This window comes from Melanerpes formicivorus, unplaced genomic scaffold, assembly GCF_026170545.1.
Source record: "Melanerpes formicivorus ecotype bairdi unplaced genomic scaffold, bMelFor1.0.p_v2 SCAF_10, whole genome shotgun sequence".
NCBI lineage: Eukaryota > Metazoa > Chordata > Aves > Piciformes > Picidae > Melanerpes > Melanerpes formicivorus.
The window spans coordinates 236,613-290,153 of record NW_027142362.1 but is presented as its reverse complement, the minus strand read 5'-3'; the positions used below and the strand labels follow the sequence as shown (position 1 = coordinate 290,153).

At 52.4% G+C, this 53,541-nt stretch overlaps 1 protein-coding gene across 1 annotated transcript; it reads right to left on the bottom strand.

The window, feature by feature from the left end:
• Positions 1-1,583: 1,583 nt before the first annotated feature.
• Positions 1,584-46,718, bottom strand: PCSK6 (proprotein convertase subtilisin/kexin type 6). Its single transcript, XM_068143300.1, has 21 exons — positions 46,503-46,718; positions 38,215-38,319; positions 33,319-33,429; positions 30,421-30,564; positions 29,719-29,795; positions 28,979-29,067; positions 25,461-25,633; positions 20,377-20,589; positions 18,431-18,531; positions 15,794-15,897; positions 15,218-15,335; positions 13,733-13,921; positions 13,350-13,486; positions 11,002-11,181; positions 10,308-10,410; positions 9,605-9,801; positions 9,111-9,198; positions 7,139-7,230; positions 5,623-5,752; positions 3,685-3,797; positions 1,584-3,273 (listed from the first exon to the last, which is right to left on the bottom strand). Exons 1-21 carry the CDS (start codon positions 46,716-46,718, stop codon positions 3,176-3,178), a joined length of 2,778 nt encoding a protein of 925 aa, XP_067999401.1. The 3' UTR covers positions 1,584-3,175.
• Positions 46,719-53,541: the final 6,823 nt, after the last annotated feature.

Genomic DNA, 53,541 nt, shown 5'->3' with positions numbered 1-53,541 from the left:
TGCGTTCCCCACCTGCTAACTACAAAATGGCAGATGGCCATGGATGCAACCTGACAGCCAAACAGCAAATGAGGGCTGCACTAAGATTCTCAAGGGAACAGTTATTACAGACTTGGGTTTGGTGCCAAGAAACAAGAGAGAAACAGGCTTTAACGGATTGTCCAAATATGCATTTATCTTCAAGACACAGCCACTTTGATCCTCCAAGCATCACCATGACTTGGATAAATAATCTGAATTTTATTGCTTTCCAGGAATGATTTCTGAGGGAGTTAGCACCCTAGGAAATGCTGGGAGCTGTTCCTGTTGCATGAACTCGACATGTAGAATTTGTCTCTCTTTCCCTGGCAGGCTGGAGGGCAGCCGAAAGCTGAATAAAGCTGGGGCTTGGTCATCTGGAATTACACTGCTACACTCAGTGTGTATTTAAAGTTAAACCAAGGATGTAAGGGTAAACATCTTCCTTTTCCAGTACATCTAAATATACCAGAATTTAGAGGCAGGCTGCCCTCAGCCAGAGAACTGAAAGCAGAGCTGGCACAGTGCTCTCCATTCACAGTTCCTGGGTCGTGACTGTGACATAGCAGCAGAAATGAGTTCGTTATTTTACAACCAAAAGGGTAAAAGCCAGGAGCATCTCACCCCAGTTATGACCTCCGGTTTGGCCCAAGACCAAAAAGGGAATCCTGGAGCAACAGAAGGAATCACTGTATTGTGATAAATCATCTGATTTATCGTTTGATAAATGTGAGGATCTGTAAGACAGCTCACAGCAGCACAGCTCTGTGAAAGCATCTTCCCTCATGGGAGGGCTCTACTTTTTCCTTTTTTTTCCACATTTAAAATGTTCAGTGCCAGATATCCAGGCACTACCCTGGGCACCTGGCCCATGGTTAAACATTGCAAAACCAACATGACCAAAAAAAGGCTTCACAGCTCCCTTTGCTTCCTGACATGCTGGCAGCTTCTCCTCTTCCCCAGCCAGCTAAAGGTGGCTGTGCAGCTCCCAGCTGCTCTGGGGCACTGGAGCCACAGGATACTCCTTGTACAGGTGGGAAAGGGGAGCAAAGCCTCCTGCCAGCTCATCAGAGATCCCCCCCTAACTGGAAAATACTGGCAAAGAGAGGTTGTGGAGATTTCTTTACTGGAGATACTGAAAACCACCTGGATGCAATCCTATGAAACCTGGTGTGAGTGACCCTGCATTAGCAGGGGATTTGGACTAGATGATCCCCAGAGGTCCCTTCCACTCCCAGCCATCCTGGGATTCTGTGATATGCCCAGATGTGCCTAAGTGTGGCCCCAAACCCTAGCCAGCCAGTCCTGGGTGCACCACAACTGCCAGCCCAGCCTGGCATGGGGCAGATATGCAGGATGAGTTTCCTCTGAAGGTAAAAGACCTTTATGAGAACAAAAGTGGGTTTTGCAGATGCAGGTCATCTGCTCCTACAGGTGCTCTGAGCTGATCCAGAGCTCTGGCCAGGACAGCTGCTTTGTCCAGTAAAATAAAGATGCATAGTGCATTGCTGCCCTGACTCTTGCTGAGATGGCAGCTGCATGAATTTGGAAAGACACAGATTCACTTGTCAGGGGGAGACCAATAGTTTATTAACTTTAAGGTCAGTTCACCGAAGCTCCATCTTTCCTTAGGTTTGGTCCAGGCAGGTGAGCACTGGTGGTGGCGAGGCTCTCCCCTCTCCACCTGGCTGAGGTAAGCTCTAAGCCGGCAAGCCCAGGCAGGGTGCAGGAGGTTGCAGCTGAAACCAAGCAGGCATTATCCCAGCTCCACCAGGAGCTGGTGGCAATCCCTACTCTGAATTTCACTGGCAAAAAGTTTAACTTGTTCAAACTATTAACAATGAAAATCAGAACATGCAGCACAGGAAAGAGTGTTTACATATGTCTGGTGCAAAGAGCAGCTCTGCAAGGTCAGAGGGGAGAAAAGGAAGATGCAAGACAAAAAAAAAAAAAGATTCCCCACTCCCATATGAAAAATAGTCCACAGAGAAAAAACAAGCCAAAACCAAAACCAAGATTGCTTAAGTTATTAAAAAAAAAAGAAATCTGTAAAACAACATAGCCAAGGATATTTTAAATACAATTATATAAACACCACGTGACTTACTATTAAGAGAGAGCATGAAAAGGTTTCTTTGGGGGAAAGGTTGTGTAGTTAAAGAGTTTTCTGGCCAGATTCTTGGAATATCTCTTTTGGAAACAGATGCCCAAGAAAAATGACTGCCATGAGCAGAGAACTTTGTGAGAGAGAAGGGTATGCCCACAAAACAGGGGAAGGACCACAATGCAAAATGCCAGGAGAGATTAACTGGGGCACCGTTTTGTTTAGAGGAAGGGTCTAGCTCATTCCAGTTAATCAGCAACGTACTAGTAGGTCCAGGAGGGAAATTCGTGGCAAGTGTGATTCCACAGACTGGTCCATGTGGATGAATCCCCTCCCCGAGTTCCTAAGACTCATTGTAGGCACAAAGGTTTTGCCTGCCTGCAAAAGCCCTGCAGACTGGCTGGGCTGACAGCTCAGAGCTACGGGGATCAGCTCTTGCTTTGGTCCTTAAATCTCCACTTATTGCCACGGCCAGAGAGAAACAGCTAGGGACCGAATCCGAACAGGAGTGCCAGAGCAGGCTGCAGGGCTCTGCTCCAAGAACCATCCAGTTCATCGTCTCACCTACGTACAGAGCACTGCGCCGGCCGCAGCAGTGCCAGTTTGTATCAGCCATCATCCAGCAGGAAAGAGTACTGGGAACCGAGCCAGGAACGGCTCTTGCTTCACAGGAGTGCCAAGTCCTGCATCCTTTGCAGCAAGGGCTCCTGCCAGCCCCTTGGAGCAGGCAAATCAGTAGGAATTCTGCAACGAACCAAGCGTGTGTACATGGATCGTGCCTTGGTCCCTGCGCACAGGGAGTGTTTGAGAGTATTAATATCACCCTGTCTGCTGCCTTTCAGGACTCGATGGCTCAGGGTCCCATCTAACCTCTGCTTAACGTATTGCTATCGAGACACGCCGACGGTGATATTAAAGCTATCAAACTCAGGAGCCGATGCTCGACGGCACCATGCAAACCCTCCCGAAGCTGAAAAGATACACTTTCGTCCTAAACACTTGGCAAAACCGGGCTGGCAGTTGGAAGTCCTCGATGGATGGGGCAGCTGAACATTACCCGGCCATGAGACATGTCTGACAGCAGAACTGTACAAACAGCTTCTTTTCACAGAGCTTGTTTGATTTCACCATCTCACAGAACATCTTGTCAGCTGGGAGGCCCAGGCGAGGAACAAAAGAAAAAGAGAGACAGATTAACATTCTAAATAAACAAACACTGCACGTAACAGGCGGTGCGATTCGTCCCAGTGTTGAAGAGAGCAAATTGAAAGGAGTCGCTTTTTAAGGGCATCTTTCACAGGGTCGGAATGAAGAAATAAAGCAGCTTTGCAGGGAGTGGGAGAATTAGCCCCAAGACTAAACTAATGAAACATAAACACTTGGATGAGTTTGAGCAACAGGCAGATATCCAGCAGCTCTGCCAGGTAATCTGCCCATCGCAGCTGCAGTCCAGCAAGCCCAGGAGCTTCAACACTTTCTGCTCTTAAGGCAATCCCCCAAACCCCTCATTTTTGCTACCAGGGAAGCACTGTAGTGCCAGGAGTTCTGCCACAACTACTTACCATTGGTGCAGGTTTCATTTGTCACACAGGAGCCACCAAGGAGGCTAAAACCTTCTTTACACTTGAGGCAGTTTCCATTGGAGCCCTCACAGGCTGAGCAGTGGTCATCACACCTGGGGGTAGAGACCCTGCTCTGAACCAGCACCAACACCCCAACCTCAAGCCTCCAAAACAGGCCATTAGCCAGATAATATTTCTGCTGGCACTGGGATTGAACCTGAGTACATGCAAGACAGTGAATCTGAGGCTTGGAAAGCTGTCAAAGCCCTGGGCAAAGAGAGCTCAGCGGTGCTAGCTTGATACTGGTGACAACCAGTTACATCCCAAAAGTGCTGGCCTGCTGGGAAGGCTCAGCAGGACATGCATCTCACTTCCCAGAAATCCCAGTTACAAAAAGGGCTCTGAGGGAAACTAGGGAAGAGGGTCCATCCGCTGTGCCTCCCACCGGGGAATGGTGGCTTGCAGAGACCGTACCCAAAGCCCCTGGGAAGGGAAGCTGGCCCCTGTTCCTCCCTGCTGGAGAGCCAGCGTGGGGGAATGGAGCCCTGGGCAGGCACCGCGCATTCCCGAGTCACCTTTAATCCTTCCCTTTCATGTCTGCTTCCATGAGGCCGAATCCACTCCCACTCCCCACTTCAAGCGTGGAGTGCAGGTGAGTGGGAGCCAACCGCTGCCTCCCGGCATCTCCCAGCTCCCGCACGCAGCCCCATGCTGGGCTCCTCCAACACAGCCATGGGGCAAATGGGGCAGGGTTGACTGAAAGCTGGGATACTTGCCTCAACATCACCGTTCCTCCTTCCTCCCACACACCCTCCAAAGAGCCTGGGGCTGGGGTTGAGCCCTTTCCCCTGCAGCCCTAGGACACCTTGGCTGGCTGATTCCAGTGGGGGAGAGTGCAGCTTTGCTGCTCTGAAATCTATAGGGCAGGGATGTGTGGGGTCCAGCCCCATGGCTGCTCTGGCTCCCAAATTGCTGTTTCAATCTCCCTAGTAAACAGCTCCAGCTCCAAGATGTTTTCAGCATTGCTTTTTTTTTTTTTTCCATCACAGCTGTCAGTGCTCCCCATTGGTCCCAGCTGTGCTCCAGGCACAGTCAGGGAGGTAGAATCATAACATAGAATCATAGAAAGGACCTTTGAGATCATCAAGTCCAACTGTTAACCCAGCACCGCCAGGTCGCCACTAAACCATGTCCCTCAGCACCACATCTACACAGCTTTTCTCAATCCCTCTGGGGATGGGGACTCCACTACTGCCCTGGGCAGTCTGTTCCAGGACTTGACAACCCTTTCAGGTAGGAAATTGTTCCTCATGTCCAACCTAAACCTCCCCTGGTGCAACTTGAGGCCATTTCCTCTTGTCCTATCACTTTTTCCTTGAAAGAAGAGGCTGACCCCTACCTGGCTCCAATCTTGGTTCAGAGAGCCAGAAAGTCTCTCTTGAGCCTCCTTTCCTGCAGGCCGAATAACTCCAATTTCCTCAACTGCTCATCAATAGACTTGTGCTCTAGACCCTTCACCAGCCTGCTGCCCTTTTTTGGACCCACCCCAGCACCAAAATCTCCTTCTTGTAGTGAGGGGCCCAAAACTGAACCCAGTACTCTAAGTGCTGTCTCATCACTACCAAGTACAGGGGGATAATTATGTCTCTAGTCATGCTGGTCACACCATTTCTGACCCAAGCCAGGATGCTTTCGGCCCTCTTGGTCACCTGGGCACATGCTTGGCTCACATTCAGCTGGCTGCTGATCAACACCCCCAGGTCCTTTTCTGCCGGGCAGTTTCCAGCTGCTCTGTCCAAAGCCTGGAGCATTCATGGGGTTGTTGAGCCTCATCCCATTGATCCAGCCTGTCCAGATCTCTCTGCAGAGCCTCCCTACCCTCAAACCACCCATCTTGGCATCACCTGTGCTTACTGAAGGACCTCTTGCAGACCATACCTCTTGCAGACTTTGTTGGGCAGCCCATGGCTGTCAGCAGGGTAGAAGCCCTCACGGCAGGCAAGGACACAGTGCCAGTGTGGTGTGAGGCTCTCGGGGGTGCAGGGTGTGCAGTCCTCTTTGCCTATGCCTGTGGGCACAGGGGTGAGAGCAGCTGACATGAGAGGCTTTAAGAGACAGGTACCACATCACACCAGTGTGGCTACAGCCTTACATGAGATGGGAGGCAACAGCTGGGTCTGCCCCATATGTGCCCAGCAGTTACTTGTGTGCTGCTTGGCTCCCCCTCTGAAAATCTCATCTTCCATCTCCCCCAAAATTATCTCCCACTCTCCAAAAAAAAACAAAACCCAGCTCCTATTAAAAAGATAAAACCTGCTCAAAAACCCAAGCTCCCACTCCAAAAAAACAAGATCCTATTCAAGTAAACTCAAATCTAGCTCAAAAAGCCCTGCTCCCACCTCAAACCCCACTACACCCACCCCCCAAAAAAAAAGCCAGGACCCAGTGTCCTGCCCTTCCGTACAGCCAAGAGCCGGCAACAAGGGCATGGCAGGGGACAGCACATCAAAGTCCCCTCCCAAGTGTGTCCCAGTTTGGCTTTCCCACCCTGTGCAGGGCGAAATGTGGCACAAATGATGCTAAATTTGGATGTGGAGAAGCTGGAGGAGGGAAGGGCTTGGGAGAGGAGCTGGGAAAGCAGCAGGTCCCACTCTGACAGTGGGACATTGCATCTGGATGGTAAATCTCAGTGATGGAGGTGGTGTTATAATGGGCTTTCCATGCACCAGGCTTGAGAAATGGTTATGCAGGAAAAGGAGACCAAAAAAAGGCTTAAAAAAAATTGTGGTGAAGTACATTTACACTGACTGGAATAAGAATTAGAAGGGAAGTAATTTTCTTAAGGGATTAAGAGCCTGTTCCCTTCCATGCTTGCCAGCAAGATCAATAAATATTTTGGATTTAGTCTTAGGAAATTGCCCATGTATGATAGATGAGGTTCACACCACTGAACATGAAGTGTCTAGAGATCATATTATCATCAGATCTATGATGATTTTGAGGGCAGACACAAGCATTAACAATGGAAAATAATTGGACTCTCAAAAAGCAAAACATGCAGGATTTAAAGGGAACACTGAACGACTGTGGGCAGTGAGGGGAAGCCGGCAGCGGCCAGCCTGGCCCCACAGGATGGCCAGGATAACACACCTCAGCTGCCTGGCATTTTTATACACTGCAAAACCATCTTCCATCACCCTGAGAGGGTTTTACAGCCTCCCGCACAACCTTATTAAACTAAAGCAGTGGCTCCAGAGGAATCAGGAAATAAAGAATGACTCTAATAAAGAATACATTCCCAGCCCCTCGTGGGAAGTACTGGAGACATGGGATTGCTTCCACTTCAGCATGACATGACATGCCTTGGTTCAGAGTGGGTATGGTGCCCATCACCAGTTCCTGCTGCACCAGAGCTCTGGCATTTGCAGGGGATGCTGCGTGGCAAGAGACATACCTGTGCTGGCAGGGCAGGGCTCGCACCGGCGGGGCTCCCAGCTGAGGTACATGGCAGGCCGGCACTCTGGCACACAGCTCTCTCCCACCAGGCTGCCAGGAAAGATCAGAGAATGGGTTGGGTTGGAAGGGACCTTACACCATGGGCAGGGACACCATCTACTAGCCCAGGTTGCTCAGGGCCATGTCCAACCTGCCAGGGAGGGGCATCCACAACCTCCCATGGCAGCCTGTTCCAGAGTCTCACCACCCTCACTGTAAAGAATTTCTCTCTCATCTCCAGTCTAAATCTCCCCTCTTCCAGCTCAAAGCCATTGCCCCTTGTCCTAGCACTACAAGCCCTTCTAAAAAGTCCCTCCCCAGCTCTCCTGTAGCCCCCTTCATATGTTGGAAGGCTTCTATAAGGTCTCCCCCAGAGCCTTCTCTTCTCCAGGCTTAATAGCCCAGACTCTCCCAGCCTGTCCGCACAGGAGAGCTGCTCCAGCCCTCTGATCATGTTTGTGACCTCTGGGTACCCCAGAACTGGATGCAGTACTCCAGGTGGGGTCTAACCAGGAGCAGAAGGGCAGAATCACCTTCCTTGTCCTGCTGGCTACACTTTTTTTGATGCAGCCCAGGACATGGTTGCATTCTGGGCTGCAAGCACGCATGGCCAGCTCATGCTGAGTTTTTCATCAACTGACAGAAAACCCAAAAGCAGAGAGGTCATTTGCACACAAAGCTACAGGCTTCGGGGACTCTACACAGCCCATTCCCATCGCGGCATCCCCCAGTGCCCCACAGCAGCTTCAGCCCACAGCACAGGAAGTGCTGGAAATCCAGACAGCACTTCAGGAGAAATGAAAGCCCTGCCTGGACCAAAGGGACAGCTGCAGGCTCCCTAATTAAGTATCTAGGAGGAAACAAAATTGGTTTTTTCCCATGGGCAGCCAGCCAGGCTCTCCCAAAGACCTTTTGCACTGCAAGCTCTCCAGAATAAAAGGAAATTAGTTCAGTGCCATGTCTGGGCTAGCACAGCTTCAACATGGCAGGGATGATTTGAAGTCCCAGCTTAGAAGGATATTGGACAATAAAAAACAAGCGCTGTGCAGGTTATGTCCGACAAGTGCCTCCACTTTTGCTTATACAAGGGTGTAGATAATCTATTGGCAGTGGCAATTTCCTTGTCTGAGCGAGCTCAGCTGCTGCACCGTGGCTCTGGGCTGCTTACAGCCCCTCAGCAAAGCGTTACAGGATCACAGTTCCATGGGAGCTTGGAGATGGAAAACAAGTTCTCCCCAGTGCCAGTGCTGCTTGCCAGCATGGCTGGGCTCTGCATCCCACCAGAGAGCCATCAGCAAGGGCACTCAGTGCTCCTTGCAAGGGCACTCAGTGCTCCCCCACTTGCACCTGTATTACTGGAAAACCACTATCCTGTACCCACCCCATTCAACAGGTACATTAGGTAACATTTTCCCACATGGATGCAGCAGAGGGAAAGGCTTCTGCATATGCAGGGAACATTTTCAGACTTCTTGGAGCAGCTCAGCCCTGTACTGGCTCTGCTAGCTGAGCAAAACCAAGTGTCCTGTTCAGCTGGGATGGCTCTGATTGAGCCACCTGAGACCTGGGAAGAAACCTGTGCTTTGCAATGTGTGATGTGAACATTTTCATCGCTTTCCCCTGCGTTTTAGATGCTGTGATGCTGGGAACTGCTCTGGTCTCAGTCACCAAATTGGGACGAGCACTTCTGAACCTGCAGCACAGCCCTTAGCCACCATACTGGCAAGAGCTGGAGAAGGAGAAACTAAATTTAGACAGTACTTTTCAGCTAAGAAAGGGACATGAATCACCACCTTTAAAATCCCAGAGCTCAGCTGCAGTACCACAGCAGCAAGATCTCAGGTCCTTGACTAATTCACTTTCTAATTTCCCACTGGTCCTCCCAAGTTTAAGCCACAGGTACCAGCACTCCTCCCAAGCTGGTGCTTTACCTGAATCCATCTTTGCAGGCAGTGCATCTGTCTGCTTCGCCCACGCATTTTTTGCAGCTTGGATGACATTTCAGACAGCGTTTCTGACCTTTTGAAAAACAAGGTAAGGCAGGGAGAATAAAATCTGGACAGTGATTTGCAAGCAGCAGTCAGAGCCACAAAGCCCTGCTGCACTCTGGTGCCAGCTCCCTGGGGCAGAGGCAGGTCCCCCCTCCCCAACAGGTCCCTGGTACTGCTGCTGATCTTATCTGTCATTGCTTGCTGAGAAATAAACTTTGCAAGCAGCTAGGATCATGAATTACAGACTTCTAATTACGAGCTGAGTTGAGCATCTCTGTTTTGCATCATCCTCTGAACACCTAGAGGTTTTGCTCCTCCCTTCACCATGTGAAGTGGCTCGGGGGGAAATTCAAAGCCAGCACTCAAAAATCAAGCTGTTGTCCCCATCTGCAGCACTTCCCTGCTGCAGCCTGTGAGTGATGAAACTTTCTTACGTTCCTCGGCGTAGAACCCAGGCGGACACAGCCCCACGCAGGTGCTCATCTGCTGGTGGTAGTAGAGGCTCCTCCTGCAGGCCGTGCACTGTGTGGGTCCCCTCCCGACACAGCGCTCGCAGCCCTTGTGGCACCGGCGGCACCTCCGGGCACTTCTGTCACCGAAGAACCCCGCAGGGCACGAGCTGACACACAGCCTGGGGAAGGAAACCAGAGCACCCAGCCACCTCCTGGCAGACAGGTGCCCACCACCATCCTTTCTCTCACAGCATTTTGGGTGTCCCCCAGCCTTTGTGGCAGTTTGGCCTTATTCCTCTTAAAATGGAGGGTGGCTCCCTAATAAGGAGCTGGGGACTCCTGGACAGCAGCTCCAGCTAGAAGGAAACTTTCCCTTCGCCAGCCCAAGAGATGGAAGAACAGAACCCCCAATTCCAGATCTGGCACCTCAGCCAGCTGTCCGCTGGGCATGGGTGACCCCAGCTGGCGAAGATGATGCTTCTTCTTCAGAATGCCCATGACCCTCCAGGGCTCTCCAGCTCCACATCCCCCACCCCATCATATCCTAATCCCACACCTCCTGCCTGCTGTTTTACTTCTCATACACTAGTTTGTCTGGCAAACATCACCCTTGCTGCAGTGTGAGCCCTGGGGAAAGGTGACACCCCCACCCAAGGACCCTGCAGGGACAACCCACCCCCCTCACCTGCCTGTTTTCATGTTGCCCAAGCTGTAGTGGATGCAGTTCAAGCACTGGTCAGCATTGGGGCCGTCACAGCCCTGGTCACCGCACTCAGGGTGGCATGGACCTGGGGAGGGAGAGACTAGCTCATTACAGAGAGAGATTGAGCATTCCCCAGGCCCTGCTGCCAGGATGCTCTGAGTGCACCCTTCTGGGAGGGATGGAGATGGGGAAGGTGCTGGAGAGCCTCCACCTATCTTAGCCTAGATCTATTATCCCACAGACCTTCTGTATCTTGTCCTGTGGAGTTGTACGGCTTTGGGTGTTCATTTCTCCTCCAGCCCATCCTCCCAGCATGAATCCCACCCAAGCATCATCCAGCTGAACCCCTTGGATCACCTTTGAAAGAGGGGCTGGAGGCTCTCCTTGGGGAATACTGAGACACTTGCCCATGCCTATGCTGGGGTGGAAGCAGGGGCAGAGGAGCTGTTTTTACTCCTCAGATGGCTGCACCCCTAATTTGTGGTGGGAGTACTGGGATGGGGAGTTTCGCTATTATCTAACGTCACTGTCCTGCTGCCCCATGCTGGCCCCAGGCAATGCTCCTCCCAGGCTGCCTTGGCCCTGGGCAGGATCAGGCCTTGTGGCTCCTCAGTCAGGATTGCATTTTCCCAGATACTTCAGAAGGGGACAACATGGTGGCTCAGCCAGTGCTTACCTGTGTACTCCTCCTCCTCTTCCACCACCTCCACCTGGCTCTGCAGGAAGGCAGCTCTTGATGGCTCCATCTCTGATGCTGGCACCTCCAGCATCCTCCCATGGGACTGGGAACCTCCCAGTGTGGTGTAGGGGTGTTCAGCTGTCCCATAGAAGAGAAGGCTCCACTCCTTCAGCTTCCCTGTGGGGCAAGCACAATGTCACCCACCCTGCTTCCCATCCTGCTCTTCCCTGGGTGACATGGCTTTGAGGGAAGCAGGAGGAGGATGGGCCAGGTGGTCAGGGCTTCACCACTGCCATGGCAATGCAGAAGTAAACAATGAACACCCAGAAATGCCCCTGAGCTCTCAGCCCCCGTGAATCAGCTGTTCAGGGCACCCACAAAGATTTTTGATGCTACAACTTGTCTGATGAACAAGTGGAAAGATCCACTAACTGTAACAGCTCCATAACGGAGGGTTCATTCTGTCTGGTCAAAGCCACAGGGCACATGCTGGATTATGTCTTGCTGCTGTTGTTCCAGCTACCACCCTTTCCAACATTTTAGAGCTTGGTGTCCCCCAAAACACCACAGGATCACCAGACCCTGTGCTACACCTGGAGGTGGAGGATCCCCCCCAGCCTCACACCCGCCCCAGGGTCTTCCCCAACCCATACTGCTTTGGAGAGGGTTCCAAAACCCACTGCTGCTTCTTTCCACAGCTGTTGCTCTTTCAATTCCACATCACTACTAGTCCCTTCATGGCCACATCATGCCGAGCTTGAACTGCTCATCCCTGTGTTTCCAGGAAGTGCCTAAAATTTCCAGCTCCCAAATCCCTTGGCTCTCCAAAAGGGCTGAGAGGACCTTGCTGTGGAGCCTGCAAAGGGGCAAGCTTGGGTGGCATCAGCTGAGGAAGAGCTCAGCCCTGCACCTCCAGCACAAGAATTAAAGTGCCCTTTGTGAGGCAAGCTTGGGCTGCATGGGGCTGGTGCTGGGGATGTGCCAGCCACTGGACACCCACAGTATTTCATTGGCAATAATTAACCAGTTTAATTGCTTTAATTTAACGGTGTTAACATTTAATACCCATTTCTGCCCCAGAGCATCATCCCTCTATTTCCTCCCACTTGGTCCTCTGCCTCAAACCTGGTGCAGACCCTTTGAGGGGGGCAACTTAATCTGAAAGGAGGTCGGAGTGAGGTGGGGGTTGGTCTCTTCTCCCTAGTATCAGGTGACAGAAAAAGAGGAAGTGGCCTGAAACGGTGCTAGAGAAGGTTTAGGCTGGATATTAAGAAAAATTTCTTCTCTGCAAGAGTGGTCTGGCATTGGAACAGGCTGCCCAGGGATGTGGTGGAGTCACTGTCCCTGGAGCTGCTCAAGAAACCTGTGGACATGGCTCTTGGGGACATGGTTCAGTGGTGGTCTTAGGTGGATGGTTGGACTGGATGACCTTAGAGGTCATTTCCAAGAGAAACAGCTCTGTGATTCTGTGGTTCTACCATGCTCATTTTCATTTTACTTTGCAAAGCCACGTACAGCTGAGCCCTGACACCAGCAAGAGGCTCAGAGACAGCTGCCTCAAACTGGAACTGCAGGGGGAAAGCAGCTCCGTGGGTGCTTTCTGCCACTCACCGAGTTCAAAAGATTTTGAGTGGAAGCAGCAAACAAACACTTTCTGCACAATGAACCCTTACGTGCCTCTCCTGCCAGAAAGTTGTGTGGGAGAGGGTTTTTAATGTACTCCTGGCTTCTTATCATTAAGTTTGTGGATTTTAACACCCCCTCAACACACACCAGCCCCAGGCAGGCAGCTTCATGCCCCAGCAAGGTAGCTACCCCTTCCCAGTGGGACCAGATCCCATCCTCTTGGCCCCCTTTGTTGGGAAGGGGTCAGGGAGCAGGCAGCCAAGCCAGGGACAGGAGGACATGGTGGGGATCAGGCTGAGCCCAGCCACCTCCTGCCAGCACAGTGGCAGTTGGGGAAGGATGTCCATCCGTCCATCCACAGCCCAAAGGGCATTGTCCCCTTGTGCCGTTGCACAACCAGCCCACACACCAGATGTCCCAGCAGCAAAGCAATACAAACAAACAACAATTACAGCTTTTGAGTTCCCTCCTTTTGACTCATTACAGTTTAATTTTGGAAACCTGGGTCTCAGTTGCAACCAGTTTGCTGGTGGGAGAAAACCTGCTCCCAGCTCCGCCAGACTGGCAGCCTCCTGTGCTCCTGGCTGAAGTTTTGTTCCTATTTTTTATTCCCCTTTGCTGAAGATCATAAAACTCACAGCAAGTGTGACAGCCTAGAGAAGCAGTCTGCAGGAAGGTCTTGGGGAGAAGGGGACCGGTGAGTGCAGGGAGACCCTCACCTTGCACCGTGGGGTTGCGCACTTGGGATGGTGTGTCTTGGATCTCCAGGGTCCACTCCCCCGCCGCTCGTTCCCCCCAGCAGTGGACAGTCATGAACTCCCAGCCCTGGAACCCCTTGTTGGAGTGGTCAAACACCCTGCAATGGTAGTGCTGTGCATCAGGAAGCATGACCTCGAGTGTCTCATTTAACCAGAAAAGGTAGATAGGCAATTAAGGATTTTAGGGATCCCTGCATCCACCTGCCCTTGCATGGAGTCCTCCCGCAGCCGAGGCCCAAACATGCCTCTCACCTTCCCAAAGAAGTTATTAAGGAAACTTGCAGCAATCCCCTAAGTGAGGATGCTGCCCAGCTCAGCCATGTGCTGGCTCCAGCTGCTCTTACCTCCTGCCGAGGAGCTGCGACCTGGTCCCCACGGGAGAGATGAGGCTGATCTGGAGGTCCCCCCGGCGCGGGTGCGAGATGCTGAGCCTCACCACAACATGCTCCAAGTAGAGCACCTGCTGGTCGCGGCGCTCGGCGCAGGCGCTGCTGAGGGTGCTGGTGCGCAGCACCTGGTCCACACGGATGTACCTGCCAGGGACGGGCGCAGCATCACCCTGGGGATGGCAGTGCTCACACTTCCCAGCAGTGTGGGTGCCCAGTTATATTTGAACCTGGTCTACTACTGCTTCCCAGCAAAGATCATCTCATCCTCAATTGCAACACAGTGTCCTAGCAAGGAAATCTGCTGAGCTGCTTGATGGTAATGAGATGAGTTTGAGCTGCCTCTAAGATCTATGCCTTATGGGCTGCAAGGGCGCTGCTTTATTATAATTACCAGTGCAGCATTCCTCTTTGGGCTGTAATTAGTGTCTGTATCAGATAAATAGTTTCATGAACACACTTGGCTCCAAATTCATCCCTGCTTTGCACACACGAGTCATTCTGAAGAAACCGCTCAGCTGATGAACAACTCTGCAGCCAGACAGAGGTAACAACCATTTAGTCAGATCCCTGAACAGGGAATCACAGAATCATAGACTGGTTTGGAAGGGACCTTTCAACATCACCTAGTCCAATACCCCTGCAGTCAGCAGGGACATCTGCAACTACAGCAGGTTGCTCAGAGCCACATCTAACCTGACCTGATCCAAGGAGGGGGATCTACCACCTCTCTGGGCAACCTGGGCCAGTGCTTCCCTGCCTTCATCACACAATTGCTTCCTTATTTATATAAAACAGAAATATATAAAACTCCTATACTATAGTCTCACCGTTTAACCTTGCAGGGACAGACCTACCAAGGATGAAATGTGAGCCTAAGCTGGTTTGAACCTGAAGCCAAATTGAAAGTGATCCCGGACACTGGAAATCTGGGAACCCTTGCAACAAAGCACCAGTTTTTCATGTCTTCCACTAAGATGAGGTGTCTGGTGGAGGAAGGAGGAGAACCCAACACATCATGACTCGTGCAGGACCCAGCAGGCAAGTTGGTTTTGGTCTCTCACCATCAGCCCTCAAAAAATCCCTCTTGATCACCCATGATGGGAGCAAAAGCATGGAAAGAGCAACAAGAAAGCACCTGCTGTCAAAGCTAGGCATAGAGAGCCCTCACAGGACCTGCTCTGAGCTGAGTCATACATACAGACCGCAGGTGGGCACTTCTGGGTCAATAAACAGACTTCAGGGTGGCAGTGAGGGTCACTGACTGTAAACTCCATGAATATCACCTCAGCTGCACATTGACTTGTCCTAGCCAACCTGACTCCTAATTTCTCTTTCCAAAAGCCAGGACAGCAGCAGAGCCCCGCAAGAGCTGGCTCCACCCAAGCTCCTTCCAAGCCAGCCACAGGCCCAAAGGGAGCTCCCCCACCTTGTGGTACTTACTTGGCCACCCTGTCCAGGCTTCCCACGCAGACATGCTGGGGAGGGACAGCCTTCCACTTCTTGGCTTCCACCACAATAGCATCCGCATCCACCAGTCCAAAGCCATACAGATGGCTAACTGGAAAGAGAGAAGACTCAGAAACCCTCTGCCTCCCAAGCGGGGGCCAGCAGCTCCTTCTTGGAGCTTGCTGGAGCATCCTCCACCCACCATAGAAGGTGTGGAGTTGGTATTGGATATGAGGTGCTCCAATGCATGAAGCTCATCATCCTGCCCAAGTTGCCCTCAAATTTGCACTGACACCACAGAAAACCCATTACTGGGAGCACCCTAGCAAAAGGAGCACCTCAGGAGAGCTCCACTGAGCTAGGCTTCCCAGCCTCCACCAAACAAGGCTTCCAAGCATCTCACCCCACAAATGACTGCCCTCTCCTCCCTTTGCTCAGCACCTTAATGGTAGAAACATTCAAGCCAGCTGAGATCTGACATCTAGGACAAACACTTCCACGCATGATGTTCTGGAGACTTTAATTTTCTTTCATGGCCATTTTCACCACACCACCCCCATGGCCCCTCACCTTTGTGCCCTGCACCATTAGTCTTCCAGTCAGCTGCTCGCAGGTGCACTGGCCGTGAGGTTTTGACCAGCAAATGCTGGACATCCCTCCAGGTGAGCAGGGGGCTGCAATGACACATGGCTCTCATGGGATGACTCTGCTGCTCCCAGTCTTCCCAGCAGCAGCAGATACCCACAGTGGATTAAAAAAAACCCAAACCCACATTATCACAATATCACAGTACATTAGAGGTTGGAAGGGACCTCAAGAGGTCATCAGATCCAGCCCCCCGCCAGAGCAGGATCACTTAGGGTAGTCTGCACAGCAATGCATCCAGGTGGGTTTTGACAGTCTCCAGAGAAGAAGACTCCACAGCCTCCCTGGGCAGCCTGTTCCAGTGCTCTGTCACCCTCACTGTAAAGAAGTTTCTCTTCATGTTGAGGTGAAAGCTTCTATGTTCAAGCTTCAACCTGCTGTTCTTGTCTTATTACTGTGCACCACCCAAAAGAGCTTAGCCTTCTCCATTTGACACCCACCCCTCAGATACTGATACACATTGATGAGATCCCCTCTCAGTCTTCTCAAGACTGCTCTGAGCCCGCAAAGCCAATCAGATCCTGGGCTGCATCAGGAGAAGTGTGGCTAGCAGGTCGAGGGAGGTGATCCTCCCCCTCTACTCAGCCCTGGGGAGACCCCACCTGGAGTACTGTGTCCAGTTCTGGAGCCCCTATTACAAGAGGGATGTGGAGGTGCTGGAAGGTGTCCAGAGAAGGGCCACAAGGATGAGCAGAGGGCTGGAGCACCTCTCCTATGAGGGCAGACTGAAGGAGTTGGGGCTGTTCAGTCTGCAGAAGAGAAGGCTCCGAGGTGACCTCATTGTGGCCTTCCAGTATCTGAAGGGGGCCTACAGGAAGGCTGGGGAAGGACTTCTCAGGATCTCAGGTAGTGATAGGACTAGGGGGAATGGAATGAAGCTGGAGGTGGGGAGATTCAGGCTGGAGGTGAGGAGGAGGTTCTTCACCATGAGAGTGGTGAAACCCTGGAATGGGTTGTCCAGGGAGGTGGTCGAGGCCCCATCCCTGGGGGTGTTTAAGAGCAGGCTGGATGAGGCTCTGTCCAGCCTGATCTAGTGTGGGGTGTCCCTGCCCATGGCAGGGGGGTTGGAACTAGATGATCCTTGTGGTCCCTTCCAACCCTGAATGATACTATGAACCAATTATTTTAATCCTGATTCCCTGCCTGAAGGTTGGGGTGCCCCAGTAGAGGGGAAGGATCTACAGCATCCCCAGGAAGAGATGCCACATGCACGTGGGCACTGCAAGGTGTATTCCTGGCCAAGGGTATTTAGCTTCCATGCTCTGGGCTATCTAGAGCAAATCAGGAAGGTATTTCCCTTTTTCTTATAGGAGATTGGGAGGAAAGCACACCCTGAGGCAGAAGACGGTATGACCAGCTCACCGATACCTTTTCTGTATAGGAATAACAACAAAAATTGCTGGAAAACCCTCCTGTGTTGCTCATTTAACAGCAAAGTGAAACCCAAAGTGTTTCTAAACCCTGCCAGGCTGGGTTTGTGTGAGGTCTGGGTGTTTCCAGGGTGCTGGACACTGAGCACTTTTGAGCCCCTCAAGGGATGGTGCTGAAGAATTCTCCATGCTTTTTCCTACAGCTGGTTCTTCAGCATCTTGGGATGTGATTATATTGCTCTCAAGCAACACTTAAGAACAGAAATTCAATTTATTCCTTCTTGTCATAGTGGAATGTCTGAGCACCAAGTTCTGGTTCTTAATGTCACGTTTTATGCCTCAGCTAAACAATTCAAAATTACATCTAGAGCTCTTAATATACTTGTAATCAAAAAGGCATCTCTGGAAACACTCCCACCCAACTAGAGGAGAGGGACTGGAGCTGACATGCCACAGGTGTTGTCCCCAGTCATGAGCTCAGCGCTGCCTTGTGGCTTATTCCCAGCCTTGATTTTATTTCCACCCCATCAAAATACTAATAATAGTGAGAAGCTCATGAGATGATGCTCCATGGAGCAACAGAGGGATGCCCAAGGGGTGAGTCTAGTCCCCTGAGGGGCTGCTCCTAGTCTGGGGGATCATGATGGGACCAGAATGAGACTAAGATAAAACCAGGATTGGGACAAGAGGCAAAGAGCAGCTTGTTTGAGCCAGGGACTATGTTGCTGCTGGTCACACCATGTAGCTTTTGCATAAGTGATCTTTTTCCCCAAAAAAACATTAAACACTTGCTGGAAACCATCACTTCTGCAGGCATTTTCCATTTCCCATGATGGTTTGCAACATGTTTTTCCAGGAAGTATTTATAAAACTCATGTTGGAGCTGGCTGTCAGCAGTTTCAACACACCAAACACAAAGCCTGCCTTATCTCACCGACCCCAACTCTTCAACAGATGGCAACAAGTGAAGAATTAGCTCAACAAAGCACCTGCAGGAAGATTAGATGCAAAACAACAACACTCTATCAAGCCTTGCCAAAAAGGAACAATTTACAGTACCTTTGCCCCACTATGAGTTGCTCCAGAGGAAAGAAAACAAAAACAAAATTCACCTTTTTTCTTTCTGGTTTTGCTTCCCAGCTACTCAATTTGGAAATCTGTCCCCACAAGCTGGTGGTGAGGTCACACTTACTTTGCCTCCAAAGCCAAGGCGATGATACCTGCAACCATGGGGGCAGACACAGAGGTGCCAGTGTGGCCGTCAGTGCAGCGGTGCCGCAGATCTGTGGTGACCTGTGGAGAGAGAAGCTGCAGTCCCTGTGCTACTGGAGATGCTCCCAGCATGGGTGCTGCCTCACTCAGAGCCCAGCTTTGCCAGGCACGCTCTCAGCTCGGACCTGAGCCTGCAGGCGCCCACATGCTGCCATGGCTCCCATGCCATCAGGGTACTCTGAGCCCCCTAAAATGGGCTGCAGATACCTTTGGTGCTTTAGAAAACACCTCTGCTTACACTTTGCTCAGAGCTGCAAAAAATATGTGAAATTCAAAACCAAAAAGTCAATTTTGCTGCAGATCAGCTGGAGGAGAAATCATGGATGGAGCAGTGTGAGCAGGGCAAGCACCCATAGGTGCATTTTGAGCTGTGCCACCTTAAATACTTTCCTTAAAAGCTGCTGAAGGAGAAATGCCACTTTTATGGGGGGCTGAAAAAGGGCCAAAAAAAGGCATTTCCAGCTTTTTTGTTTCAGGGAAGAGCACAATGCTTGGGAACCAAGTGCCTGGAGAGAGAAGGTGGGCAAAGAGATGCTCTGTTGATTAATTTTTTTCTAAAGATTCCTGGGGTTTGAGTTAATCTAGTAATTTTTTTTTTGGGGGGATGGGGGGAGGGACTTCTGTCAGCCAGTTTCTTCCCAGGGTACCCCGGAAGGTATTTTTTAAGCCAGTGATGCTCCAGCAGCTGGAGCTGATGCTGGCTTCAGCCATACAAACACTCATGAGTGTCAAGAAAATGGCATTTGGATTCAGTGCTGTGTCTGGAAATGACTATTTTAAAGGACAAACAAATCAGTCATGAATTTAAAAAAAGGTAGAAAGTTGTAAAAAAAAAACACCACATTTTTTGTCAAAAAATCATTTGGGTGGGAAATTCCCTCCCAGCTCAGGTAAAGGGTCGTGCTGGTGAGGATGTTTTACTGCCTGAGGTTCAGATGATGCATAGGGATACTGGGGATGAAACACTTTGCTGTGACAAGCCCTCAGCAGGTGTTGGGATGTGGCAGAGCCTGGGCAGCAGGACATGGTTGATCCACATGGGCACATGCTTTCAGGCAATCCCTGGGCACCAGAAAGTCTCTGCTCCCTGTTTGAGGTTGCCACATCTCTGCCAAACACTTCCATAATGATCAGAGGACTGGCAGACCTGCCACATGAAGAAAGACAGAGAGATAGGTTTGTTCAGCTTTCAAAAGAGAAGCCTTAGGGGACACCTTATTACCATGGACCAGCGCATGAAGGGTGGCTACCAGGACACTGGGGACTCCCTTTTTACAAGGAGTCATGTGGAAAACACAAGGGGTAGCAAGTACAAGTTACTGCTGAGGAGATTCTCCTTGGAATCCAGAAGAAAATGTTTCCCCAAGAGAACAGTTAAACATTGGAGTCATCTCCTAGGGAAGTGGTGGATCCTACACTGCACAGTTTTAAGACTCAGCTTGCCAGGGTGCTGGGCCAGCTCATCTGAACTATACTGCTTCCTAGAAAGGTTGGACCAGATGATCCTGGGGGTCCCTTCCCACCTGGCATTCTATGGCTCTTTATCCTCCCTCATTTTGATTTGTCGCAGGCTAAAAATCCTGAAGGCTCCCTTTTTATAATCCCAAGCCAGTGAGCAGGCAATCTGGGGGACAGGTAAATACCTGCCCAGGTATTTCTGCAAACCTCCAGCCCTTTCAGCCATCGCCCAGGGAAAATGGATGCAGCCCAGAGCAACGCTGGCCTCAACATCAAAAACCCCAAGCAAACCCCATATCACAGGGCTGTGGGCAATGCCTGGCTCTTAGACCTCAGCCATCATGCAGCCCAACCACCCAGAGAGCACCCAGGGGATGCTGCCTCACCCAGCACTGGGGTAAGACTCACAATCTTCCGCTCATAGAAAGCGCCGCTGCTGTAGGTGGTGGCGAGGGTGGAGGCACACTCCTCCAGATACCAGGGCTTGTAGCCATTCTCAGTGGTGCTGCTGATGGAGATGGTGTAGATGCTGTTGGTGTAGCCATCACAGGAGCAGTAGTCACCTTCTCTGCCACCGTTCCCTGATGCCCAGACAAAAATGGACCCCAAACCTCTGCGACCCTGTGGGCAAAGAGGGGATGGGAGGTGAGAAGAGTTGTTTGTCCAGCTTGAGAGGGTGAAGAAAAAATTCTTTACTGGAAGAGTGGTCAGGCATTAGAACAGGCTGCCCAGGGAGGTGGTGGTGTCACTGTGCCTTGAAGCATCCAAGAAATGCGTGGCCATGGCGTGTCAGGGCATGGTTTAATGACCATGGTGGTGTTGGGGTGATGGGTGGACCTGATGATCTTAGAGGCACTACACTCTCTGCTGGGTTAGGAACTGGCTGGAGGCTGAGCCCAGAGAGTGGTAGTGAACGGTGCCACAGCCAGCTGGCAGCCAGGCACCAGTGGCGTCCCCCAGGGATCAGTGCTGGGCCCTGTCCTCTTCAACATCTTCATCGATGATCTGGATGAGGGGGTCGAGTCAGTCATCAGCAAGTTTGCAGATGACACCAAGTTAGGAGCAGATGTTGGTCAGTTAGAGGGTAGAAAGGCTCTGCAGAGGGACCTCGACCGACTGGACAGATGGGCAGAGGCCAATGGGATGGCATTCAACAAGTCCCAGTGCCGAGTGCTGCACTTTGGCTACGGCAATCCCATGCAGAGCTATAGGCTGGGGTTGAAGTGGCTGAGAGCTCCCAAACAGAGAGGGACCTGAGGGTGCTGGTCGACAGCCACCTGAATATGAGCCAGCAGTGTGCCCAGGTGGCCAAGAGGGCCAATGGCATCCTGGCCTGCATCAGGAATAGTGTGGCCAGGAGGAGGAGGGAGGTCATTGTGCCCCTGTACTCTGCACTGGTTAGGCTGCACCTTGAGTACTGTGTCCAGTTCTGGGCCCCTCAGTTTGAGAAGGACATCAAAACACTTGAACGTGTCCAGAGAAGGGCAACAAGGCTGGGGAGAGGCCTTGAGCACAGCCCTACGAGGAGAGGCTGAGGGAGCTGGGATTGTTTAGCCTGGAGAAGAGGAGGCTCAGGGGTGACCTCATTGCCCTCTACAACTACCTGAAAGGTGGTTGTAGCCAGGAAGGGGTTGGTCTCTTCTCCCAGGCAACCAGCACCAGAACAAGAGGACACAGTCTCAAGCTGTGCCAGGGGAGGTTTAGACTCGAGGTGAAGAGGAAGTTCTTCACCGAGCGAGTCATTCGTCATTGGATGTGCTGCCCAGGGAGGTGGTGGAGTCACCATCCCTGGAGGTGTTCAAGAGGGGACTGGACGTGGCACTTGGTGCCATGGTCTAGGCATGGGGTCTGTGTTGATAGGTTGGACTCGATGATCCTCGAGGTCTCTTCCAACCTTAGTTAGTTATACTGTGAAACCCTTCCTTTTCTCCCCACTGCCATCGCTTGGCAAGAACATCTGACGGAGCCGACCTCACTGTGTACATGTGCAGGAGCCCAAGGGTAAGTTGCGGGGGCAGGAGGGATGTGCCAACCACCCAGACCTCCCCAGAGCTGGGGGAAAATCCCACCCAGCAGCAGTGACTGTGATGCCAACAAGGGGCCCCTAAGGAAGCCAACAGTGCGGTTCCATCCAAAACCACTGCCAGGGCACCCAGGAATAACCCAGCCCGGGGGGTACCGCAGTCCCAGGGGAGGATTTTGGTGACCCAAGGGGGTTTGGGGCAGGAAATGAAGTGGCTGGTTCACTTCCCTGCCCAGTGAGGCAGAGCTTTCTGGGGTGAGTGGCTTGCTGCTGGGCTTGGCAGGATATGGAAGCGCACAGTGGAGGCAGAGCAGCCCCATCTTCCCCATGGGCTGCTCCTGCCACCAAGAGATTTCAGCTCTAGCCTGGGCAGATCTGGTGTTTACCTCCCTCCCACTGCTTCCTCCACAAAAAACAGCAATAATAAAAAGTAGCTTTGCTCTGGAGGAATTCAATGGGATTTATTTTGGGTTTGAAGTGCCAGGGGGAAAGGGATTATGATCACCTGTCTCACCCTCCTCCTGGGGCAGAGGGTCTTCCAAGCTGACCCTGCCTCTGGACACAGGAGCTAAGTCAGGCTCCATCCTTACATTACAAAAGTTTTCATTATCTGGGCAGCCTTCCAGCCAAACTGGAGGGGATTTCCATAGCAATGATTTAATAGAGCTGTCTGGAGCTTTTTTTCTGCAAGAAAAAAGAAGTGCAGTTGCAAAGGGAATTATTGCCCTGCCTCACATCATGGAGAGCTCAGCCCAGCTCACCAGCCCACCAAGCCTCCTGCTGCCATCTCCAGTCTTGCTCTACAGAGTTTCCTGGATCTCTGAGGCAGCAGTATTCTAGCCCACACATTCAGCACAGGCAGAGATCATTATGCACTTCAACACTAAAATCATACAATTAATTTGTCTGGAAAAGACCTTTAGGATCATTGAGTCCAACCATTACCTAACTCTACAAGTCTGGGGCTAAGCCATGTCGCTCAGCACCACATTTCTGCATCTTTTGAAACCTCCAGGGCTAAGGCTGGGGAGCCTGTTTCAGCATCAGAGAACCCTTTCAGTGAAAAAGTTTCTTCTCATATCCAACCTACACCTCTCCTGGAGCAACCTGAGGCCATTTCCTCTCATGCTATCATTTGTTCCTTGGGAGAAGAGACCAACCCCCACCTTGCTCCAATCTCCTTTCAGGGAGTTGTGGAGAGACAGATGGTCTCCTCTCAGCCTCCTCTTCTCCAGGCTAAACACCCCCAGGCCCCTCAGCCACTCCTCACCAGCCCTGTTGTCCAGACCCAGCTTCCACTCATCTCAGCAGACAAGCCCCACTGCATTAGGCTTTCCTAAATCATTATTCAGATTAAAACAACCAGACACTGACTGCTGAAGGCTTGCAAAAACATAGCAATGATTCCAACTGCAAATGGGGCTCAGCAAAGCGCGGTCAAACCTCCCTTGCGTCCCCCACCTCACCAGTGCTGAGCAAAGCTGCTCGGTTCTGGTTCAAACTCACATCCCTGGCATGCCTGGGCAGGGCTGCACTGGAAGAAAGTGGGTTTGGAGCCAGCACAGTTGCACAAGGACACAAACAGGCACATGAAAGACACTGCAGTGATGCACATCTACCACCTGACAGTGTCTTCTAGCAAAGTAAGAACTCACCACATACTGCAGCTCCCCCGGGCTGGGAAAAAACACGCTTTCCCTTTGCTCTCAAACAAGCAACCACCAAGACCTCCGTGAGCAGACCTCAAACACCCAGCTTCTTTATTTGCCATCCTCCTCAGTGGAGGAGCTCCTAGCTGCTATAAAACCTGGATCTGGACAACACTTAAAGCAGGGAATCACTTAGAATCATAGAATCAATAAGGTTGGAAAGGACCTCAAAGATCATCAAGTCCAACCTGTCACCCAAGACCTCATGACTACTAAACTATGGCTTAAGGCAGGGAACCCCTCCCTGGGCAAGGCTGGGTATGATCCAGCTCACCCCAGTAGCACATTGGTTGGATGTGGCATGCAGAGCATCTCCCTGCTCCTGCCAGTGTAAGGAGGATAAATATCCCCTCGTTAGCTCTGGAATTAATAAGGTGTGGCTGGAAGAGCAAGCAACAAGATGACAAATTACCCCAGCACAGCCCTATCGCTAACAGATAATGGTTATTTTAATGTTTCCATTAAAACCTCAATTTTAAGGATTTATAACTCAGTTACAGCTCTTTCCTTGGGCTAGAGGTGGTGGCTAACTCTCTGCTTGCAGCTTCCCTCCTTATTTACAGAGAAGTTAGGAATTAAGAGCTGTGTATGTGGGATATTGGGTGCTGCAAACACGGGGGGCATCTGATGTGCATTGGGAGATAGAAACAAGCATCCCAAAACAGTCGGGCCATGCTGGGCAGGTACCCTGATCCCACATGGGAAAACAAGGACTAAAAAGTAGTTCGTTCTTGGTGTTTCCACAGAGAGAGCTGCCTAGCACTCCAGCGGGAAACCCGCTCCACCCTAAACTGAGATAAGAGCAGTGTCGCCTCAACCCATGGCCACCCCCACTCCCAGCCTGCTGTGGGGACAGGCAGTAGAGGCAGGGGTGGAGACAGGAAGGAAGCAGGGGGGTTTCCAAGCCCTACTTGGGGGTGCAGCTGGCAAAACCTCAACCCTGAACTGCCCAAAGAACACGGGAGGACCCACTGCAGAGCCCTGAGCCACCAGGGCATTTACCCACGGCACTTGCAGAGCTGCCAAGAAAGGTCTTTTTTCCAGTGCTTTTAGCCAATATTGGGCATTTTTTAAAAGCACCCAAAAAGAGAAGAGGCATGAGAAGGTTGGGGCATCCCCAGCAGGGACTGACAGCCACCAATCATGCGTGATGGCAGCTGAATCCTCCCACTAGAGAACTTCAGGGACAGTCATCTGATTCTTTCCTGCACCCCCATGGCTAAATTGTATGTCATGTGGCCACAACACACCCACACGTTCCAGGTGGAAAACCAGGGGAAAGCTTAATTTGATGGGACAGGATACTGGGAGCTTGGGGAGACTGAAGGAGGGTGAATGAAAATGTTAGGGGAGTGGCTGTTTCCCTCCACACCAGCACCCAGGGGCCTTTTTGAGGTGCAAAGTCACCCCCCAAAACCCACTTCGGGTTTCTCAGTACAGTAGAGCTTTGCAATACACCTTGGCAACCACCTGCTGTTGCCAGAGCTCTGCCCAGTGGACAACCATGCCGAGGGGTTCCTCCGGGGCCCTGCCATCACCGGGCACCTCCCACTGTCACCGCCCTCAGCTGCAAAATCTACCGGTGCTCTTAGGGACACCGGGGCAAAGTGGGAACAGTTAGAGACGATTGACTGCCCCCGCCCCCAGCCCTGGTGTTGGCATTGCCTTGGGGCCAGCGCCGGCTGAAGCCCCGGCACGCATTCCCCACGGGGCAGGAGGAGGAGGGGGGCAAGCATGTCTGGGCACTGCAGGATCCACACCTTTTTAATGCCATGCTCAAAAGCCTGTTTGGCCAATAGACCAGGTCCATCAACTGTCTTCCCATCATCATCTGGCCCCCAGCTCGCGCTGTAAATGTCAATGTAATCGGGTCTGATGCCAAGCGACTTCGCTTCAACAACATCTGTTACATCGCCATCTAACATACGAATGCCTAAAAGCACAAAAACAGACGTTAGGGCTCCATGGCTTGGATGGCAGAGTGAGGCTCGCGGCCAGGGGCTCTGCTGGAGGCGGCACAGAGCACGCAGCTCCACGTGGCTGAGCTGCCTGGCGGTGGAGCGCTGGGGAGCTGTTGGGCAAGTCTTGGGGGCTGCTAGCCTCAAGGTAAGCGATGGAGAGGGAGGGGTTAAAATTAAAATTTGCTAACCCTCCATCAGTGGGCACTGGGAGCAGTGCTGCACTCCCTGGCAGCAAAGCTCCACCCTAAACTCCTTTTTTTGCTCCCTTTTAATTCCTTAGCTAAATCGTTCTCCATCTGGAATGTACTGGTGCTTCCTGGACACTCATGTCGTCCCCCGTTCCCCCCCCCCCCCCCAGTTTTGGGCACCAAGGTGGGATGAAGCTCTGGTCATGAATGGGGACAACTGTAACCACACTGCAACCCCATTGCTGCCTAACTGATGTCAGCAGTGCCCAGGATGGAGAGAAGCCCCAGGCTATGGGCACAGCCAGAATCAAAGCCAGGACCCCAACCCATGCCACCTGGGACAACCTCACTCTCTTCCAGATGAGAATGTGGGGAGGGGCTGCCCATAGCCTTTCACAGGCAGAGCCCACCATCTCTCATGAGGAGAGCTACTCATCTCCAACCTCTAACTGCTGCAATATAAGGATGACAACCCCCTCTGCCCCCCATGGCCCTTTTCCTCTTGAATTCCCCCCTCCACATGGCAGGCAGAGGCTGCGGGGCACCACAAAAGGCTACCCAGAAACTGCCCTTCCAGGAAGAGGTGCTGGAAATTTCAGCATGGTATTTTGCCAGCCAGGGAGAGTCTGGTTTATAAAAATGCATTTCCCCTGCCACATGGAGTTTTCTTTAAGCAAACAAATGCAGGCAGATGTCCTTACAGCTGCACTCTGGATACCAATCAACTGAAATACCTCTTTCTGAAGCTGTCCCTTACCAGTCAAAAACAAGCTCTGAAATATAAAGCCAGGGAGCAGAGCAGCTCCCAAAAACTTCCTCTCTGTGTCGTGTTAGCAAGAAACCATGAGCGTGAAAAGCCAAGCCTGATGTCTGAGCTGTGCTTGGCTGCAGTGCAGCAAGTAAAACCAACCAAGGGATTGGTTTTAGTGCTTGCTCAATGTGGGAATGTTCATCAGTGCCCCCAAAGCCAGCTCCTAGCACTAGGTCAGGTCTAAGTCAACCCATAGCAACCCCAAATGTATCTTCAAGTCTGCCTGAAATAGCCCAAAGCCAGCTCAAATTTAGCTCAAAGCCAGCCCAAGGTTAGCTCAAAGTCAAGTCTAAGTTAACCCAAAGGCAACCCAAGTTCAGGTCAAAGTCATCCCAAAGCAGCTCACAGCCAACTCAGTCAGCCTAGAGTCAAGCCAAAGCCAGGCTGCAGCCACCTCAGAGACAGCTCAAAAGCAGCACAGTGACAACCAGCCATGATGCAGGAACTTCCTGAGTCAGTAACAGGGAGCAGGAGGGAGCAGGGAAGGATGTTGCAAAATAAGAGCTCTTTGCCAAGGAGGGAGCAATACTGGCCTCCAAAGTGAGTGTTCAAGGAGAGGAAAGGAGGACTGGCATGAGCCCTTTTTGTTTCTTGAGCAGCAACGTATTTTGCCCAGAGCAAATGAAAAGCAATGCAAGAGCAGTGAAGAGAAGCCAGTAAAATTAGATGGTAGCTCTCCAAGTGTGACAAATAGGCTTCCCCAACAAGTGCTCATCTGTCGCTGCTTTGTGTAATCCATCTCACATCACTCTCACTGCAGCATTTTCCTCCACGATCCCAAATTCGATAGGCCTTCCTCTCTTCCTGTTGCAGGAAGCCCATGGCCTTCAGCTCTCTGCCAGGTGCCCTGTCTCACTCAGCACCTCCCCAGCACACCCCCATGGTGAGGCACTCATTAAAGGAAGCAAATTAAAATGAGACCTCATAGGCTGTTATAAAGCCATCACCTAACGCTTGACTGCATGGCTGCTGCGAGAACTGGGCTTGAAAAGGAGCACAAAGCCAACTGCCTGATTCTGCAGGATGCAGAACTGCCTGAAATCCCACTGGGAACTTTGCCATGCTCTGCTGCTGCTGCTTGTGGTGCGCTTGAAGATAGATTTTTAGAGGCAAGAAGGGTTTAAGAAGCAAGAGGCCATCCCATGTGCAGGGCATACAGGGAACGGGATGGGATGGGATGCTGCAGCCTTTCCAGACCCTGACACTCTCCCATTCACCTTTCCCAGGGTTACTTCTTTCCTTGGGGAATTCTTCCAGCACAGGGAAACACTGACAACACTCAGCGAGGAGCAGGACTGCCCACTGGCACTGATTTCAGAAAGGCAGAACCCTAACAAAAGCTGTTTCTTGCACAGCCAGGATGAACATGCCAAGAGAAGCAATTAATCCCTGAATCCACCCCTGGGTGCTTGGGTTCATGCTCCTGACAGTGACATCTCCCAGTGTGGGATGGTAGGAGGGGTTGCAGTAAAATCCCCTGTCCTGTTCCAGCTCTCTGTGGGATGGGGCTAAACCCCCCAGCAAGGACCCAGCTCCAGGCGTTTTTCCCCTGCTTGGTCCCACCAGTTCGCACAGATGGGACACCGCACTCCTACCCCCAACCCCTCTTGACACCTCCACCTCCTCAGCAGTTGCTCTACCAGCCTGGGCTGCCCAGAGCAGCCTGAGCTCAAACCAGCCTCCAAAAACAGGTAGGCTAATGGAAATGAACCCTGTGACATCAGTTGCCGCCAGGCTCCAATTTGGTGATAAAGATACATTTGCTTCCCACACACTGTGTTATTTGAGGGGGCCTTGCAAAGGTCCCCCTACCCCATGCAGCTCCAGACCCCCACTTCCTCTGAGTTTTCCCCATGAGGGTATTCTGGCATCTCCTCAGACCCCCCCCTCTAAGCAAGCTCATCTGCAGATATCAACCTCATGAATGAGTGATTTCAGTTCCGAAGCCAAACCAGCAGCACCAACCACAGCAGCCCCAAGTACAGCCCCCCTGAGAGCAGCTGTGGACTGCTGGGATGAATCCACCACATCCTTGATGCTCGTACATCCTCACAGCAAGGAGGTAGTCCAAGCAGAAGGTTTCCAGCCCCAAATATATCAGGTGGGAGTCCTCTGCACCCTGTGTCACCCATCCTCCCCCAAGCCCCACCAGGGCTCCCTGCAGCTGTGGCACCAAGGAGGAGATGCTCTCCCACCAATATTTGGGGGACCAGCAATCCACCAGCCGCCCCAGGAGCCTGTCAGTAGGACTAGGATGGCCACAGTCTCTCAGGGGGACAGCAAAGGGTAGGGGAGCTGCAGGCAGGCGCCAGCCTCACCTCCAATGCGTGCGTTGTAGGCAATGCCCACGATGCAATAGGAGTTGTTCGCCGCTGCTGCCACCTCCCCTGCGCAGCGAGTGCCATGCCTGCAGAGAGAAACCCCCATCAGCTGATGGCCCACAGCAAAGACTCCTCCAGCCACCCAGAAACCAGCCCTAGGCTGAGCAATGGACAGAAGTGCTCCAAGAACTGCAGAGCCTTTACCCAAAATCCAGAGCAAGGAAACTTAAAGCAGACAGCAATCTGCTGTTTGCATCTTGCACCTAGATGCAACTTTCTCTTTGCTTTTTGCACCTCAGTGAAACTTGCTCTTCACATCTTCCTGCCAAGAGCAATTTGCTCTTTGCTTTTGCACCTAAATTCTATCTGCTCTTTGTATTCCCATGCACATGGAAATGTGCCACCACGTGCCCATCCTGCATAAACTGAAGCCCAGAAAGTGCCTCCAAGCTTTGACATCTAGGCCACCCAGCCTCACTCATGTGGTTTAATCCTCGACCACCGTGAGGAAGCCCCTGGTGCATTACGCCATGGCTCACAGCTCCACTGGCAACCAGGGTAGTTGCCACAGGCTAGATTTGCCTTAGACAACAACGCTGCACCAAGCCCACAACACAATGATCTCAGCAGTGTTGGGAAGGGGCATAGGCCATGGACCAGGAAGAGACCCCATGAGGGGACACTCAGCCCTGGGGACCCTCGCAGACAGCAGCTCCATGGCAGTCAGCATCACGTACTTATTCTCGTTGCTGGCATCATAGCGTGGAGTCGGGTCGTGGTCGTTCCCATTGACATCATAGCTGGCGAGAGGGTCCTGAAAATGTTGCCACCATTAGATTCCACTCACCAGCACAGTGTGGGACACAGTGGCCTGGCAGTGGTGTGATCCTGCCTCACCTGCAGCCACTGTGGTAGCCAGTGGAGCCAAGCCAAGCAAAAATGACATTTTCCCCTTAGTTCCTCACCAGTTGCTCAGGGTGAATAGATTTGGGCTGCAACCCTGTGTCTTTTCCAGGGGAAACATCCTGCTATCATGGGGACAAGTCCACCCAATCCCAAATTCTGCTGCCTCCTTGGCACTGTCCCCCCATCACCAGGCCCATTTAGGGTTTGAGCTGGGGCTGAGCCGGTTCATGCAGGGTTTTGGCTCTGCCCTGGTGAGCCAGAGGGAGGTGGCTGCTTCCCAGGCAGCTGCAAGGGGAGTTTCCCCACAAAATTCTCTTGTCTAAAAACCTGATTTCCTTCTTAAAAAACATCTCAAGATTTTAAAAAACCCTTTTGCTTCTAATCTGCCAATGCACAGACTTAAGCTGTGTTTACATGCTGAGATTCTCCAGAAATTAATTCACCATATGGGCCAGCCCCAGCCCGTCCATATCCAGCCCGTCCATATCCAGCCCGTCCATATCCAGCCCGTCCATATCCAGCCCGCAGCTCACATAGTTTTGCAGGAGGTCAGGATGATTCCTCTCTATGCCGTCATCAAGGATGGTGATCACCACGTTTTTGCCAGTGTAGCCTCTCTGCCAGGCTGCCAGGATGTTCATCTCCGACCTGCAGCGATTGTTTTTATCGCTGCAGTGCTACAGGGTGGGAAAAGTACAGCTGCAAAAGGGCTGCAGCCCCATTTCAGCCTATCTAAGAGAGCAGCCAGGCTGGGAGTCCAATTAACCAACCAGAAAATATATTTACAGCCCAACCTCTGCCATACAGCTGCTGGATCTGTTCTAACTTGATCCACTGATCAAAGCCATCCAGCAGTAGTTAATCCAGGCAATGATACCTCCCTGCTTTTCTTTTCCATTTCAAATACTGCAGGCTCATCACTTTTGCAGGGCTCCTTTCCTTTCCATGCTTAATTTCCAAAGAATTTCCCTGTCAAACACAGATCGATGGAGTAGGCAGGAGAAAAATGGTACTGCAAACAGATGGCTCCAGCTCTTGGATGGGTAAAAGGCAGCAGAGCTGCTCCTGAGCCTTCACTGTGCAGAGCAGAAGGAGGGGCAACTAATGATGGTGAAACACTTCAAACCAGGCTCTCCTGTGTATCAATTCCTGACTTTAATATCCTGCTGCCACAGACAGAGTCATAGAATGGGAGGGGTTGGAAGGGATCTCTGGAGATCATGGAGTCCAACCCCCCTGCCAAAGCAGATGACCCAGGAACACATCCAGATGGGTCTTGAAAGTCTCCAGAGAAGGAGACTCCACAACATCTCTGGGCAGCCTGCCCCAGAGATCCAGCACCCTTACAGTAAAGATTTCATGTTGAAGTGGAACTTCTGTCTTCCAGTCTGTGTCTGTTGTCCCTTGTCCTATCACAGGGCACCAGTGAAAAGAGACTGGCCCTTCTTGACACCCACCTTTCAGATGACTGGAAACTGGCCAGTGTGGTCCCCATCCATAAGAAGATTTGGATGGAGGAATCTGGAAACTCCAGGCCAGTCAGCCTGACCTCAGTGCCAGGGAAAGTGATGGAGCAGATTATCCTGGTGGCAATAACTGCGCACCTGAAGGATGGCCAAGGGCTCAGGTCCAGCCAGCATGGATTTAGGAAGGGCAGGTCCTGCCTCTCCAACCTGACCTCCTTCTATGATCAGGTGACCCGTCTGGTGGACATGGGGAGGCTGTGGATGTGGTCTACCTGGACTTCACCAAGGCCTTTGACACCATCCCCCACAGCAAACTGCTGGCTAAGCTGTCAGCTCGTGGCTTGGACCACTACACTCTGTGCTGGGTTAGGAACTGGCTGGAGGCTGAGCCCAGAGAGTGGTGGTGAATGATGCCACAGCCAGCTGGCAGCCAGGCACCAGTGGCGTCCCCCAGGGATCAGTGCTGGGCCCTGTCCTCTTCAACATCTTCATCGATGATCTGGATGAGGGGGTTGAGTCAGTCATCAGCAAGTTTGCAGATGACACCAAGTTAGGGGCAGAGGTTGGTCAGTTAGAGGGTCGAAGGGCTCTGCAGAGGGACCTCGACCGACTGGACAGATGGGCAGAGGCCAATGGGATGGCATTCAACAAGTCCAAGTGCCGAGTGCTGCACTTTGGCTACGGCAACCCCATGCAGAGCTACAGGCTGGGGTCGGAGTGGCTGAGAGCTCCCAAACAGAGAGGGACCTCGGGGTGCTGATCGACAGCCACCTAAACATGAGCCAGCAGTGTGCCCAGGTGGCCAAGAGGGCCAATGGCATCCTGGCCTGCATCAGGAATAGTGTGGCCAGCAGGAGCAGGGAGGTCATTGTGCCCCTGTACTCTGCACTGGTTAGGCTGCACCTTGAGTCCTGTGTCCAGTTCTGGGCCCCTCAGTTTAAGAAGGACATCGAAACACTTGAACGTGTCCAGAGAAGGGCAACAAGGCTGGGGAGAGGCCTTGAGCACAGCCCTACGAGGAGAGGCTGAGGGAGCTGGGATTGTTTAGCCTGGAGAAGAGGAGGCTCAGGGGTGACCTCATTGCCCTCTACAACTACCTGAAGGGAGGTTGTAGCCAGGAAGGGGTTGGTCTCTTCTCCCAGGCAACCAGCACCAGAACAAGAGGACACAGTCTCAAGCTGTGCCAGGGGAGGTTTAGACTCGAAATGAGGAGAAAGTTCTTCACTGAGAGAGTCATTGGTCATTAGAATGTGCTGCCCAGGGAGGTGGTGGAATCACTGTCCCTGGAGGTGTTCAAGAGGGGATTGGACGTGGCACTTGGTGCCATGGTCTAGGCATGGGGTCTGTGTTGATAGGTTGGACTCGATGATCCTCGAGGTCTCTTCCAACCTTAGTTAGTTATACTGTGATATTTGTAAACGTTAATCAGCTCCCCTCTCAGTCTTCCATGCTAAACAGCCCCAGGGCTCTCAGCCTGTCCTCATCAGACAGATGTTCCAGTCACATCATCATCCTCGTTGCCTCCGTTGGACACTTTATGGTAGTTCCCTGTCCCTCTTGAACTGGGGAGCCCAGAACTGGACACGATACTCCAGATATGGTCTCACCAGGGCAGAGTAGAGGGGGAGGAGAACCTCCCTCAATCTGATGGACACACTCCTCTTAATGCACCCCAGGATCCCATTGGCCTTCTTGGCCACGAGGGCAGGTTGCCATACTATGGAGAACTTATTGTCCACCAGGACTCCAAGGTCTTTCTCCATGGAGCTGCTTTCCAGCAGGCCAACCCCTAATCCATACTGGTGCATGGTGCTGTTCCTCCCCAGGTGCAGGACTCTACCCTTGTCCATTGCTGATATGAAGGTGTTCTATCACTGGCAAAGAGTGGTGATGTGTTTGATTAAAATACACTACTCCCCCTGCAAAGCAAGGGGTTCCTCAGGGGGCAGCAGTGGAGATACCCACCAGGTACCACATGTTGGGCCACACTGGGTCGTTGAAGGGCAGAGCATGCAGCTCACCCCAGACCTGCCTCTTCACCCTCCGCTTCACCTCCTGCTGCTGCAGCCAGTCCACCTGCAAGAGAGCTTTGAGTCAGCATCACCCATGGGCACAGACCTGAGCATCACCTGCTGAACTGAAGCTCAGAATTACGTGTGGGCACAGAGGAGTGCCTCCCATGCAGGTCTTAGAGCCCAGTATCACCTGTAGGCATAGAGCTGGGCACCATCCATAGGTACAGAGCCCAGCATTACTTGCAGGCAGAGTGCCTGGTATCAACTGTGGGCACCTGGCACTGTCTGTGGACACAGAGCCAGGTATTACAAATGGGCACAGAGCCTGGCATCACCCACTGACAGGGGACATGGAAGTGGTGTGACCCACAGCCTGGACCCATTCCACACTCCAGCTAAAAGCAGTCTCCTCAGCCAGAGCTGCTGCAGAGAGAGCAGCTCTGGTTCAGGGGGAAGGCTGGACAGACAGACAGGCAGGATAAGCTCAGCTTCTGGTGGGCTCTGAGTGGGGGCCCAGCACAACCCTTCAGAGTGAACAACGTCACCCCCAGCATATGCCACAGGCCCCAGCTTCGGCCAGCCCCCAGAGCCCCACTGGACACCATCCACACAGCTCAGTGTTTACACAAAGCGCTAGAGGAGGCTCAGGTGCTTGGCGTCATCCTGGGGCTGATTCTGTCCCTGGCCAGGAGGCAGCAGCCACAGCCCAGCACCGAGGCTTCAGCGCCCAGCTCTGGGGCTGCTCCTCCCAGCTGCTGGTCACACCATAAATCTGGGGCTGTCCCCAAGCACCACACATGGGGGACAGCCACAGGCAGCCAGGGCAGGTCTCAGGGGATGTGGCAAACTCCAGAGCGGGCAAGTTGGCCTTGGGCTGACCGCTCTGACAGTTGTTTGCTTTTCACTGGGGCATGACAGGAGAGGAGATCAAAACAGGAAATGAGTCGGAAAAGGCCAGGATTGGGAAACGCTGGTGTTTGCCTGCACTGCTGAGTGGGAGCTGCCAATGGTGCTGGTTTCGGAGTAGCCACATCTTGTCCCTCGTCAATATTTTCCCCTCCAGACCCTTTTCTGCCCACAGCAAGGCTTCTCCTGCCCTTCAGCATGGAGATGAAACCCCAAGTGACTGAAAATAGGTTGCAAAAGAGGTTTACAGACCAAGTCTTCCCACATGCTGGTGCTGAAGGGAGAAGGGAATCACCAGCTGATGAGCTGGCAGGGCTCTGTGACACATCCCTCCTCACCAGATGCTTTCATCCTGCTGGCTTGAGGTCTTTTGGGAACAGCTGAGCTGTTCATGGGGATGTCTCTGTTCCTGGGGCTAAAGATTTGTAACAAAAATCCCAAATGCAGGTTTTTGTGGGGCTCATTTATGTGAAGCCATTGGCCAAACCAAATTCCTCTTGAATGGTTTATAGCTTGCCGACTTTGGTGGAGGTGGATGGGGAGCTTTACAGATCAAAAACCTGAGCGTTGCCAGCCTAAACATGTATTTTAAAGGCAAAAAAACTGCTGAAAGGAAAATAAAATATATGTCATAGAAAAATTAGCTTCCTTGGCTGACAACAGCAGGTTGCTTTGCTCGTAAAAGGCTGGATTTAAGCACTGGAAGCAAAAATACAACTTAATGGTCCAGTTAAAAAAAACAAACATACACATTAAACAGAGGATAGGGCCCAAATTCCCAACTTTTCTCCTCAAAGCAGCTCTCCTTGGCAGTGTTACCAGCCACAGCTATTGCCTTTCCCTGGAGCTTTGTTGGATGAAGGAACCATGGAAGACATGGGATTTCATGGGGTTTGCCAGGAGCTGTGGTACCTCCTGTGGGAGTCTGCACCTTAAACACCCTCCCAATCAACACCAGCACCGCCAGCTGGGAGCTGATGGAGGAGTCTTGAGTGGACACAGAATTCAGCTGTGTGATGGCACTGATTTCAAAGAGGGGTTGCTAAACTGATGTGGCTGGTGTGGGAAGAAAATGAATGAGGGGGCAAGAGCCTGGGGCACCTAATGCAGCTTGTGAAACTGAGATCAAATTCCAACACTTATCTGAGGTGAAAGGAAAGCTCAGAAATTAAAAAGAAAACAAAAATCTTTTAGCTACTAGAAATGGCCAAAACTCTTGCAACACGGTCCCGAGTTCCATCCCTGCAAATCCTAATTAGCAAACCCTACGAATCTCTTTTTCTAGAGAGGTTCAAAGACTTCCTGGATGTGATCCTGGGCAGCCTGCAGCAGCTGACCTTGCTTTAGCAGATGGGTGGCACTAGGTGATCTCCAGAGGTCCCTTCCACCCCTACCATGCTTGGATTCTGTGATGCTGGAAGAACATGGTGACTCTGAATGGCACACAAGGACCCTGTGAGAAGGCAGGACACAGGGACAGCCCTGCACATCCCCCCTTACTTTGAGATTTTCATTGCATGATGCCCCAATCCAGCTACCTAGGGTAGCTCCACCAAATCAAATACCCAGCACAGCAAGGACACAACTCCCTCTGCAGCTCCAGAAAAGCAATAGCTTGACTTATTCTAGCAGATGGTCCAGGAATTAAAGCAGAGATCCGGGACCACACACTTGCCAGCGTCATCTGTGGGGAAGAGTTCAAAGCTGAAGGGGCTACACATTTCTCCGACAGGACCCAGGTGGTCAGAGAGATGTGGAGATGCATTGTAAAAGGATATGAGAAGTAACAAGTTGCAAGGGGAGAAATCCCAACCGGGTATAAAGGAAATAAGTCTTTGGGTAGGATGATAACACATGGGCCTGGGTAGGTGGCACTTTCAGGACAAGGCTTAGAGGTGACCTGGCATTGATGGGTTAACAGTTGGACTAGATGATCTTAAAGGTCTTTTCCAACCTAAACAGTTCTGTGATTTTATGACAAACAAAATGGCTCCAGCATATTTGCCACAAAGCACAGCAGAAGTAATTAAGGTTGGGTTGATCTTGGTACAGTTCATGGCCAAAGGAACAGGGATGGAGGCTGTGACGTGCTCCAATGAGGACTGAGAGACCAGAGCAGCAAGGCTGAAAGCTCAAGCACTGCAAGGACCAAGAGGAGCATACCAGCAAGCTATGAAAGCTTACGGTGATGAGAGCTGCAAGATGAGCTAATATGAGGGGTGGCAGGGCACAGTGTGACCCCATTCTGCACACCACTGTCCCTCTAAGTCTTGCCACCATGACCTGTCTCCAACATTGCTGGATTTGCTACTTCTCTCCATCACCTGCCACCTCGCTTGGCTCCTACAAGCACCAAACAGAGCACTCACTGGCTGCAGGGGTCTCTTGAGGAAGAGGGGAGTCTGGCAGCAAAGTGGTCTCATGAAGACCAGGACTCTAGGTGTTGCCCTATGTTCTCTGGGTCTCCCTCTCCCCAGCCATCCTCAAGACAGAGGGCTTGGCCACAGTCCTCTTCTCAGGACCTGGCCTTCATGCCACCAACCCCCACAACAGAGTAAACTGATAAATAGCAGTTCTGGAAACAATAGCCCCTGGAAGGCGTGAACCACCCAACATCTGCAAACTATTAGGTTTGCTGGGTTTGGGGGATTTCTGCAGCTCATGGCTCCTCCTCCCAGTGTTTTTCCTGTGCCTGGCACGCTAAGCTGGTGCCAGCCAAAAGACCAGACATCTCCAGAAGGATTTGCAAATGTGGATGGGAGAGGGGGAAAGATAACACATACCAAGAGGTCTTGAACTTTGAGTGATAAGGAAGGATTAAGAGAAGAGGAGCTAATTGCTGATGCTTGCTGTCCATAGAGCATGGCAGGGAAATGCTAAAAAGACTAAAAGCCAATTGATTTGGTTTGCATTCAAACTAGACTCATTTAAATGGAGGTATTTCAATGGCAGGGCTGAATCCATCATCTGCTGGGATGCCTGTGCACCTCCTGAGGGTAAACCAGCTTTAACTGGAGCCCAATACACTTCCAGGGCACCCTCACCAGCAACTCAGCCACGAGTTTGAGTCCTCTGACTGAGCCTCCTCAGACAGGTGCTACCGACCCTGTCCAAACATTTAACAGCAAATCCCTCCGGAAAGCCGGGCTGCATGGGGAAAACAGGATCCCCATGTGGGTCTGGAGGGAAGTATTGTACTGAGCTGGCATGAAATACTTTGTGAAAGAGGTAGGGTAGCCAGGAGCACCCTATGGGTAGCCAGGCATCAGTACAAGCACCAGCAGCTCGCTGCAGCATGGGTATCTTCACAAAGGCTTTTCCCACCTTTATTTCCTTCCTCTTCCCCAAAAAACAGACCCTCACCACATTAACCCCTCCCCTGTTCTGCAGAAGGAGCAACTGAGAGGGCTGGGACGCTTGGCAGGAGCTGAGGGTGGAGGAAAGCCCTTCCCCCACCCACCCAATCCCAGGTCCTGTGGGTCCCTTCCTTCCTCTCCCCACCGCCATGACTTTCATCAATTCAGCTGCACTGAAAATCCCTTTGGATGCTTGCTCTAGGAAAAAGCAATGAAGAGCCACTGCCAAGGATTTCACACATAGCAACCATTGAGGCAGCAAGTGTTGTGGCAACTGGATCAACGCCTTAAGCATGCAACAACCTTTCTATCCTGGAAGGCTTTTCCCCCCCTCTTTTATTCCTCCTGGCTTTCAGGCAGATGTTAACATTCAGTCACTTCGAAGTATTTTTCACCACCTCTCAAAGTCCCCATGTCCAGTGAGGCACCCTGAGCATGCAGAGGGCTGTGGCTCGGGGTACATGCCACTGTGAGGGGCTTGGGCTCACATGTGACCCAAACCAAACAGGCTCCTCTGGGATGAAGTAGTAAGTCCCATCCCACCAGTCTCCAAACAGACTGGGGGACCCTGGGCTGCCCAGTACCTTGGGGTCCATGCGGAGGAAGTTGTGAGGTCCCCGGCTGCTCAGTGTTGAGCGCTTAAATGTCTTGCTGTGGTGAAAGTGGTAGTAGTCTTCCAAGCTTCCAATCTGAAAACAAAAGGGCTTGATTAAAAAAAAAAAGCGTGTTTTCCAATGGTTGCCTCCCACTGTGGTGCTGGCAGAATCCCTCTGTGCATCAGTGCAACCATAACTCCATCCACGCAGGATGCTGGCAACAAACCCTGAGCCACTGCCGTGGCAAAGAGCGCCGGCACGACACAGCCCAGAAAACACTGTTATGAATTTTCACCCTTTAAACACAGCCTTGCAAACTGCCTTCCACTAGCTCCAGAGCTGAAATAATGAGCTAAAAAATTAGCTCAGCAGCTTCAGTGGAGCCAGAAGAGCTGTGCCTCATCCTGCTGTCTTTCCCCACCCCATGCTCCAGCTTTGCCCCAGCAGCAGGAACAGCCCCATAAGGAGAAGCAGATGCAATCCCTGCTAGCCCTGGGATGCTCCTGGGAAGGCAGGGACATAAATGTGCTTAGCCTGAAGTCAGGGAGGGCAGCAGGAGCCCTTAAAAAGAAAATATTTGTAAGCAAACCAACCATCCCTCCCAAGGAATGCTCCAGTTCAGAGTCCCTTCCCAGTAAGAGCTGCCTGGGAGCAGAGGCGAGCTAGGGAAGGCTCAGGGAAGTCTTACTCTCTTTTACAAGTCTTTGCCCTTTTTTGTCTTGCACGGAGCTGAAACACCATGCCAGACAGAGCACCCTGCCAAGCCCCAGGGTGGCTGCACTGCCTCCAGCTCTCGCATCCCAGCATCTGGAGATGCCACAATTCCTCTTTTTTCATCCCAAAAGCACTGGTAATGCCCTGGGGCTATGCAACCAGCCTGGCAATCTCTGCCAGGAACCACATGGGAAACCCACAGGGATTCACAGACACAGGGATGGAAATGACCCAAAAGCTGCAGTCACTGGCACTCCCAGGTCACACAGTTTTGGTACTATTTGGAATTTCCCTTCCCCTGAGATGGATTTTCTTTTCCCCAAAAAGTGTTCCATGGCCATGAACTGGGTGCTCAGGGAGGCAGTGGTGGTCCCTGTGCCTGATTCACAGGACTAGGGCAAGCCATGCTCTGGGATCCCACCTACCACCCAGGAGCCAGGGTGATGTCCCTGAGACCATGTGTGACATCCCTGAAGCCAGATCAGGGCTGGCTGTGACAGGACAGGGAGCAAACAGGTTTGTCCACATGCTGAAGCAGATTATGACAACACTTTTATCATACTTGAGAGGTGCTAGTGCCTCCTACAAGCATTAAGTATTTTATTAGTTTTACTCTGCTTTTTATGCCAGAATGTCATTTTATCAGCTTTGCTGCCCTTAGTCTGATGTTTGTCACAGTATCACTAAGGTTGGAAGAGACCTCGAGGATCATCGAGTCCAACCTATCAACACAGACCCCATGACTAGACCATGGCACATGTACCCCTCCACATGTAACCCCCCTGCATCATACATCATATGTTCCTTTAAATTAGGTTCTTCACTTCTCTGTGTGGAGAAGTTAATATTCAGTAGTCTATTAAGCCTGCCTCTGTCCTAAAAGTTCAGAAGTTCAGGCTGTGTTCAATGCCTGCTATCTCCAGCGAGATCCCCACTGATTTTAGGGCAAGATCCCAGGTGAGGCACCTGTCATTTGTTTCCACTCAAGTTCTTGTAAATCCACTTCCCCTCCCCCTTTTCCTTTGCATTCCAACATGGATGAGCCCTTTAACATCTCCATGCAAAGTAATTCATGGTTGCTAACTGCATTTGACTTCTGAAACCCACCCCTCAAATCACATTCTTCAGAAAGGGAAGGAGGATGCTCCAACCTCCCCATGTTTTAGGGAAGCGCTGTGTAAAGCCACCCTGCCTTTTGCTCAAGGATCCCTCTTGATGGGGGTAATTCCAATCCCACAAGCCCAGGTGGTTCAGCTCTGTGCCCACCAGTTCAGCCTGAGGTTTGCAAGGCTGTAATATTCAATTTGTTCTCATCTCTGGTCCCACTATAAGAGGGTCATACTACACAACAACAGCTGGAGAAGTGCTTCTGTTCTCTGACATGGCAGGCATGGGGCTTTCAGGGAATAAATGTGAAATTACTACCTAATGCAAATCAGCAAGAAAGGGAAGGAGATGACCCATCCCAGACTCTGGAGATGCTTGGTGAGAGTAGCAGAAGCTCTCTGTGCCCCAGGTTTTTCAGTGAAGGGAAAATAGGCAAAATCTTCTCATGTTTGGGCTAACTTGAAAGCCAGCCCTGCGCTGAGCAGCTGTGGGACCCAGTGACCTCCAGAGGCCCCTCTCACCTAAGCTATTTGAAGGGAAAAGAAAGTGAAAAATCCTTTTCTTGACTTTTCCCCCCCTCCCCCCCCCCCCCCCCCCCCCCTTTTTTTTTTTTTTTTAAATGGAAGAGTATTTGTTCTCCAGCTTCAGGTCAGTCAGCTCAGCAAGGGCTCTGCGGTGCAACCCCTGGAAATGCGTGGCACATGCCTAAGAGTTGGGTTTTCTCCTGCATACAGAACCAGCGGGGCCAGAGCCCTGTGACCACAGCAGTGGGAACCTTGGAGAACTCAGTGGAGCACCCAAGAGGTATGCAGCAGGGCTTCAAAGACTGAGCCCATCTCCTTACCTACACAAGCAATCACACCTCAAATCCCCTGACCAGCCAGAGGATAGCTGCCTACAATGAAAGGTCCTAGCTCCACTGCAGAGGAGGCTGCTACAACTGCAGTCACAGACCCCATCCACTCAGCTCAGGAGCCCACGTTTACAACTATCACCCTTGATATTTTTTACATGTAACTTCTGCCAAGAGCATGCAGAGGAGAGTCTCATTTCCACAAGGATCAATTTGAATTTTCCCAATTGATTCACAGGTTTGGGTTGCAGTTTCAGAGGAATCTTCAGTTTGAGACAACTTGAATCTGCACCTCAACAAAAATGAGGTGCATTCTTTCCCTGCCATGCAAGAGGCAAAAGAAGCCGTGGCTGGTGCCACCCTGCTCAGCTGGGCTGTCAGTGGAACAAGCCAGAAGCAAAAGGATCAGGCTTTGCACTCTACAAAGGCATTGTCACACACACTGTGTTGATGGCTTCACTTTCAGAAAAGCACATGCTTGCCAATGTCATCTGTCCAAACTGGGAAGAGGTTTAAGCTGAAGAAGCTACACATGACCCCAATGGGAACTAGATAGTTACAGAGATGTACAGATAGCAAGGGGATGAGAAGCAACAAGGTGCAAGGAGAGATATGCTGAGTATAAAGAAGGTGGTGACACAAGGGCTTGGGGAGGTGCTGGAATCTCCATTCTTCATAGCTCACCTGTGGCTCTGCACAGCCCAAAAGTTATTTGAGGGAGGTAGGACCAGAGACCTTCAGAGGTCCTGGCCAACAGGAAATACTCTACAAAGATGTCCTTAACAGAGATACAATTGTAAGCAGTTTGGCCATCTCCTGATCTCCTTTTCCATTACCCTTTTCCCATTCTTCTCCAAATCCTGGTGAATCTGCATGTCCCTCACAAGCAGTAAAGGCACCCAGGAGATGCTCCTGCAGTAGCACCCAGTTCTCCCCATGCAATGCCAGACAGATATGAGCCCAGCACCTGGCCTGCCTCATTAACAGCCATTAGTATTTCAAACAGGTTGAAGGGCACTTGTAGCTAAGGAGATATTGCAAAGGAGACCTTCTGGGGAGCTGGACACCACCAATACAGCACTAGAGCCAGTCAGAGCATTGCTGAACCTGTTTCTTCCCTAGCCATGACATCAAAGTCCTCCAGCATGTCACCCAAACCATCCCACTGCTGCAGACCACAGTTGCATTTGTAGTGGTGTCTGCCAGGAGGATGGATGTGGCTGGGGATGCCATGCCTGCTTCCCTCCTGCAGATATCACCTGTCCTCACTGGAGACAAGGGCTCCAGCCACTGTGCTTCTGCCTTTAAGAATGGCATTCTCAGATGGTCATGGACAGATTCAGCCCAGTAAGGACCAAGCCCAGGGCTGCAAGGACATCATTGCTCCAGATGATTCCCAGATGAAGGGAATCCAGGAAAGTTCCAGTTCCAGCCCCAGATGATTCCTGTCCACCTCTTGCACTGCAGGTGAGGCTGCTGAGCCTTCCAAAACATAGTGTTGGACACCAAATAAGGAAAAATTCATTGAAATCCTGTTACTGGGATAGGAACAGGCTCATCACCACCCTGGGATGGTGGCAGAGGCACTGATTGGGGCACCAGCACCTCACAGCCCTTGCAGTGCTCCGGGCCAGGGCCTGCCCCTGCTCTTCCTGGCACAGTGCAGCAAACAAAGACCAGCCAGGGGTGCAAAGGCTTTTCCTTTTGTTTAATTGCTGATGGAAATGATTCCTCAAGGGAGTAGAATAGAATTAACCAGGTTGGAAGAAACCTTCGAGATCATTGAGTCCAACCCATCACCCAACACCATCTAATCAACTAAACCATGGCACCAAGCACCCCATCAAGTCTCTTCCTAAACACCTCCAGTGATGGTGACTCCACCACCTCCCTGGGCAGCCCATTAGAATAAACCTTTATTAGAATAAACCAAACCAGGTTGGAAGAGACCCTCAAGATCATCGTGTCCAACCCATCAACCAATCCAACCCACCCAAACAGCTAACCCATGGCACCAAGCACCCCATCAAGTCTCCTCCTGAACACCTCCAATGACGGCGACTCCACCACCTCCCCGGGCAGCCCATTCCAATGGGCCACAACTCTTTCTGTATAGAACTTCTTCCTAACATCCAACCTGAACCTCCCCTGGCGCAGCCTGAGACTGTGTCCTCTTGTTCTGGTACTGGGTGCCTGGGAGAAGAGACCATCATCAGCCTGTCTACAACCTCCCTTCAGGGAGTTGTAGAGAGCAATAAGGTCACCCCTGAGTCTCCTCTTCTCCAGGCTAAGCAGCCCCAGCTCCCTCAGCCTCTCCTCATAGGGCTGTGTTCCAAACCCCTCACCAACTTCGTTGCCCTTCTCTGGACACACTCCAGCAAGTCAACATCCTTCCTAAACTGAGGGGCCCAGAACTGGACACAGGACTCGAGGTGTGGCCTAACCAGTGCAGTGTACAGGGGCACAATGACCTCCCTGCTCCTGCTGGCCACACTGTTCCTGATGCAGGCCAGGATGCCATTGGCCCTCTTGGCTGCCTGGGCACACTGCAGGCTCATGTTAAGCCTACCATCAACCAGCACCCCCAGGTCCCTCTCTGCCTGGCTGCTCTCAGCCACTCTGACCCCAGCCTGTAGCACTGCATGGGGTTGTTGTGGCCAATGTGCAGAACCTGGCACTTGGATGTGTTCAGTCTCCTGCCCTTGGACTCTGCCCATCTGTGCAGCCTGTTGAGGTCTCTCTGCAGAGCCTCTCTACCCTCTAGCAGATCAACTCCTGCCCCCAGCTTGGTGTCATCAGCAAATTTACTGATGAAGGACTCAATGCCCTCATCCAGATCATCAATAAAGATGTTAAAGAGCACAGGGCCCAGCACTGATCCCTGGGGCACACCACTAGTGACTGGCCACCAGCTGGATGTGGCACCATTCACCACCACTCTCTGGGCTCGGCACATTCCAATGGCCAATCTCTCTGGGAAGAATTTCTTCCTCACCTCCAGCCCAAACCTCCCCTGGCACAGCTTGAGACTGTGTCCTCTTGTTCTGGTACTGCTTGCCTGGGAGAAGAGACCAACCCCCACCTGGCTACAACCTCCCTTCAGGTAGTGGTAGACAGCAATAAGGTCTCCCCTGAGCTTCCTCTTCTCCAGGCTAAGCAACCCCAACTCCCTCAGCCCCTCCTCACAGGGCTGTTCCCCAGACCCCTCCCCAGCGTTGTTGCCCTTCTCTGGACACCTTCCAGCAACTCAACATCTTTCCTTCTTAAATTGAGGAGCCCAGAACTGGACACAGGACTCAAGGTGTGGCCTAACCAGTGCTGAGTGACTTCCCTGCTCCTGCTGGCCACACTATTCCTGATGCAGGCCAGGATGCCATTGGCCTTCTTGGCCACCTGGGCACACTGCTGGCTCGTGTTCGTCTTACTATCCACCAGTACCCCCAGGTCCCTTTCTGCCTGGCTGCTCTCCAGCCACTCTGACCCCAGCCTGCCACAACCCAGAAGTGTTTAAGGGTGTCTGGGTGCACAGGTTGGGTACAGGAACATGTGGGGACAGCTTGGTCATGGGGTAGACACCTCTGTGTGCAAAGCCCAGCAAGCACTTCAGGAGACTCTGGGATCACCTTGCTGAGGAAAAGAGATCACCAGTCACCAAAGCAGGCCTGATCCTCCCTTGTACCTAGCCAGGTCACTCTCTATCACTTCTTCTCCACCCTCTCGATGCTGGGACTCCAACATTTGCTTACATCCCAACATCTTCCCAGGGCAGGGTGATAGCCCCTTGGCAGGGTTTTCCAGGAGGTTTGCACAAAAGCAGTCCTCTAGGAGAGCATCTCAGTGGGGATGGTATCACCCCTAGCAGCCCCACAAATAGAGGACGCAGTGGCCCTCATGGGGCTCGGCACCCAATGAAGCACAAAGCAGGAAATACACGCACACAGGGAAAGCAGTTCATCAGGTTTTGGCCCTGGACAAGCTCACATGAGAAAAGTCTGAGGGGCTATGGGGAGACAGAGAGCTGAAGACAAGGCGTTGTGAGCAGCTGGGGAAGTCCCAGAAGTGCACAACCTCCCTGATGCAACCACATAAATATTACCCTTGCTCTCCAGTCTGCACCAGGCTGCCCTGGGGAAAGGGCTCAGAGTACAGGGAAGAATGGTTTGGTGCTCCAGTGAGGACATGTCATGCCCCTGGACCAAATACCTCTAGCATTGCAGGGACCAGCTCAGGAAAGAAGAATGCAGGAGACTAGCAGATGCTCCATTAGGAAAGTGACACTATAAAACTGTGAAGCAGGAGCTGATACAAATCAAGACAGTAGGAAGCACAATCAAGATGCTCCCTGGGTGAAACGGGTTAAACGTGGAGAAACCCTTTGAGTTGCACAATCTCCATCACTTAGTCCCACGAGAGAGGCATTTGGATAACAGGAGTGATTTTCTCCACGGTGACAGAAGAGCCAAGCAGAGCAGGTAAGAGCCAGAGAGTGGAATGTGAGGAGCTATCCCCCATGGCAGGTCACTGACACAAATGCAGGAAGTGTCACTGATTCAGCCTCCCCTCCTCCCCTCCCCGAATTGTTTACACAACACCCTGTGACTTTATTTACAATTAAAAGCGGTATTTTCATAGAAAGCAAGGTTATAATTTATAGGCCAGGAGACACCTCGCCAGGAGGACAACCTAAAGTGCCATCCAGTACTCAGCAGCCAGGTGACGTGAGACCAACCAGCTCCAGAGCAGAGGTGGAGGACACCAGCCCACATCTGGGTTTGGAGAAAGGATGAAGAAATTGAGAGGAAAGGGACGAAATTCGCCTTTAAGCCACGCGTGTATTGCAGGGGACTGAAAGCAAAAGTTTTTCGTGTTCTCAAACCCTCCGATGAACCCAGGCCAGAGAGTCCAAAGTTTGTTAAATTCACAGATGCAACTTCCCGGGGTGGGAGGAACTTGTGCAATCCCCTGTGCGGGGCCAGGGCACCTCGAAGAGCAGCGGCCGGGACCCACCGGGGCCGCAGGATGGCACCGCGCCGGGGCTGGGCTGGAAGAAACAGGACTGGGGCTGCCCGGCCAGCCCTCGGGGCCAAAGCGCTCCGCGGGCATCGCTGCATTGGCCTCTTCCCGACCGGTCGGAAAGGCTCCCGGGGCCCAGCTCTCCTTCCTGGGATCCCAGGCAGCTCCCCCGCATCACCGGCACATCGCCGGTTCCGTGACCCTCGGCAGCTTCCCCGGGGCCAAGACCTCCGGCAGCTCCCCAGCTTCGGAACTCCCGATGTAGGGACCCCCGACAGTTCCCCGGAACCCCTCATAGGCTGCCGGTGCCGGAACGCCCCGGCAGATTCCCGGCATCCCCCGGAGACGCCTGGTGAATGGGACCCCAGGCAGCTCTCTGTGACATCCCTTAGGCCCCCGACGCCCAGAACCCGGCCAACTCTTCGGACCCTTCCGCAGGCTCCCGGCGACCGGGACCCCCGGCAGCTCTCCGCTCCCAGGACTCCCGGTAACTCCGCAGCCCAGGCCCCCCCGCAGACTCCGGCTGGCGAAGCCCCCCCGGCAGGTCACCGAGACTCTCCGCAAGCTCCCCGCTCCCGGTGCCCCTTACCTGCCCCAGGCTGATGTACCCGTAGGCTGCGGCGAGGCGGGCGGCCTCAGCTGGCCCCCCCCGCACTCTCACCGCCCAGTGGTTGGTGTAGACGGTGCGGGAGGGCTCGGCGGCGGTCCCGCGCCCGGTGAGCGCCAGCGCCAGGGCCAGCAGGCAGAGACAGGCGGGCGGCGGGGCGGCCGCGCTCCCCGGGCCGGGGCCGGCTGCAGCGAGCATGCTGTGCGCTCCGCGGGGCCGAGCTGGGCGGAGCGGGGAGCTGCGCCTTTTAAAGCGGTCCCGGAGCCCGGTGGGGGCGGGGGGATGCTCGGGGAAGGGGGGACGAAGTAGGCGGGGAGGACCCGGACGGGCGCCTGGCGGACGGGGAGGCTCCTGAGAACCCCCGCCCTGCACTCCTTCGTCTGCCGCCGGGCATCCCGCTACAAGCCCTCCTGCAGCCCCACTGCGCGCCCGTTGCTGCATGCTGGAAACCCCCCCTGTATCCCCCTTGCGTGCCTCGGTGCAGCTCCCCGGACAACTCCTTGCATGTCCCCTGCATGTCTCTAGAGAAACCTCTGCGTCCTCTATGCCCCCCCGCCCCGCATGCCTCCGGACAACCTCCTGTAAGCCCCCCTACATCTCCACGCATGTCCCGGTGCTGCTCCCCGGAAACCTCCCTGCATCACGCTGCCCCCTCCCCCACCCCCCCCGGCACGTCCCTGGGCAAGCCCTGTACCCACCTCTATTTTCCCCTCAGGATGTCCTGATGATGCTCTGTGGAAATCTTGCACCTCTCACCCCACTCCCTCCAGACAACCCCTGTAGTCCCCTACATCCTCTGCATCTCTCCGGACAACATCTTGTATCCATATGCATGTCCAGGTTCTGCGCCCCGGGAACCACCCTGCACCCACCTGCAGCCCCTTACCCCAGCATGTCTCAGCGCTGCTCCTTGGAAATCCCCTTGCATATCTCCGGACAACCTGCTGTAGCCCCTCCGCACCCTACCACCCTCCCAGCTTGCCCCGATGCTGCTCCCCCGCCGTGTCCTGGTACTGCCCTCCTGGTTTTCATGCGTGCCTGGTACTTTATGCCCCCCGTATCCCCCTCTGACATATTCCCGGGCAGTGCCTCCAGAATCCTCTCAGCTCTGCTCCTTCCCCTGCACACCTCCTCACCCCACCCCGCAGAGATCCCTCACATTCCCCCTGCATAACCTCCGTTCCCCCTGCATAACCTCCGGTCAACTACTTGTGCATTCCCGGGGAACTGCCTGCAGCACCCCCCTGGGCAAACAACCTGACCCTCTACCCACCCCCCGCCCCGCTTCCCCTCAGGCATTTTCCTCACCCTTCATTCCTCTGCACTACCCCCCCCCTCCCCCCCGCCGACACTTCCCACTGCACCTACCCCCTGCATGCCCCCCATCCCCTGGGCATATTCCCTGCACCTTGACCCCCAACACTGTCCCATACCCCTGGGCATCCCTCCTGTACTCCCATGGGCCCAGAGGGTAAAGGCCAGGAGGATTTGGGGACAGGAGTCCGGCTGATGGAAAGGATCTGGCAGCAGGCCTGGCAATGGCAGGCATGGGGGGCACCACGGGGAGCCCTGACCATGGGCAGAAGGGCTGGAGAACTCTTTGCCTCCCATAGACGCCATTTGGGGGACAACGGAAGCTCCTCAGGTGTCAGGAAAATGGCTTTGTTGGGGGGAAGGCAGCAGCACACACAAAGGAAGGGCTCAGGAAAGGGTCAACGATGCTCTGTTCCACAGCTCTCCCTGCCAGCAGAAAGCTGACAACTGCATAAACTGAAGCTGTGTCTCACTCGCGTCTCATCAGAGCTTCACCTACATCGCACTAAAGCTTCATCTGAGCTTCAAAAATGCCCCCATGCAGGCCCTGGGGCTTGCAGGGCCCCAGCAATGAGCCGTGCCAGGCATTGTGTCTGCAACCACAGGTTCCAGCCTTGAGGCAGCTGCGATTTCTGGAGCGGGTGTCATCTCTTTTCCAGGCTCACAACAGAACTGGGAGGTATTTGGGGCACAAGTCCTTGCTGACAACCAAAGCACTTTACAAAATGCCCTGGCAGCTGCCCCCAGACTCATCCATCTGAATGCAAACACCTTCCCAAGTCTCAAACTGCTTTGCAATACCCACCTAAATGCAGCCTCCAGGCAAGAAAGCATTCAGAAGGAGATGCCAGCAGGGGAGAAGGGGCATCAGGTCACAAAAGGTTGGAGTAGGGGACACTGAATGCATCCTGCATTGCAGAGGGGGAAAATCATGGTCTCCTTGCCATCAGTGTGTGATGACACCTCGAGTTAATAGGAAAGTCTACCCAGCTCAGCAGCAAGATTAAACCATGGGAAATTTATGGGGAGCACCAAACAGGGCAAAAATCTGCCAGCAGCTTCTGCACTGGGCTGGGTCTGGCCCATTTGCAGGCAGCAAATGCATGGAGGGGGTTAGACAGTGATGAGCCCCTGTGTCAGCAGCAACCTCAACCCATGCAATTAGAAATATAAGCAAAATGGAGATTTGGAAGGTTTCTGTGTGCCAACAGAGAGCTGGCACCAGGGATGGGACAATTTGCTGCCACAGACAAAGGGTAGTTTGGTGGCTCTGCACCTACGGTAAGCTGTTGCTCATGGAAATCACAGCTGGAGTCACCTGCTCACATCAGAGCTCAGCACCCCAGGCATCCTTGCAAGGCCACTCCACATGCTGCCCAGGCAGAAGTGATGGGTTTGTGCATGGCCATTTCTTCTTATTAAGCAGTGAAGGATGGTTTCCATTAGCACAAGCACACTGTGAATCCAATCCTCATTTCCCATCTCTTTTATGGGCTTTTCCTTGAGTTTCCTGTTGGTTAAGGTACGTGAGATGGATGAGTAGGGATGGAGGGTGCTGGGTGTGCAGCACACATTGAGAGAAACACAGAACCAGAAGAAAGGTGAGAGCAGATGAAACAAACCCAATCCCCACCTCCATCCACCTCACTCTGCCAGGAAAGGTCTGCAGGGGCAGCAAAGGAAGAGCAAAGAAGGAAGATCTGGCTGTAGCTGTGGTGGAGAGGGTTTAGGGTTTGATGGTAGGAAAAGCTTTCTGATGGCAGAGAGTGAAGATGGGAAAGGGGCTGTCTGGAGGCAATGAAAAACTATATTGCCTCTGCAGTAGGTGATTAAAAATGGGTAAGTCCCTGGAAGACTGGGCCAGATCTATGCACAGGAGCATTCTGCATCCCATGGGCGACAAAGCCCAGCAGCATCCTGCATCCCAAACCTTCCATCCTGAGGCCATTTACCACTGCTTCTGATCTATCAGCTTGGGGGATAGTTACTGGTACCAGTAGAAACCTGTGCTCCATCATGGGTCTGTCAGTGTCCAGCTCAGATGGCAGTCATGGGTGAGGGGCACAAGTGCCTTGCCCCAGCAGTGACTGCAGTGCTGGGATCTACATTTCAGTGCCTCTCCTTGTTCCCACACCACTCTGCCCCTAACCCCAACAGCATGATGTAAAAATTTAGAGCATGTCCCCTTACATCCTGGACAGCAATTTTCCCAGCCAAGCCCACAGGATTTACCTGGAGCACCAGGAAAACCAGACTTTGGCCCCACATGCTTTGCAACGAATGCTGACGATGGCAGGGGCTCCTTTTTAACTCTTTTCCTGGGATTATTTGAAAACCAGGAGAATTACTGTGAGTAGCAGGCAGCACAATGAATCCTGTGAGCCAACCGGGGGCACCGAAGCGGGGGGAGGTGCTGCTGAACCAGTAACGTTCAGACCCTGCTGAATAACATTTATAGTAATCCTGGCGGGTTTATATCTGCCCATGAATTACAGATAAAATCCCAGCTCGTACCATGCTCCTTGCTTTGTACAGCAGTGAGAATACAGCTAGGAGCTGCATAAGCAAGGGAGAATACTGTTTAAATGCTGCTTCTTTAAAAACTGAGCTCTTCTGTGTCTTTTTGAGGCAAGTTCAGAAAAGGAAAGTGCAAAATAACACCCAAAAGATGCTATTTTTTGCAGAGGAGGTGTGGTGGGTTGAAGGATGGCAGGGCTGGCACTGGGTTGCCTGCTCTGAGCAGAGGGACCATCACCCTGTGATCACAGCCTATGGCTGTGGGGCTGGCAGAGTGAGCTGGGCTGCAGGAGCTGTGCTTCTGTGTGCTGAAGTGCAAGAAGCTGAGCAAACAAAAGCCATTTTGCAAACACACACGACCCAGAAGTGTCCCCAGGGTGGTAGGATGGAATGGCCCCTTGGCTGGTGGACGTTGGCCAGCCAGATACCCAGTGTGGCCAGCGAGAACTGCTCAATGAAATGCCACAGGGGCCTGGCCATGGGAGCTGGGCTTTTATCCTTTGCGTGGCAAGGGCCTGTCGATGTGAAGATTACTGCAAGAATCAGGTTAAAACCCATTTATCTGGCCTGAGCGGAGCCTGTGTGCATCCCGGGGATACGTGGAGGCAGGAGCAGGGACGTGGCGATGCTGGAGGCTGCAAACCTGCCCTGGCTGGAAAGCCTGGAGAGCCCGTCAGAGCCTGGCCAGGCAGCTGCCTGTGATGATCAGTGAAGGCTGTGTGATAATTAAAGCAGCACACCTGGAAATGGTTCTTTCTGTAGCTCCCAGGCTTACCCAAATGAGTGAAATTTGCACTGGCATCATTAAAATGCTGTGGTTCAGGATCCTGGCTGCACCAGGGACTTCCTCTGCTGCTTGACTCTTCACTCTCCAGTGAAAGAGCATGTGGAAAAACCCTGTCTGGCTCTGACTCCAGCCTCTGCATGGCTCCAACACTGCCTAACCAGACCTCTTGCCATCATGGTGCCCTTTAACACCAGCCTTAAAACCAGTCTGACAGCCTCCAGCATCCCTCTGCAGCCATCCCAGCTTGCTCTTGGCACACGTGGTGGTGACAGCAAAGCATGGAGCTCTCAGCCACTGTCACTGTTGCCATCCAGTGACTTGGAATTTGGCAGAGAAACCAGTGCTTTGCATTTCTCCAACAATCTCTTTTTATTCTTTGCTTGTCCTTTTATGTGTTAAAATAACCCCTCACTAGCGACCAGATGATTTGGTTTTGGTAAAATCCTGCACACGAGTGAGCTGCCCATGAAGCTTGCCAGCAGAAAATCAGATTTGGAGCAGCCATGAAGCAGCACCCCTCTGGCCAATGTGTCACAGCCACTGGCAATGCCACCAATGCTGCCACCACTCAGCAGCAACTGGCTTTGCAGCTGAGAAATCCTTGGGTGAATTCCCAGGAGATTCATGCTCAATAGAAAAAATTGCCCCTGTTTTTTTTGCTTTCCTTCCTAAATTTGGATTAAGATGTTTTCAGAGCAAAGAGGTGAAGTGGAATGCAATGGAGAGGAAGAAGGGGAGGCTCAAGGAGGTGAGGGACAAGCAGCAGCTCCATTGCTGGTGCTGAGCCCTGGCTGTGACAACCCGGGCATATGGAGACACATGTCAAATGCTTATTTTAGAAATCCCTGCTCTTCTTGGTGAGAAATGGGGAGAATTATGGGAAAAAAAGGGCTCCCCCTAAGGTGGAAGAGTGCAAAACCATAGGGGTGACCGGGGAGGGATGTGCTAATGGTTTCCTACCATCCAGTGTCAACTCCAGAGACTGAAGACAGTGGTGAAAGGGATTTAGGATGGAGATTAGAGAGGTCACCTGACTACAATGATACACTCGGGGTACAAGAGTGGAGCATCCCCAGCACTGTAAGTAGACCAACATCTGTCCAGTGACGGCTGGAGCTTGCACAGCTGCTGCGCTGCTCCAGGTTGGGTTGGAGATTTCCTGCAGGCTCCTCCTGCTCTGCTTTTCTGCAATTTCAGAGAAATCTGATACATTCCTCCTCTCTGGGAAGATTAAATCTTGGTTGTCAGGAACCAGTGTAGTGGGCAAGACTTCCCAGACTAGTCAAAATGTCATCCTGGTAAAAATGTTTGCAATAAAAACTAAAAAGAAAGGGCTCGCTATGGACTCAGGCCTGTAAAAATACCCAAAAGATGGATCTGGAAGTTTAGAAACAATTGAAGCTCAGCGGCAGAAGGACACTCCAGGGACTGCTGGGCCCAGCACAGACATTCACAGGGGGTGGAAATCAATAAGATAAAAAAGAATTGCCTGTGTGCTCAGTCTTGAACTAACAGGGAACAAAACCAGGCTTTTCCAGCCAGCTCAAATGGGGTTTGGGGTTTACAATCTTTTGGAAATTAGAGCAGGGAAAGACATGCCCAAGTGAGGGGTGGTGTCATGGGGAGTGACCTAGTAGAACAGCACCAGGGCTGCCCTGGCTCCCACCCACTTGTGTTTTGGAATACTTGGGGTGCAAGATGGCTTATCCCCAAGGAGAGGGTGATGGAATGGAGAGGGGACTCCAAGGATATGTCTTGGTGGCACCCATCCCACTTGAAACCATAAATAGGGTAGGAATCCTTCCTCTTCCTCTCCCAGTCCCCACTGCCATCCTGCTTCATCCGAGAACACTATACTGGGGGAATGCACCAGAGCCAAGCAGGAGCTAAGACAGGCCAACCCAACCCCACCCCCGGACTAGCAGGTCTTGGAAGAGCAGGTTACACCAGCACTGTGCAAGGACCTTGTCATCACCGTGTATGGGGAGAATGTATTGGGTCCCCCCCGAAGGAAGGACAGCCATCACCATTGCTGCTGGAGAGTGGTTCCAGGGCTGGAAAACTGGACTCCTATGAGGACTGGGGGTCATTGCACAGAGATGGTCATTCTCTGCTCTCTGTGATGGCTTTGTCAAATCAAATGCAACTCTTTTACTTCACCCCCACTCAAGGATCTGGCTGTGACTGGCACGGTATCATAAAATCACAGAATCGTAAAATCAGAGAGTGGTTTGGGTGGGAAGGGACCTTTCAAGGCCATGTAGTCCAACCTTCCTGCAGCAAGCAGGAGCATTTTCAACTAGAGCACGTTGCTCAGAGTGCCAAACAACCTGGCTTGGACTGGTTCCAGAGATGAGGCATCTATCAACTCTCTGGGCAACCTGGGCCACTGTCTCACCACCC

What these genes read in the sequence shown, in the direction of transcription:
- PCSK6 (XM_068143300.1), bottom strand. Translation starts at nt 46,718, where the DNA reads ATGCTCGCTGCAGCCGGCCCCGGCCCGGGGAGCGCGGCCGCCCCGCCG. An exon ending in TCCTCCGCATGGACCCCAAG is followed by an intron (nt 33,430 to 38,214) that starts GTACTGGGCAGC and finishes GCTCTCTTGCAG; the next exon opens with GTGGACTGGCTGCAGCAGCA. An exon ending in GCCCTGCCCTGCCAGCACAG is followed by an intron (nt 5,753 to 7,138) that starts GTATGTCTCTTG and finishes CTGTGCCCACAG; the next exon opens with GCATAGGCAAAGAGGACTGC.